The sequence below is a fragment of the Brachyistius frenatus genome, unplaced genomic scaffold (assembly GCF_029030835.1).
Source record: "Brachyistius frenatus isolate BFR_SWC_R1_liver_20210118 unplaced genomic scaffold, ASM2903083v1 Contig_97, whole genome shotgun sequence".
NCBI lineage: Eukaryota > Metazoa > Chordata > Actinopteri > Embiotocidae > Brachyistius > Brachyistius frenatus.
Window position 1 is genome coordinate 811,749 of NW_027210696.1, and position 69,198 is coordinate 880,946.

The 69,198-nt window shown below is 43.2% G+C and overlaps 6 protein-coding genes across 9 annotated transcripts in view; 4 read left to right on the top strand and 2 right to left on the bottom strand.

Annotated features, from left to right (window-relative positions):
• The first annotated feature begins 313 nt into the window (after positions 1-313).
• Positions 314-18,882, top strand: fam107b (family with sequence similarity 107 member B). Of its 2 annotated transcripts, none has more exons than XM_069711096.1 (4): positions 314-463; positions 13,578-13,749; positions 17,013-17,169; positions 17,377-18,882. In XM_069711096.1, exons 2-4 carry the CDS (start codon positions 13,622-13,624, stop codon positions 17,494-17,496), a joined length of 405 nt encoding a protein of 134 aa, XP_069567197.1. In that variant the 5' UTR covers positions 314-463; positions 13,578-13,621; the 3' UTR covers positions 17,497-18,882. The 2 variants fall into 2 exon arrangements, with proteins under 2 accessions (XP_069567197.1, XP_069567196.1); XM_069711095.1 differs by lacking the exon at positions 314-463 and adding an exon at positions 12,571-12,764.
• Positions 18,883-20,354: 1,472 nt separating this feature from the next.
• On the top strand, positions 20,355-24,046 carry LOC138628265 (glycine cleavage system H protein, mitochondrial-like). Of its 2 annotated transcripts, none has more exons than XM_069711219.1 (5): positions 20,355-20,540; positions 20,733-20,815; positions 20,941-21,004; positions 22,070-22,201; positions 23,590-23,818. In XM_069711219.1, exons 1-5 carry the CDS (start codon positions 20,390-20,392, stop codon positions 23,625-23,627), a joined length of 468 nt encoding a protein of 155 aa, XP_069567320.1. In that variant the 5' UTR covers positions 20,355-20,389; the 3' UTR covers positions 23,628-23,818. The 2 variants fall into 2 exon arrangements, with proteins under 2 accessions (XP_069567320.1, XP_069567319.1); XM_069711218.1 differs by lacking the exon at positions 23,590-23,818 and adding an exon at positions 23,899-24,046 and having other exon boundaries at positions 20,359-20,540.
• Positions 24,047-24,247: 201 nt separating this feature from the next.
• On the bottom strand, positions 24,248-30,519 carry LOC138628261 (deoxyribodipyrimidine photo-lyase). Its single transcript, XM_069711212.1, has 9 exons — positions 30,153-30,519; positions 27,589-28,231; positions 27,128-27,439; positions 26,865-27,037; positions 26,666-26,750; positions 26,336-26,568; positions 26,003-26,197; positions 25,640-25,865; positions 24,248-25,486 (listed from the first exon to the last, which is right to left on the bottom strand). The coding sequence occupies exons 1-9, from the start codon at positions 30,393-30,395 to the stop codon at positions 24,942-24,944; spliced, it is 2,655 nt and encodes an 884-aa protein (XP_069567313.1). The 5' UTR covers positions 30,396-30,519; the 3' UTR covers positions 24,248-24,941.
• An 8,691-nt stretch (positions 30,520-39,210) lies between these two features.
• Positions 39,211-56,456, bottom strand: LOC138628256 (zinc finger homeobox protein 3-like). Its single transcript, XM_069711198.1, is given in 12 exon segments — positions 39,211-42,262; positions 42,354-43,019; positions 43,102-45,609; positions 45,611-47,832; positions 48,000-48,162; positions 49,640-49,750; positions 49,973-50,109; positions 50,219-50,323; positions 50,985-51,198; positions 51,366-51,907; positions 51,996-53,703; positions 56,082-56,456. Coding segments are annotated over 11 exon segments (8,457 nt in total). The 5' UTR covers positions 53,668-53,703; positions 56,082-56,456; the 3' UTR covers positions 39,211-42,145.
• A 5,401-nt stretch (positions 56,457-61,857) lies between these two features.
• Positions 61,858-64,693, top strand: gtf3c6 (general transcription factor IIIC, polypeptide 6, alpha). 2 transcript variants are annotated; one of them, XM_069711220.1, is made up of 6 exons: positions 61,858-62,135; positions 62,535-62,615; positions 62,720-62,783; positions 62,927-62,971; positions 63,063-63,170; positions 63,376-64,693. In XM_069711220.1, exons 1-6 carry the CDS (start codon positions 62,112-62,114, stop codon positions 63,507-63,509), a joined length of 456 nt encoding a protein of 151 aa, XP_069567321.1. In that variant the 5' UTR covers positions 61,858-62,111; the 3' UTR covers positions 63,510-64,693. The 2 variants fall into 2 exon arrangements, with proteins under 2 accessions (XP_069567321.1, XP_069567322.1); XM_069711221.1 differs by having other exon boundaries at positions 61,867-62,135; positions 63,379-64,693.
• Positions 64,694-64,958: 265 nt separating this feature from the next.
• Positions 64,959-69,198, top strand: part of calub (calumenin b) — a 4,874-nt gene continuing 634 nt past the window's right edge. Inside the window, exons 1-7 of the mRNA XM_069711149.1 lie at positions 64,959-65,013; positions 66,245-66,487; positions 66,753-66,946; positions 67,070-67,236; positions 67,335-67,395; positions 67,618-67,817; positions 68,096-69,198. The exon at positions 68,096-69,198 is cut by the window's right edge and continues 634 nt beyond it. Of these exons, the coding sequence (XP_069567250.1) occupies positions 66,267-66,487; positions 66,753-66,946; positions 67,070-67,236; positions 67,335-67,395; positions 67,618-67,817; positions 68,096-68,200 (948 nt within the window). The 5' untranslated portion in view covers positions 64,959-65,013; positions 66,245-66,266 and the 3' untranslated portion in view covers positions 68,201-69,198. The remainder of the gene's footprint in view (positions 65,014-66,244; positions 66,488-66,752; positions 66,947-67,069; positions 67,237-67,334; positions 67,396-67,617; positions 67,818-68,095) is intronic.

A 69,198-nucleotide genomic window follows, 5' to 3' on the forward strand; every position in this document is an offset into this window, starting at 1 on the left:
TAGTGTCTGTTACAGAAAAAAAAAATACACAAGATACCTCTAATAAGGTCACTTATCACATACTTCTTCAGTAAGAAACCTCAGAAAAGTCTCAAATGTACCGTTCCTTTGTGTGCGCGTGGTTGAGGGTGCGCGCGCGCTGCTTTTTACGCCCCGCCCTGAGCTCGAGGAGTCCCCCACTCATCTCCTCCAGCGAGCAGATGAAGAAAGAGGAGGGGGCGGAGTCGTCTAGTGACGTCACGCCACCCCTCCCACCCAGTTTAAATTTACATTTTCTATGGGTCCTGACTGAGTGTGTGTGCGTGTGTGCGCGCGACCCAGAGCCATTGAACAGTTTCTAAAAGGAGACACACCTCAACCCCAAGAAGTGATTCGGAGACGCACTGATGTGGCCTGAACCACTTTGCCATTTTAGATACTGAACAACTTGACTTGGATAAGTCGCGTCGGGTTCGACTTTGAGGTAGGTGTGCATGTGCGTATGTGTGTGTGTGTGTGTGTGTATTTGTGCGTCTGGAGCTCGTGCATTTTTCCGCGAGGTTGTTTCACAAACAAAAAGCAGCGCGTTAAGTGTCTCTGCCGGATCCCCGTCGGCACGAAGCGGCACGTTTGGGTTTTAAAAACAGCAAAGTAACGAGTAGAAGAACAGACCGAGGAGTGAGAGGATGAGATTGCAAAATACAAACTCTTGTTTCATTGTCTCCTTTTGTTGCAGCGCACCTCTGTAGCCGACGGGACAGTGGAGAAGGAACACGTTGAGGTTGTTGTTCAGCATGTACCGAAAACAGTTACAGTTTCTTTTAGAGCGGCAGGCTAATCATATTCCTGGCAGTTGATACTTCGGGGAAAGAATTGTGGAAGAAAACGTGTATTGTTCTTGGTTTATCTGTGGTATTCAGAGAGGACGTTATGAGGACTTCAACGTAAGGCTTACATATAACGTTACATTTGGCAGCATTTCTGCACAGTCTACTAAAATATGGACTCCCTCTTGTTTTTATGTCACATTTCAAAATCACATGTTTGTCTCAGAGGAGTTTACAATCTGTGACTAAAGAGTTGTCTGTTGGTTTTTTTTTTTGTTTCCCCTGTTTTTCTTGCCTACAAGTAATAATGGACTCTTTACTCTTAAAATGAGACCTATTTGTGAGACAAACAGCTCGAGAGAGAGAGAGACCACATGTTGTGGATGATCCTATCCGAATTCATTTGGTGTGAGTCAGACTGTGTGTGTAATAGCATGACAATGACTGCTGCCTTGTGTGTCAAAGCACATGGCTTCGGTCAGAGCTGACAAACTGGCCTGTGCTGTCATCAGGCAGAGAGATCAGCTGTCATGTGAAGTGGTGTGTGTTTGTGTGTGTCTTTTGTCTTTCTTTTTTTTTTTTTTTCAAACTGGCAACAGGTCTGCAAATCTCAAACTTTTTCACAGCAGCTTATTGCTTTCTATCAAACTTTAACAAGACATTAAACAAACAGGGCTAAACCCAAAAGGAGCCAGAGGGTCATTTAAGTGTGTGTGTGTGTGTGTGTGTGTGTGTGTGTGTGTGTGTGTGTGTGTGTGTGTGTGTGTGTGTGTGTGTGTGTGTGTGTGTGTGTGTGTGTGTGTGTGTGTGTGTGTGTGTGTTTTCTGGGTGGAGGAAGACTGGCAGCGGCAGGCTTTTGAAGTGAAGTAGTTTGACTCTCGGTCATCAGATGTGCTCCAGTGATGGGAAATGTGACAAAAGCAGGTGGTATAAATGAGTATGTTAAACTGTCTAGATGCACAGCTTTCAAAAGAGTTTTGGTGCTGGTGTGTGTAGGGAGGGGAAAGTCCTCGCACATGTGTTAGTCATTTGGAGGGGAGGTTGCTAAACGATTTACATCTGTTTTCTGATCTTTGAACCCCCTCCTTCCCTCTTCTCTCTCCCCTCTTGCTCTTACTAGGTCTCTCTCTCTCTGTCTCTCTCGGTCTGTCTTCGGTTTCCCGTTAGGGGCTGATGCTGTCAGTGTGTGTGTGTGTATATGTGTGGGGTGGGTGTTATAACTGAAAGGCTGTCTGCTCCATTATTATTGAGCTCAAAGGAATTTAAATATGTGAATGAAATGTCCGAGTTTCCCTTCTACAATGGCAAATGTTCATTAATGGTTCTGGTACGTTTCTCCGATGTACCATTACTGAATTAGGGTCGATGTTGAGGAGTCAAACTGTGCTCAAGAAAATCAAGGTATTTAGGTCAGAAATAGCTGCGAGTTGGAGAGCGTTATAACAGGCTGCCTTATGCGTGTTGACAGATATTATTATCTCCCACAGCCCTGCTGGTCTGGCTGTGGGCACCAAATCTGCATTACTCAGCAGAGTACACTGATCCTTAAGACCCGCACTGCACGAGACAGTGTTTTCTGTGTGCGTTTGACGACCAGGCTCTGAGAGCTTTTGACATTTTGTCCGCTGGCGGTGAAAGGCTACCTTGTAGCAAAATGTTTTTAAGTCTTTTTCTTGGTAATGAGCCGTGTAAACAAAGAGGGGTTTCAGAGGGTGTCTGCTGAGAGTGGACTCCTCGTGGGTTTCACCAAACACATCTCCGTTCTGTCCAGTTCCTGCCTGTTGGACACTTTTATGAGTGCAGTTTTTTTGTTTTTTTCCCCCCTCATTTTTCCACTACTAAAAGTTTTAACCTCAGTGCTGGTTGTTGTTTAAAACTTTACCAATGTTACAATGCAAAAATGTCTTTTGATACTGATGTCAGAAAAGTGCTATTTTATTCAATAGGGACCATTTTGTTTTTAACAATTAATTTGGCAAAAACAAAACTTCTCAAATACAGCAGTGCTTGGTGTTGTCTCGGCACACAAAGCAGTACACGCCAAGTCGGCACAAAGTTTTGACTTAAATCAGGAAATATCTAATCAAGAATGTACACAGCAGCTGTGATACATGTTGAGTACTTTAGAGCATCATCTACTCACTGAATTGACAAAACAAAATTAAATTCAGCTTTTCCAAAAAGTTTCCTGTAGTAAAATATGACTGTAGTCTGTTTACTCATTCTAGTTACTTTCCCCTAAACTTCATAAGTAGTAGTTTGTTAAAGATACACATCCCTCTTTAGTGTCATTATTTACAATATCACAATTTTCTGCTTTATATCCATTACCATCACAAGGAAAAAAAACAGACTTTCATTAAATCTGTTCCTTATAAAATGTTTTAGATGGCTACTTTGATCTCGTTTGACAGTGTTTTGCAGACACTTGGTGTATGATTGCCCCCCCCCCCCCTTCATAGAGGCAGAGTGAAATATTGTGATGCAATACAAACACCAGTGATGCAATCACTGAATCCTGCGTCAGGACAAAGGATCTGTTTACACTGTGCTCTGTATTTGTTGCCATCGATTTAGATTGTCATGCTTCAGGCAATACGTATCCTGATTGTGTGTGTGTGTGTGTGTGTGTGTGTGTGTGTGTGTGTGTGTGTGTGTGTGTGTGTGTGTGTGTGTGTGTGTGTGTATTTATATAAAATTCCTACACGCAAAGAAAGGCTTGTTTGAGCAAGCTCTGGACTTGATGTTGATTCACTCATGAAAGAGAGATAAGATATGCGTACAAAAGACTAAAGCAGAGACCAGTTTGCACACACCTACACAGGGACTCGGCTACTCACAGAATCCCATTGATTTTCCTGCTGTTATGCTGGAGCTTCAATCACAATAAAGCTCCATTACTGTGCTGACCACTTTGCGTAGCCTTGGAGAATGGATGGCACACGCAGACGGGGGGGGGGGGGGGGGGGGGGGGGGGGGGGGGGGGGGGGGGGGGGGGGGGGGGGGGGGGGGGGGGGGGGGGGGGGGGGGGGGGGGGGGGGGGGGGGGGGGGGGGGGGGGGGGGGGGGGGGGGGGGGGGGGGGGGGGGGGGGGGGGGGGGGGGGGGGGGGGGGGGGGGGGGGGGGGGGGGGGGGGGGGGGGGGGGGGGGGGGGGGGGGGGGGGGGGGGGGGGGGGGGGGGGGGGGGGGGGGGGGGGGGGGGGGGGGGGGGGGGGGGGGGGGGGGGGGGGGGGGGGGGGGGGGGGGGGGGGGGGGGGGGGGGGGGGGGGGGGGGGGGGGGGGGGGGGGGGGGGGGGGGGGGGGGGGGGGGGGGGGGGGGGGGGGGGGGGGGGGGGGGGGGGGGGGGGGGGGGGGGGGGGGGGGGGGGGGGGGGGGGGGGGGGGGGGGGGGGGGGGGGGGGGGGGGGGGGGGGGGGGGGGGGGGGGGGGGGGGGGGGGGGGGGGGGGGGGGGGGGGGGGGGCCTTCCTCCTTGCGGCTTGTTAGGCTGAAGTGTAGTGAGATTGGGAGTCTGAGCTGCATGTATTGGATTAAGTTCCTTGTAAGCCACTATCAAGATATATGATCCTGTCTTATTACAAACACAAACAGGAACATGCACCCGGAGAAGAGCAGACTCACTTCTTTCTGTTACAACCTCAACCAAACTTGGCTTTCAGGATGTATATCCAAACCGGCTTTGGAAAGTTTCATCAGACAATGAAACCACTTGACTCCCTTCTGTCCGAACTAAAAATGTGCACGTCTCTACCATATATTTTGTGTCATGCCAAGCATAGTATCCCAGAGAACAAAGCCTTTCCATTTGGGCTGTTTTTGGACACCTGCTTACCTCACTCTCTGTGTATGTGTGTGCTCACACAGGCAGCTTGCACCCCTGTGCGGTCTGTCTGGCTAACTGAAAGATTGTCTGGTTGCTCAAGGTAACAGTTGTTATTGGGGTTTTCTCTCCTGGCATGTAAACAAAGGAGATCCTCCCAAATGCTCCCTGGTGTGCCCTCCAGCCAATGAGATTTGCGATCCCAGCTGGGCTCAGCCAGTAGATGGTGAGGAGGGGCGTGACTCTGCTCCATGAGAGGAAAAACAGCAGTGAAGCACAAAGCTTTGAATCTGGAACTGGAACAGACAGCAGAGCCATAACAAAGACTCTTCCTTTATGACTACACGGCACTTCACACTGCTTAGACAGACAAAACGGCTTTTTCTTTTGCTCCATGGCTTTTATGCCACCAAAGAGACAGATGTTGGAATTGCATTTTAAACAGCGATGTGTGTGAGGAATGTGCAGCGTATGGACACATGTTTACATCCCAGTAAGGAGGAGCCACATGAAATGTACATGTGTCCAGTGAATAATCTGCCCTCTCTGGGTGTGTCTGTGTAGCATAACTGTCTGGATCCTGTGCATTTGTTCTGCTCTTCATCTGTCTCAGTCCACCTGTTCTCATCAGGTCTTCACATATACATACAGGACCATGTGTTGGGACCAGTTGTGAAAGGGTATAGGCCAGCCTTTTGTATTTGACTGACAGGTGTGACCCCAAACTGTACCCCCTTACCAGTTATTCAGGACATGTGTTCTGAATTTGATTTGAGTCAGCGCTTTGATTTTCACCGTTGAAAGAAAAGTGCACATCATCATCATCATCATCATCATAATAATAATAATAATAATAATCAACTTTATTTGTATAGCACTTTTTTGAACATCAGTTACAAAGTGCTTTACAGAATTAGCCATTAAAACAAAACAACAAGTGAATTCTAACAAGTCTTAACAACACAATGACCATTTAAAACAACCATTAAAGTGAATTAAAAACAAATTAAAACAGGGTATAAAAGAAATAAGAAATGATCGCTAAAATCAACTCAAAACAGCAAAGGCTCTCCTATAAAAGTAGGTTTTAACAAGAGACTTAACAGATGTCACTGACTGCAGACTTTAATTCCTCAGGCAGCTCGTTCCATAACTTGGGGACTCTGACGGAAAAAGCTTTGTCATCCTTAGTTTTTAAACGTGTCTCCAGAACAGATACAAGTTGGGGTTTTTTTTTGTCTGAGGATCTCAGACTACGAGGAACATACGGCGCATCCAAATGCTTCTCACTCAAAGATGTCAGTATTTGGATATACAGTATGTCTAGGTCTCTGTCTGTGCGTGTGCGTGTGTCCGTACATGCGTATGCTGTTGTGTGGCCAAAGCAATAATCACTGTGCAGTTTCATCACATTCCCGCAGCGTGACTCAAAGTGGTGTCTGTGCCTTTTCAGTCCGGCCCATTCACTCTGTAATCTGCCTCACCCCGGGGCTCATGCCGAGTGGCAGCAGGGCTGTGCATGGGCTACCACGAGACAACTTCAGTCATTGCTGGACACAAACTGTCAAACCAGGCATGTTCCATTTCAAAGGCCGAGATCAGCGCCAAACATGATTAAACTGTGCTTTTCTTAATAACATCATCCTAACAATAAAACCGCATCAGTTAGTCATGTCATTTTAAAACCGGCTGCTTTATCCGATTACATTAGGACACAATAACCGACTTTATACTTGCATATATTTCACTTTTATAAGATGCATATAGAAGCTTATTGTCATCAAACAAGACCAAACTGTGATTATTCAAGAACTAAAAGACACAAAAAGGGGTATTGAAGGTAATGCAGATGGAGCCACAAGAGACAAACATTTTCGACACTGTGATTTCAATCCCACTCCAAAATTACATTATCATTGCACGTGTGATCAGTTCCAAAGGGAAAAATCGTCTCAGTATTTCACTTTTTAAAATGGAGAACAAGAACTTCCTCGCGCCAAACACAGAGGTGAAGTAGAGGCGTGAAGGTTCCTCTATTTTGGCCTGTTGTTCAAAATCCCAATGTCTGTTGTTCAACAAAGGCTTTGGTGTGGAGTGATACTTAAAACTTTAATTTATCACTTCCTCGTCTTCAGTTGTTATTTAGAGCCCTGATTCCTGAAGAGCGTAATATTCCTCAAATGCATATGGTTATCCTGAGAAGATGTGATAGAAAATAATGTTTGAGACATATGAACGTAACATATGAAGCAAACAATTGTTTTGAAAGAAATGTGAACAATATATCCCCTAAAGGGCTCATTTTATAGGTGTGTGTGTGTGTTGCTTTTCATGGCTTTCTAGTGGAAAAACTTGGAAATGGTGACACAGTTCCTTAAATTACAGCAAAGATTACAGGGATATTTATGCTATATTTATCAGTCCAAGTCCAGTAAAGAAAAAAAAGTTAATGATATTATTCAAACTGGATGTGAGGACAAACAAAACCTATGTTTTTGCAGTTAGCACTGGGTTGCCAGAGTGATGAGAAATCACAACAGTCTACAGAGCCGCCTGCTACTTTCGAAATGACTTCACAGTTTTAAACATCCACAGACACACTGCCTTGGTAACGTGATGCACTTCATCGTCTTCTTGTGTGGGTGTTTCTGCATGTTTGTGCATCTGTGCTTTGTGAACCCTAAATTCCCATACCCCGGCATCTCCCTAGTGACATTATTGTATTGTGGGAGCAAGGCGGATGCTTTCGGAGATCAGTACATGATGAGGTACCCAGAATTCCCCAGCTCCTCTTCTGTTTTTGCTCTAGACCCTGACTCCGAGGCAGGAAATGCAAAACAGATCTCAACCCCCCCCCAAATCTCCCTTAGAGTACATCTGAGGAACCATTTTCCCTCTTTCTTTCTTTCTTTCTTTCTTTGTCCTTCAGATCATCTCATACTTCAGTCCTCTTCAGCCAACTGCTACGAATACTGGATGTATGTGTGGTCAAAATATAGTTGAATAAGATGACTCACTCCCGTCAAGGGGGACTAACTATAAATTTACGATAAGTCTAAACTAGTAGCAATTTTGAGAGTGGGACTTTGCATTTGCATTGTGTACAGGCAGAAATATGTTTGAGTGTCATTTAGGGTGCACGTGTTTTGTCTTATCTTATTGGCTGATTTTCTTTTTGAATTACGTTGTACCATCATTATTTCCTGAGGAAACCGTGTGCCATTTGTACTCAGTATTTTGCCTTCCGATTATTTGGCCTAACCACAGTATTTGCTTTCATTACAAGGTGAAAAACAAATACTGTGGGTATGTGGGCTATTTTTTAGTCTCGGGTGACTTGAATGTGTTTGTACGTCTAAGTGAATGAACATGCTTCTTCCCACCATGATTTATGTGCTGTCATGGGGGTATGCTTGTAAATGAGCATGTACGCACGTGGAGCCTTTTCTGGAAATGATGTCACCGTCACTGCTGGGCCCTTAACTCTCTGATTCCCTTTCACTTTTTTTAGTCACTTGTCTCTAGCCCCCTCCCCCCACCCCCCAACTGCCAGTTAAAAGTCCATCTATCTCTGTGTTTTAATTAGGGCCTTCTCTAGCTGTGGCTCAATGGCCGCTTCATTAACAGAAAAGCTAGGAGATGCACACCCGGATCGGTCCAGCTTGTAACACGCAGCCAGGGGGGAAAGCGTGTGTGTGTGTGTGTGTGTGTGTGTGTGTGCGTGCGTGCGTGCGTGCGTGTGCGCACGTGAGTGTGAGAATGAAGTGTGGGGGTTGCTCTAGGGGTATTGATGACGCAATTTCCCCTGAGGGGTGGACCTCCCATCTGTGAGTGGAAGAGACGGGATCTGGCCAAAGACATGAGAATGAGAGGGACTATATGGGACAAGGGAGAGAATGTAGGAGCAGAGATCAATGCGGTAAAATTTAGTTTCAGGGATTTTCTTTTTCTGGCCATGAACATATATAACGTGTCTGATTCAAAGTCGGCTGATCTTGTTTTGTTTTCTACTTTTACACATATTTAGGATAAAAAAAAAAAAATATTAAACTTTGCTTAGCTTCTTTTTTTTTTAATCTTTTCCCAAAACAATTTCTAATATAAAAAAAAACATGCAAATGCTTGCATTCTTAAACAATCAGGACTTTAATAGGGTTGCTTTCTTTAATGGGACTGTACTGGACTGAATTAAAAATCCTATTTTCATGGTACATGTGTCCCAGCTTAGATCAAAACTGGATAGTAAAATGCTGATCAATCCTTTTTTGTGTGCACCTTCTTTGCAGGGTATTGTGAAAAACAAATCCCTGCTCACAGATGATGTCGTGGGCGTGGTCAGCCATGTGTTCATAACCAATGACAGTGTTCGGTCCCACCCCACCCTGTGCAGATCTTTGGACGGTCTGTCCTGTTTGTGCCTGTACCTTTAGACGAGAACTGAGGGGTCAGATGGTGCATCAGGACACCAGCTGCTCTCCTTGCCTTCATTTTCTCTTTCTTGAAGGCTGCGGCAGGAAGAAGGCCACTCGTGACTCATGAGGAGCTGAACCATGTCATTATTCAGTATTCGGTGCTCTATGTCCTGTTATTTTTTTATTTAACCCTGTTTCTCCATCTTGCACATGATCTTAACATAGATATATATGCCAATTTCTTTCTTCCTCTTCATGTCAGCAACAATCCAATTATTGTAATTGTTTGTCTTTCCTGCCGTATCCAGAGTATTGTTTGTCTGGCCAATTAGGGTTCTCCTCCCCATCCCTCATCAAACTAACCATCTGCGCTCCTCTTCTAGGGTTAGATCAGAAAGAGTGGTTTTCATGCATGGATTTAAAAAAAAAAAAAAATTTTAGAGATGGACATGCATGGTATTGTGTACAAGCATGAGGGGTAAAAGTGCAGACTGGAAACCAAAAGCAGTGGAATGAAAGAGGCTATAAAGTATGTAGAACCTAAGTAAACTACAGAGTCTGTGATGTCTTTGGGCTTATCACTGCAAGCAACACTTTTCACATCATGGCCTACATAGTTATTTGATCCATTGTTGGTATAAAACTATTGATTATGATCAAGTTAACGGTTAGCGGCCTGGTGGTGCAGTCGTTGGCACTAGTCTAAGAGTCTGGGTTTGAACCTGCTGGTCAAATGGGGCCTTTCTCTGTGGAGCTTGTGTGCTCCGGCTTCCTCCCGCAGTACAAAACCATGAGTGCAAAGTTAATTGGAGATTCTAAATTCTGTGTTGGCCCTCTGATGGACCGGCGACCTGTCTACGGCATCCCCCGCTTTCGCCCAGTGTCAGTTGGGGTTGGCTCTGGTGACCCTGTTAAGGAGTAAACTGATATAGATGATTGATGGATGGATATGGCTTTTGAGGATATTGTTTTGGTGGTTGAAAGTCTTGTCAGTGCTCTCCAGTCAGAGTTGGTATCATTTACGTCCTGCTTCTGAGTGCTGTGTCACTAAATGAAGTGTGGGTGTTGGCAGATCTCCCATGGCAACTCAGTGAAAATTAAAAAATTAGTCTGTATTATGAAGGCAAGTCTGTGTGCCTGTTGGCTCATATAGCAGAGCTGGGCACGATGATGCAGTCACTTGGCACAGTGCAGCCACTCTACCCTTTTGAGATTCTATCAGCTTTAATGCAACCTGCCACCGTGGGGTACGTTTTCACACACAGTTACTTTTGCAAACACGTTCATTTGAATTACTTACTCAACTAAAAAAAAAAAAAAAAAACCTGCCACACATGTTGTCATTTTAATTTCATACTGTGAAAAGAAAGCAGGCGTGTTAGGATGATGAACGTCATTATAAACGTATGTGTGTAGTTTTGAAATTTCTACAGGACTCACTGTTGCCATTTTTCCTCAGAATTGATTTGATATTTCCTGTTCAAAACTTTCACAGTATGTGCGATCACACTCAAACACAGGTCATGAGGATGACAGGAGGAGAGTGAACAGAGGGTAGGATTTCTTCCGCTAATTCCCTTTTCTGTTTTCTGAGACTCTCTTCTGACCCAGTTTTTCTCTTTTCGTTTCAATTGTTTTCACCAACTTTATTGGACATTTTGAATCATCTAAATGCTGCGCCCTTTTTCATGGACATCTTTGAGAATGGTCTTTTGGGAGGCTCATTATTGGTGTGTTTGTTCTGTGCTTGCCTGTTGTCTCTGTGGTGAGGTTGTGTCTCCAAAACCACTAAAACAAAGTGTTTTAATAGATTTCCTGTAAGTGCTATAAGTGTTGTCCTAAAAAATGTGTACTGTTGTCCACATCTGCTTAGAGCAGTGCTTACATCATACATGGTTTGGCAAAAAGAAGTGATGAAATTGAATGTGCAAATATGAACACGGGATCCACTGTATGTGTTGAAATGGCTGTTTGTCACAGTATTGTACAGTTTTGAAACCCACAGATGCAAAGACATTTTATATTTGAGGCACAAAATGCTCGTCTTTATCTGACCGTCGCTAGAACGTGTAAGCTGATATTGCTCTTTAGGTGTTGGTTTTAACTGATAGTTAAACATGCTATCTATATGGCTTTTAAGGGAAACCAGAAGGGGTGTAAAATGAAACATGTAAAACTACCAGTGATGAGGCTGGCTTTTTAAGCAGTGCTCCAATTTGAGGTTGCAGGTCCCTTTTGAACTCCCCATGTTACTTCCCCTCTCCCCTGGGGCACACAGGAAGTAGGCACAGATGTGTTAAACCAATGGACACTTTGACAACACTGCCAGTCTGTAAGTTCCTCCACCCCTGCTCCCCAGCATTAACAGAAACTACCTTTGATGTCCGCAGCACGTGCAGTCTCACACGCAGCTCCTGATTACAGCCGCAAGCTGCTCTGCCCATCGCTGCCACCTCACATTTACAAACAGTGTCGCCATATCCCGACTGCGTCATTAAATGTGCTGGGACTGCTATGTTCTGAACAACATTATAGGCAGTGATATAATCATACATAAAAAAAACAACTTGTAAACTAGTCAAATGTCTTATCCTCAGTAACCCATTAATGAATATTTTCTTTTCCAAATGTGACCCAGAAATGTCGTTATTTACGAGTGATCTTTTTTTTTTTTTTTTTTCTCCAAATTTGTTGATAGATAGTAAGATTTGTGATGGCTACTAGTAGTAAACACAATTTTTAAAATGTATTAATCTGAGATTAGAAGGGATTACATACAGCCATCATAATCAGTTGAAAAAGCAATACTTTCCTTTATCAACATTTTTCATCAAAGGTATTTATTATGTGACATTTCTCTCTCTTTGTTCTGCACACAGTGTTTAGCTTCGGCTTCTTTGTTATGTAACTGACATGGTTTGTGGGATGCTAAAGTATCGACCTCTAGTGGTGTCTTCCACTCATTACACCAGTCCTTCGAGTGTGTTTTGATTCTGAGGACACGCTCCCCCCCCACCACTGAGTCTCGCACGTGCAGTGTGATGCATCTTTGGTGGGAGTGATTGTGATTGGCCCGCTGAAGGTCCAAAACCTCCCTCGTTGTTTTCAGTCTGTCCTTATCAACCACTGAAAGGAGAGACTTGTAACCAAGCAACGCGTTAAAATCACAACTATGAGCAATGTGATTTTTTTTTTTTTTTATACATCTGAGTCAGACTGTGGGAGACTGTGCATGACTTTGTTAGCTAATATTGCAGTAAACAGGTTATTTAATGGATGATGATTTGACTATTTTGCTCTTTATTTCAAAACTACGTTCCACAAAGTCAAAATTCTTACACTGGCAAGATAGGTATACCATAAAGTTCCACGAAGCAAAGAATTTGTTTATTCACAGGAGGGAAAAAAAATAGTGTTAAACTGGTAGAGATGCACAGTGAAAATGAGTGGGACAGACTAGGTGAGGGAGGGAACAAAGAGAGAGAGAGCGAGAGAGAGCGAGGGGGAGTGTGTGTACATATGCCTTGCTATAAAACAGACTTTGAATCCCAACCAGCTCAGTATAGCAGACAACTGTGCAGGACAAAGCAGCTCTCTTACACGAGGCTCTGCAACACACTGATAAACAGGACAGCGCGCTTCAATAGATTTTGCTGGAAAAATACCTTCCGACTCAAAAGAGCAGAGATGGCGACGATGTTCAGATACCCCGTGTTTCCCCATCTGCTGGGTGAGTTAATCCGAGATGCAATTTCATGCATTTTGTAGCAGCAAATAAAAGTGAAGAACTAAACTGTTTTTCAGTTTACATAATGTTTCAGAGGGAGTTCCCGATCAGTCATTCTTTGAAGTAGAGCGCGTGGATTCGGATTCAATTCTGGTGAACAGTAGCTGCCATAAAAGTTATTCATTGTGCTTCTGTATGTGCGCTGGGATTTGATAATGGGTTATTGCTTAAACGTTCAGTAAATCACAGCTATTGCTCACTTCTTTTTTTTTTAAATTTAACGCCTGTAAACAGTTTTTGAGTTGGTAATAAAAAATGTGGGTTTTCCACACTCGCACGTGTGAAATGCAGACGTCTCAAACTGCATAAAACGGCCAAAGGATACGTGACTGATATCTGGAAGTCGCAGACAACTAGTGAACCCTGGGTTAACTGCGCATCAGCAGCCTTGGGGATATTTCCGTGCCGTTTCGTGTGGCTCTGTGCTGTCCCGATGTGTCTCTGCATATGGTTTTTATATCATCTGACGGCAGGATGAAATGTTCCTCTTTAATCGGGGTGGGGCAATTACGTAATTCCCTTCATCACAACAGAGACGACTCCAAAACTCTGCTCATGTTAGAGGATCGGGCACGTTCAATTCAGGGTTCGAAAGGAGTGCAATCTCCGAGAAATAAACCATTGGTCTTTGTAACGCACTGGGATTTCAGTCACAGCAGGGGCAAATACATGTCTTTGTTTTCTACATTCAAATTTCTCTCCCAGAAGTGGTTAAATAAAAGTCTCTTTCGTGTTTTTTTTTTTCTGTCAATTCAGATCCGTGTGATCCTGGTCTGTCGCTGTCACCAGGGAGGAGTGTCATGGCGGAACCAGACTACCTGGAGGGAGACTGTGATGAGCTCATCAAACCCAAGAAGCTGATCAACCCGGTCAAGAGCTCCCGTAACCACCAGGACATGCACAGAGAGCTGCTCATGAACCAGAAGAGGTCAGGAGGCAGAACAAATACACCTTCAGTCTGTCTCTAATGGTTCTTCTTCATGCCCCTCTTATCTTGTTTCCTGCTAAACACGTAGTTATTTTTAAAGAGGAGATTATTCTTATCGGACAATTGTTTTATCATAGTTTATGGCACATAATTAAACCAGATCAGTGTTAAACAAAAATGGCTGCACTCCAAGTATGTAATTGGGAATATAATAAAGCACTAACTGACATTTCTTCACGTGCAGTACATGACCAGACAGTTAAAGGTTTATTAATTTATTGAGTGGTAAAACTCAACCAAAACAAAAACAGTCTCTAGGTCATCGTCATCATCTCCTTGTTTACCCCTATTTAACCAGGTTAGACAGAAGAAATCAGTACAGAGTCCAGACTTCGACTTTGACTTGACTTAGACATGGACTTTATTAATCCCACAGTGTCACAAATTGAGTTGTTACAGCAGCAAAGAAACACAAACAAGTGCACACATTAAGATAAAATGTACAAATATGTATACATAAAGTAAGATAAATAATAAGAAAAAAAGAAGAGTAGTGAATAAATTCACACGCACACACACACAAACTATATATACAAAAAAAAAATTATTAAATAAAAAAAATAAAAAGATCCAGGCTAATTTAGTTCCATCTCCTCTAATAGAGGATGAGTTAATGCTGTGATCCTGCTACTTTCTTCTAACTGGTCCTGTATCCGTGCAGACTGCACTTCTGCTTCTGCACTGTGTCACCGTGGTTGACTTCAGTGGTCCTTTTAACCTCCGGCAGCAGTAATATGTAAAGCTCAGCATATAAAACTTTAATGGCCGATATTATATAAAACCCAGAGTGCATTAGTTTGTCAAAAATCGGTTATGTAAAAGTCACATATACTGCACAGGATGAAGCTGGCCTGGCTCCTGATATTAATACTGGATCATATGACAGAGGATTTCATTCAGCCTTCAGTCTGTGTGGGCATCGGTGTGTGTGTGTGTGTGTGTGTGTGTGTGTGTGTGTGTGTGTGTGTGTGTGTGTGTGTGTGTGTGTGTGTGTGTGTGTGTGTGTGTGTGTGTGTGTGCGTGCGCGTGCGCGTGCGAATGCACACTGGGGTCTGTGATCACCCTATTAGCATGAATTGATTGTATGTTTTTTTTAACATGGAATGCCAGCAGCTTTGTGCCTGAACTATTAATAGGCATGTAAACACGCATGATGTTGACAGCTGTTACGGCACAGCAGCGATGCTCTGTCTTAGAACGGGTCAAAGAGTGAGATGCCTTTTGTAATGATAAAAGCAGAGTGTTAAAGAATGATGGGGAAACTGGCCAGGAAGAAATTTAATAAAGGAAGAAAGAAAAGAAAAAAAAAGAATTTTTAGGTTGTAAATGCTGCAGAAAATGGTTTCTAGTCATCTAGACAGAGGAAGTATCTGGGGGGGGTTTAGGGAGAGGGGGGATAAACTTGTTTTGATAGGGCTTTTTGTCACTAACTGAGGTACAGAGAGCTTGCCTGCATAGTAGATTAGTCACAGTGATGATAACAGGGAGGGGTGGGGCTGGTGGGTGGATGGATGAATGGATGGATGCATGCAGGGATGGATGGAGGAAGGAAAAAAAAAACACATTATGTAAGCAAGATTACAAAACAGTGTCTGGCTGAGGGCCTTTTTCTGCCTGTGCTACCTTCGCTGCAATGACCCTTCCTACACATGCACACACACGCACACACACACACACACACACACACACACACACACACACACACACACACACACACACACACACACACACACACACACACACACACACACACACACACACACACACACACACTACGGGCACACATGGAGAGGAATTTCAGAAATTCTGCCACCAAGACTGGTGAAGCATTGGATCAGATGGAGGTACTGATGTGTGGGATGTACACATTCCTCCCAGTCTGCTGGAGGTTGTGCACTTGTGGGAAGGTGGCGGGGGGGTCGTGGAGGATTGGAAGGTCAGTCATTATGTAAACGCTGCCCAGCATAAGAGAACAGCAAAGTCAGCATCTTTATAGCCTGCCTTATTGCTCCCAGTGACCTCGACCTCCTCCCTTTTGCTCAAAACCAGGCTGACCCAGTCGCATCTGCGGCTCACCAGGTGCTTTCATAAGACCCTCACTGACGTGGAAACAGTGCATTTAACTGCAGCAGTGACTTTCAGTAAAGTAGCGCCTTGTTGTAAATTAACTCCCACTGCATCTTGGAGCATTGTGAGCTGGGTTATGTAATCTTCAGGATTTAATAATGCATTTAATTACAGCTTTGTTGCTGCTGAACTGCACTCAGGTAGGCACGCCGTGTTTCTTGGGCAGACTAAGATCTGTCACGGCAAAAGAAAAATCAGAGACCACAAGCAGAGTCAAGTAATCCGGATCATAGGGTTTTTAAATTAAATGAATGAAGGGCGTGGGGATTTGGATTTTTGCCGAGCACAGTCTCAATCTTTTTGCTGCTCTTGAATTTTTTTTTTTTTTTTTTTTTTCATGTGTGGTACTTTATTGTGCCCTTAATCCTTTGTGGGCTTTGCTGTTTATTTGTTTTTGGCTTTTACAGCTGACTCCAACCATTCCCTGTTCCCCTCTGTCTTAAGCACTCCTTTACCCCTGTCTCATCTTCAGCCCCCACCTTTGTGTCTCGTAATTTGGAGGAGTTTGGAGCATGACATAACAGTTGGTATTTTTGCTGCTCTTTGAAAACAGACAGTCACACTTTACTGAGATGTCTCTATCCTCCCTTTGAATTTTGCTGCACAAACTTGGGCAGTTGTGTAACAGTACCACTGGTTTCTTCGTGACTTAAGACAGCCTTCATGTGAGGAATGTATTTGCACATAGTTTAAGAAATGCTTTGATGTTCTGGAATTGTTTTTAAAACGTGGAAAGCAAAGAGGGAAAGAAGAAGAGGCCTATGGTTTTAACCCACTTTTCCAAAGTCAGTTTCAGTGCTGGTAACCATCATGTATGCAGATTAGTAAATCTGGAGCAATCTGATTGGCTCAAAATCAAAACTTTCCTCATACATGATTGACATGTTTAATCCAGAACATCTAATACAGATCTGCATGTCAAACCAAAATGAGGTCATTGTCATCATCTGTTACGCATGAGTATGTAAACCAATTTCCCTGTGAATGGGGCTCTGCTGTGTCATAACGTGTGTCTGGAAGTTGTTCATTAAACCGTCTTGTAGTAACATGCTGTTTCACTGATTGATTCTGCACAGGGGTCTGGCTCCTCAGAACAAACCTGAACTCCAGAAGGTTCTAGAGAAGAGAAAGAGGGAGCAAGTCCTCAAGGCTCAGAAGGAGGAGCAGGAAGCCCACAAAAAGAGGAGCGACCTGGAGATCGAGCTCATGAAAAGACAACAGAAACTAGAGCAGGTAGGGTTTCGCTTAAACAATTACTAATGCAGATAGTAATACTGTAGATGGTAATTTATTTATTTTTTAATTTTTTTTTTACTATATCTGAATCACTAATACCTTTTATTTGGACTATCCAGTTTATATATGTTGCTTTTAAAAAAGACTATCGCTTCTGATTTAACTTTGTTAACTGTGAATTTTATGATGTTTTTACGACTGCAGCAGGAACTGGAGCAACATAAAATTGAGGAGGAGCAGGAGAACACCCCCGAGTTTGTGAAGATGAAAAGCAACCTGCGCAGGACCAAGCAGGAGACCGACGAGGAGGAACGAACCACCTAAAGACCAGCAGGGGTGCCTGGGTCGAGCTGACTGCGCGCACATGTTTGTGAGCACAGAGGGCGTCGGGATTGTGTGTTCAGCCGAGAGAGTGTGTTGTTTCTGTGGTACACGGTGGCGACCTGACCGTGGTCCAAGATGAACTTCCTGGCTTTCCCAACCTAGCTGTTCCTTCCTGCAGTGAGGAGAGAGACTTTACAGACTAAAGATCCCCCCCCCCTCTCCCCCTCCGCCCCCCTCCATCTGCCTACAACGTGCAAGTGCCAGCACTCACACCCACCCAGCAGCACACGGCACCCCCGCAGGAGGGACCTCACGCAGACATGTTACATGTTGCGTGCTTTTCAGCACAGACGAGCAAGCTTCCAATGAGCTCTGATGGAGAAGCAACCAAACACACACACACACACACAGGAGTTTTCATCCCCTCTGTTTTCACTCCTTTCTCCACAGAAAGCTGTCATTTCTACTTACTGTTATCGGTGTTGTCATTGTTGTTGGGTTTTTTTTTTAATTTTTTTTTTTTAATTATTATTATTTTTTTATTATTATTCTTACTTTCAGAATCAAAAAAGGAAAAGTGGACACTGGATGGACTCTTGAAGCTGTGTAATGTAAAAGCCAAACAAATGTGCTTTTGTTATTTATGTTTGTAGCTTTTAGCCCAGGTATAGGGGAGGACACTTTTAGTCATTCTGTATTTTAGTTTCTTTTACAGCATAGTATATGAAGCCAGAACAGGACAAAGGGAGTGTGTGGTTGTGTGAAATACTCAAGTTTGCTTTATTGTTGTTGTTCTAAACATGCCATTTCCTCAGCTAATGCAATTTTGAGCAATAGTAGAACTCCCAGGCATGAGAGTGACTTTTCTTTATATATTCTGTTGTTTTGTATGAATAAAAGTGTTACTAAATAAAATAATTTAAGTTTTTGTTAGGTTGGTCAATAAGAAGAAGCCTTGAGCAGTGTGATTAGTCTCCGTGTGCTTTTATGAACAAAGGCTTTGGGAGTCCAATTAAAAGTGTACACATGTAGGCCACCTGCTGTAAAGGATTTTATTGATCGGTAGTTCTAGGAATATCAGCATGAATCCTTAAACAGCTCTGATAAGCCTCCTAGAACTTTTATCACTGCAAAACAACTCAAGTGTTTCACCTTTCAAATCATCCAAAATGGTCTCCCGGTGTGAGCAACCGTGATAACGTTTGGATGTTAAAGTGCACAATCAGTGGTTATTTAATTATCACACAATAATATGGGTCTAACATTCTGGTTTGTGGATCACTAAGAGATGATTGTTTATTATCATGGGAAGAAGCAGATACATAACACATAACCCTGTGTTACTCTCCAGAATCTTCTTTTAAATAAATGTAATTTAAATTTTAACACTTTTGATTTATTTATTCACAGTGTGCTACTTGACTCTGTGGATTTTTTTTGTTTTGTTTTTTACTGAACTGATGCCACTCTTGTTTTTTCTAAATGAAATGTGATGCAAAAATAATAGCAAGGCGGTACGCCTATCAAGTCATCGCTGCGATAAACTCAGTTTATTTAGTCTGGAACTAATGTTGATTTTACTCAGTAGATGTCATGTGTTCAGCATAGCTGGAACAGCAATGGGGTCTTGGTTAGGTTACATTAGGGTTTTAGTGACAGATTTACAGCTCTGGAAAGTAATGACTCATAGACCTATTTCACGTTTCCTACTTTATATTTTGTTTTACTGTGGTACATTTAATCATTTTCATTGGCATTCTTGGCAGTGATTTGAGCTTAATGGTAGGTGAAGTTTAAAATAGCAGAATTAAAGAGAATCAAAATAGAGTACCAGCAGCATAGCACGTCAATAAAATGATGTTCAATTTGAATAGGAAATTTGGCCTATTTAGTTTCACTGATGATAATAATAATAATAATAATAATAATAATGAACTATATATAGTTTTGAATGATAAAACAGAAAAAAAAATCAAAAAATGATCTCGGGCACAATGAAACAACAAACAAAAAGAAGATACCATTTCAAAATACAGAAGTATCAATTCAAAACTGGCATTACAAATTCTGGCCCTCACCGACGTGGCAGCCCACACCAGGCCTAAAAGTGTGGGCATTGTGCGAGCTGCTCTGTAGCGCCCCGTGGGTTGGGGCCCGCATGTGACCAATGTCTCACGATGCATGTGGGCCCCGTGGCCCACTTCCAACGTCCTCCCTCACAGACTCACAGACTCTATGAGGCGCGTTCCCGGTAAGTCCGCGAGGATTTAGGGTTGTCCCACTCGGTCAGATCATCGAGTCTGTGAGGGCCCTCTGGCGGACATTTTGAGCCTTTTAAACACCCTCCGACTTTTGTGAAGACTTTTCCTGAGGGAAATTACCCCACGGTTCATAGCAAAATTCTCGACGTATTTACACGTAGTCGGTCTCCTCTCCAATAAGGTCCGGATACAGCAGCAGCCTTCTCGTTGTCCTGCCCACAGTCTGCCGCCCACAGATTGTAAACAAACAAAGCATGGAGGATGTTAGAAGTGACGGCTGCTCGCTGATGTGGTTATTTATTGGACGTTTTGTTTTTTTTTTTTTTTAAGTTAAATATCTGCATTTGATTAACTAACATTAATGCCTTTTCTGGTAATTCGCTAAAACTAATAAACATTATATAGGCCTAAATATAGCCAATGTAGAGGCTTATGTCTATCTATCTATGATATTTTTCACGATTCTAGTGTCATTCATTTTCTTTTCTTTTTTTTGTTTTGTTGTTGTTGTTGTTTTTTTGGGGTGTGTGTGTGTGTCTTTGTGACCAGTGGAGGGCAGTAAAGCGCAACCGACGCCTCTTAATATCAACGAAGAAGAATTCGCCCCGCTCTCTCATCAGTAAGCGACAAAGATGGCTGCCTGTGGGCTGCTCCGCTCCCTCTCTTCCCACTTTTCTACTGTTTTGCCTTTACTCGCTCGCTCCGCACCGCTGTCTCCGCTGCCCTTTGCTTCGAAGCATTATTTGGGCAGGACGCTAGCCTCCTCCAGCCGACTATCAGCAGGTGCGGCCGCCGTGAACGCGTTTTAGAGCAGCACGTTAAACTGAACATGTTTTTTTTTTTTTTTTTTTTTTGGCACGTCGAAGGTGACGTTAGCTTAAGGACGTGGTAGCTAACGACGCCTCTTGCCTATTTGTCTGTTTCTGTTTTTATTTATTTATTTATTTTTTAATCCGTTCTGTCTTTCTCTTGCAGCGCTTAAATTCACAGACAAGCACGAATGGATTCGAGTAGATGACGGCGGAGTTGGGACCGTCGGCATCAGCAACTTTGCACAAGTGAGTTACCTGGCCGTCGCGTGCGCGTACTCGTTGTGGTGCGCGTACTCGACGCGAGAGCGCGCACTAAAAATTCAAAAAAAAAAAAAAAAAAATGTTTTCACGACTTTTTGACCACTTTGCAGGAAGCCCTGGGAGATGTAGTTTACTGTGGACTTCCAGAAGTGGGAACACAGCTGGCTCAGCAAGGTATGGAGCTCAGTGAAGGACGCACCAATGTCATGAAGGGATGTGGAAATAAATTCTACCTGTTAACGGTCTGAAGTTGGTGATACAAATTTTACATACATTTTGTGATATTTGATCATTTGTTTAAGTTTAAATTTGTTTCCCCGTGGTTTTGTTGTCTGTTATACACTGCTTTGGTCCCTGATATATACATGCATATATACATACGTACATACATACATATATACATATATATTATAGCATGTATTTGTGCACTTTTTTTTTTAATATTTTATTTTTGGGTGAGATATTAGATGATTTGAACATTTATTGAAAGGAAACCGCGAGAAGTTTAGAAGGAAAAGTCACGATTTGGTGGAGCTGTTAACAACTCAAGACATCTGACGTGTGACCCCCAACTACATACTGATCTTTCAGAAAACAAAAAAGTTGGAAACCACTAGTTTCATCTTTAACAATGTGTTAGATTTGAAAAAGTTTTTTATTTCATCCAGTGTCAAATATTCATTTTAAAGTCGGAAGTATAAAGTTGCATCAAATGGATATAATCAAGTAAAGTACAAGTGCCTCAAAGTTGTTCTTGAATAAATACCGAGTAAAAATCAACAATGACGCCTCTACTTCTTTGATCCACATATGATTGAGTGGTTATTTGATTTAGTCATCATCACCAGTTATTCGTTTATGGATGAGAAGCTACTGTCGGAAAAACTCCCCGTGTTATATTTTTCTTCTGCCAGTTTAAAATCAAAGCTCGTTTTGGTTCAGCCTGAGCGCGTCAAAAGTGATGTAGAGAATAAGTTGTAGTCAGTTTGTCAGATTGAGAAAACGAGTTTTAAAAAAAAAAATTCTCAGTATTTCTGTGCTGTTTTGAACTTTGTTGGAGATGTATTTCATTTTAACACGACAGGCCTACCAAAGCTTGGATTTTTGTTTTCGAACAAAATCCATCCATGTCAATTGAGTCAACCTAATTTTGCACTATTTACTTGTGCTGTGTGTGTGTGACATGTCCGTGTCCAACTTTGACGTGAAGCTGACCGTTTCTGACGTTTGCTGTCACAGATGAGTTCGGAGCTCTGGAAAGTGTGAAGGCAGCCAGTGAGCTTTATTCCCCCTTGACTGGAGAAGTCGTAGAGGTCAATACGCTACTGGCAGACAACCCCGGTCTGGTCAACAAATCCTGCTACAAAGATGGTAAGCGCACTCAGAATATACGTAGTCCAGTCCCTGTATCTCATCCTGTTATGTGGACAAGTCATTTGAAAGTGAAAGTAGTGGATCATACTGTGGTTTAGGTCAAGGTAAAAAAAGAAAAACTGGAATGAAAGGAAGGTCATTGTGCAGTTGGCACGTTGACACTACTCTCTCGTTTGTTTCTTCTTAAAACTACAACTATTATCTTTTGATAGGTGTATATTTTTGCAAAAGAATGCTACATCTACACCATTACAGATATTTTGCAAAATAAATATTTTTTTTCTCCACATTTTGGCCTTTTATCCATATGTAAACAATGTTTTAGGTCACTAAAATCAATTATTATTTCTTTTAAACATCCTCTAAAGTGAAGATGTTCTAACATTTTGAGTTCTGTGGATCCACGTGGACAATAACAGTAAAAATGGAGCGTTTGGGAAGTCATGACACAATTTTCACATGCCTGGTGTTGTTTTGTTTAATGAGTATGAGCTTGAAAGAACAATGACGGCTGTATACTGGTTTCTTTATGTTTGGTTAGCACTCGCAATTACAATTTTAAAACCTCCCTATAAATACATAATTAGCTCCTATTGTTTTTCTTCTTAAATTAGATTCCGACAATGCTGACCAAGAATGGCCTTCTGGTGACGGTGGTGATTTAAAAAAAATATTTTATGTGAAACATCAACAACAACAAAATCGTTATGCTTTACAAATTATATCTTTGCTGGTACTTGTTCAAAAAAAACAGTAATTTGTTATTGGTTGAAAAGTACCAAGAATTCCAGACGAAGGGCTGTGAGGTTTAATTTTTGGACAGTAGATGGCAGTCACGCGACATAAAAGGACATAAAGCTGAAGCTGTTGTATAATTGAGTTTTATTTTACACCATGATTTCCGTATTTTGTTTGTGAAAATGTAGCTTTATTAACACACTCTGGATCCTGCAAATGAGGAGCATCTTTAGACCCAATAATAGTCTTCTTTTGTTCACGCGGTAATGACCTGCTAAACGTTAAAGTGAATATTCAACAACAGCTTATTCAGTTTTAAGTAATATAACTTTGAATACAATAAAAATGAGTTTGTTGTTCTCTGTGATGGATTATATAACTCAAGCAGCTTCAACATCTTATCAAGTTGATTTTCTCACTGTAGCGGGTACATGAAAACAAATTCCCATAAAAGTGTACATTAGAAAATGGTGGCAGTGATATTAATGTTGCCGTACTGCGCAAAGGCTGTAGGCACTAAAAGTAAACTGAGAATGCTTTAAATGTAATAGCTTAAATATTTGTATTTGCCAATTGTCTTTGCACAAAGTGCAGAAAATAGAAAAACACAACCAAATATTGGTGTGACCACTCTACCCTTAAAACAGCAACTGCCACAAGCACCAGGGTGACTCTATGGTGTTGAGATCGGGGCTCCGTTGGGGGCCAGATATCGGTTGCAGGACTCCTCGTTCTTCTTTGTGCTGAAGATGCTTCTTTCAGTCTGGCTGTAATATTGCGATCAGTGTTATGCTGCAGAACAATGGGACTGATCAGGCGGCTCCCTGATGGTATTGCGTAATGAATGAGAGGCTAAACATCTAATAAAAAAATTTTTTTTTAAACTATCCACAGTACTGTGTGTGCTTGTGACCCTTGACCCACAGCTCAACCTGATCTTAACCTATTCACTATAGGCTGGCTGATGAAGATGACAATTGCCAACCCTGCTGAGCTTGACCCTCTCATGGATGAAGCAACATATGAGAGATACATCCGCTCCATCGAGGACTAACCTAACACCCCCATAATAAGTGCTATGCTCCCTTTCCCCTTTTTTTTTTTTTTAAAACACCACTGGCAGGGAGACGCAATAGATGTGCCTGTCGATTACAACGCAATGTTTAGCATCTACCAGTGGAGCTCTGGAGCTCCAGCCTGCTGACCTGCCAGTGTTGTAGAGCTGTGAACTTTAGAAATCCTTTATCTACTGTTACAGATTGACTGACTTAAGGGGGACCTGCCAGGCTGCATTGACTCCACTTTTGAAGTGGAGTCAATGCAGCCTCAAACCCCCCCAAACACAAGAGACTGAGACTGAAACCCTGTTCTAGGACACTGTTAGACTTAAAAAGAACTTTGATCTTTATGGTATTAATTATGTCGGTCTGCACTGCATGTATGATAGCTAAACTGTGGACATGGGACCTGTAAAATAGAAAATAAACATTTCCTTACACATTTTGTTTTCTTTGTTTTCTATTCGCCGGTGTTTGGACTTTATATAAAATGTGGACAATCATTTTTACAGCTCGTGTAATATCATTTCAATGTGACTGCACGAGGTCTCACATAGGCAATATGTTGGACTCCATGTTGCATATCCAGCTTCAAGTTCGAACACGTTACACAAATACCAAAAAATTTGCCCCAGAACCAAAATCCAGAACACAAGACTGGAACAATTGCCCAATACCTGAGATTATGCTGAATGCACACTATAGAAAACATTAGGAGCGTTTACCCTCTTGTAAACTTTTTTTTTTTAATATTTTTTTTTACAAATATTCTCATAATCCACATTTTTGGACCCACTGTATCTTAGATGTCCTTGCCTCATCTTTACACTTAAAAAAAAACCAACAACCTCTTCTTCTGTAACCTTTTCTACGTTTGCATTTTGCAGCCGGCGTCTGTCTGGTAACGTAGAACTTGTAAACTTTCAGTATCGATCTTCGGGTCATTTCAGTGAACTGACCGCCCCACCGGGTACCGTAGAGAACCCGTCCTTGGCTGTTGGGGTTCGCCTGGCCCTGCCTCGAGGTGTCGGAGGCGCAGGGAGCCCTTCCATTCTGCGATAATCGCTCTCCAGCCTCTCCTTTCTCCGGACTCCCTCGTGCATCACGCTGGCGGTGAAGTCTCTCTCGTTAAGGAAGGCAATGGTCTCGTCCCTCTTGCGGCTCACGTAACCTTTTAGCACAGCGCTGTAGGGGTTTGATGCCGCGTCTGCGTCCGGATCTTCGAACTGGTGTTTGAATTCCATGCGGGTGATAACGGGCAACAGGAACTGCTTCCCCTCTGCCACCACAGCCCCGTCCCTGTGCGATGGGCCCAGAGCCTCGGAGACCAGGCGGGGCGGCAGAGGCACCAAGTCGCAGCCTGAGCGCTTGTCCACATACTCTCCGAACTCTTTACGCACCGAAGCTACATCTTGGAGAGAGCGATTCCTCCGCTCCTCTAGGTCTGTGATTATTCGCTGGGGATACGTCTGGCCAAACACGACGCCTGAACGATGAAGACGGCGGGGGCACAAGATTTCGATGTTAAGGTGCGTAACTCTATACCGCACACGGTATTAATTCAAAAACTCTCGTAACGGTTCTTGCTATTATGATTTCAAAAGGAGCAGCGGAACCTACAGCATTATGAATTCCTCACCTGCACGCCGCAGCACGGACGCAGGGCATTTCCAGGGTTTGTGAATTAGCTCGTCGGGCAGATCTGCAAGTTCAGGACACCACTTCCTGATGTAGCTGCCGTAGGGGTCACAGGTCAACGCTGCATCAATGGGGTGCATGACGAAGCTCCAGTGATCCAGGCCACACATGCCCCCATTCTGCCACATCATGGCATCTATGGCAACATCTGCATCCACCAGGGTGTCCTAAACACACGTAAACCACATTCAGAGGTGGTCTGGGAGATCAGCTGTCCACTCATGATTGGATAAACCAAATCGCATGACAATGCCAGGCGTCAACATGGTCTATGTGAGCGCATGTGTGCCTGTATGCACCTCACCTGGAACCAGCGGTAGCCCTCTTGCCAAGGCAGGTAGAGATACGCAATGAGAAAAGAGGCCACAACATGTCTCATGTAGTTGTTCATCCAGCCTGTCAGCCACAGCTGCCTCATGGCTGCATCAACCAGAGGGTAGCCTGTCTGACCTCGCTGCCACGCCTTCAGGTGGCCACGATCAGCGCTCCACCGCAGAGCCTGCAAATACCAGTGGAAGAATAATACTCCGTTCACGAACAGAATTCTTCACAGTGTGTTATGGGCTTTTAATTACAAATGGATAAAGTGTGGTGGCTAACTGACAAATCTAAAGTTTCAATTTGAGCCAATTTCAACCTTGTATGGAGGTCTGAGGGATTCCCAGGGGAGGTCAGGAAACAGCGTCAGCTCCCAGTAAGCTAAATCTCTCCAGGCCAGTTTGCGTTGGAACTTGGGGGGTCGACAGCGAGCTCCTTTAGCATCCCACGATAGCCAGCATGGGCTGAGCTGACCAAAGTGAAGGTAGGGAGACAGGCAGCTGGTGTTCGGAGCATCTGCCCTGCCCGACTCCTTTTCATACCTGTACACACCTGGGAAATGTGGAAATAATCATGCGGTGGTGTTCAGTGCCGCACTTATAAGCTTTCCTCCAAGCGCCGTTTACAAAGTGCATGCAAGGCGTCTCACCATCACGGAGAAAGGCCTCGAGGCGGGCGAGTGCTCCCTCTTCACTAAAATCCCAGGACTTCCGTATGTTGGCTGCCCAGTCAATCTGAATGCCAGAACGAACACAAGAAAAATACTGAGGACTGCGTGACGGAATTGTAATTGTATTCAGTCTTTCTCGCTAAAAGCTTTTGAGAACTGCTCTGCTGTGGTCACTCACCGTTGTGCCATCCTTTCTGCGGGGCATCCGAGCGAGGCCTAGCGAGTCCAAAGGGACACCCCGCGGCCATTGAGTGGGTGTAGGGAGAGATACCGGAGGGTCCAGGGGAACACCTAGTGGAGGCCCTGGGTTCTGTTTACAACAGCTCATGAAGTGAGACACTGAACCTATCCCTACATCACAGAAGAAAATCAATTACAGTTGATCAAAATGGCCCTATTGCGATTTAGATTACTCAAACATTATTTTGACCTTTAACTAACCTCTGAGTCCCACACCCTCTGTGCTGACAGAATAAGGGTCTCTGAGGCAGTAAGAGTGGAACATCCTGCATTCAACACCTTCTTTCTGCAGAGCTGAAACCACCACATCGTCCCTTTCCTTCAGCCAGGGCTCATACAAGGCGTTAGCCAGTACTGTTCTTGCCCCGGTCTCCTTTACCAACTCCTTAAGTGCATTCAGAGAAGACCCAACCTCATTCCCCTCTCCAGTTGCCTTGAGAAAGACAAGATGGCTGCCAGTGCGCTCCAGAGATGAGCGAAAACAAGACAACGCCTGATGAAGCCAGTATTTACCTGTTGAAAAAGGAGGACATTATCACACAGCAGCGGGGAGACTTGCAAATTGACCGTCTTCGGTTGTGCGAGAGGTCTTTTGGCAAAGCAAAGCCGTCACACTGCTTTGACAAAGTTTGCTGTAATCACCGCTTCTTCGAGCAACTTACAAGCTCCCCCCATCGCCACTGTAATCCCTGGTCCCTCCTCTTCCTCAGGGCTCCAGATGAAGACCGGGATGACAGGTGCGCCCACCTGCAGTGATCCCGTGAGAGCAGGGTTGTCACGCAGTCGCAAATCCCTCCTGAACCACAGCACTACTGGTGGTGGTGCTGACGGAGAACAGGGCAAGCCTACCGGCTGCTGACCAGCGCTTTTACGCCGCTGACGCCTATTCCTACAGCGTTTTGGTTTCTCTGATTGATTCACATCTCTCTCCCCAATCATTTGACCACCGTCTCTTACTGTATCTTGCTTGGAAATTGAGGCACCCTGTTCTGGGACACTGACAGCCTGATCGTTCCCAGGTGTCTGCTTGTTATATTTGTCAAGATTCGTCCGTGGTGCGCACTCCTTGCTCCAGGGTCCAGTTTGTCCTGAGTGGGTCTTTTTTCTCCTGCCATTTACACCTGCTTGCTGGGTGTCGTTGCTTCCCTGGGACTCGGATACGGAGTTCGGCTGAACAGCGCTGCTCGGATCGGGTCTGCCTTCAGGCTGCGGGAGTTGGGACTCTTGGCTGGAAGTTGACAGCTGGTGATCTTTCATTTCCAGTAGTGAGAGAGCCAAACCCAGTTCCAGTTCATCATCTTCAGTCTACAATTAAATGAGGACAAGCCATTAGTATCACTGTTGAAATTACTTCTTTTTCTTAAGTTGCTGTAGTTTAACATGCCAGTTCCAGTATACACTGCAACCCAAACTGCTCAACACCAAGATTGCTTTGCATTACGGACAATGAAGGCTGGTATTAATGATAAGATAGCTAATTTTTGTTTTGTTTACACAGTCATTTTATTGAGCTTAAGGTCGAGCATGCACTTTGTAAAGAACCACAAGTGTGTTTGTTTTTTTTTACTTATTTTAACATCTGTGTACAGACAGGGCTTGATTTAAACTTTATTAGGAAAACTGTATCGATACTGAGGCAGGCCTCCCTTTGTTCTCAAAACAGCTTCAATTCCTTGTGGTATGGATTTCAAAAGATGTTGGAAACTCTGCGTTGTCAGTCCTATAGCCATGTCCTGCTGGATGTAGCCATTAAAATGATGGTAACTTATGACCATAAAGTAATGCACATAGTCAATAACAATACGCAGATAGGCGACTTGTTGTACAAGTGTCCTTTACTGAATACATTTTTGCACCATCCTGTTGTGCTGAGAATAGCAGGAGTTCCATTAGGAGTTTCAGAAATTCTCAAACCAGCCAGTCAACAAATATGCAATTCTAACGTGAACTGTAACAGAAGCTCCTGACCTGTATCTGCATGTTTTTATGAGCTCTTCTGCTGCAACATTATTGGTTGATGAAAAAGCAGGTGTACAAGTGTTCAATAAGTGTACCTATTTCTGACTATCCTCCTAGTTTGCTCCACTGGTTCGAGTAGAACAACTTACAATTTAAACATCTTTATTACTACTATGTTTGCGCTAATGATACTTATACTAATATTCCTGTTTGGTTTATGAATACTTTGTTAATTACGTCAATTAATTCTCAGCAGAGCTCTACACAAGAGCTGCAATGATTGGTCAATTCATCAATCGGTTCATCGACAGAAAATGAATCACTATTTTGATCATTGATTAACGATCAAATTCCTGATTCCAGCTTTACGTGTGAATATTTAAGGGTTCCTTAGATCTTTTTTTTTTTTTCCACTGCAGACATTTTGACATGTCACAGTAGAGAAAGCAGTTGAATTAAAGATGGTCCAGTTCCATTTAGCGTTCCAGTAAGTGATGACGGTAAACCAGCAGGCACAAAATCTGCTCCTCCTCTAAGTGGAATGCGTCATTAATACACCTGTGTTTTCCCTACAATGAGCTTTGGTATACACTGGCCGGCAGTTTCTGACAGTTTTAAGACTAAGGGGCTAATTTATTCACCGAGGTAATAATCAATCTTGGAGATATCTGTGACTTGCAGCCCTACTCGGCATGAATCTGAGCAGAGGTTTCATCGACCAGAGTAAGTTGAGTGTGCAGGTGTGATTAGCTGTGAGCTAACTATACGTAAATTGAGCCTGTGCCATTTTGGCTCCAAGCAAGACTGTGTTGCGTTAAGTTTAGTACAAAATCTAATTATATCATTTTTATATATTTACAAATTTAACATGCCAAAAGTCAATTTCTTTTCCTCAGGAGTATGTAGAACAACAACAACAACAACAAAAAGTGCCATATATTTGCTCTATCCCAGGCTATCTTACGGTGAGTTGTTTGCGAACACTTTAGCCACAACAAGTAAACTCAATTTAAATTCTGCCTCTAATAATTGTCAACAAACACAAAAGACACAAAAAATAACTATTAAAAAACAAACAAAAAACGCTCTTTTCTTCTGATTTGTTCTCAATTGATTTTTAAACACTCCCGTTGGTTTCTGATGAACAAAATCTATTCAATGAAACATATTCGTGTCCGTTTTGCGTTTATTTTAGAATTTCTAACCACTTTGCAAGTGTTGATTTAAAAACCTGCAATGCCATAGTTACATTGAAACGGTCACTGACCTTGATGAAATATCCCTGATAGATGGAGGTGAGGGTGGAGTGCAGGCTGCTGTTGGCCGTGGACAGAGGCCGGATGAGGGACGGGAACTGCGAGCGGGTCTCTTGGTGCCCCAGGACGGACACACACATGGCAAAGAACCACTCTGGATCCTCTCGACCCACCAGCACTTCCCTTAACATCTTCCTCACCAGCTGGGCTCCCTCCGCCGGAGGAGGCATCTTCATGTGAGAGGTGACGATCATTTTTTCTATGTTTAAGCTTGAAGTTCAGGCATTCGGCTCACAAACTGCTCCACATTGCGAACATACCCAAACTACTGGTTACTAAACGACAGCTGATTTCCAGTTACACAAGCCATGTGTTAGTGTTTTGTAACCTGCAAAAACTAAAGACATGTAATGGGTAAATATCACCAGTAGGGGGTGCACAAATCTAATAAATAGGAGCTGTGTATGGAGGCCAGTGAAACCCACGGGCACCTGGCCGGTTTTTTTTTTCACAGCCTATGAGTAACACATGGGACTCCTTGTTTATATTTCATTAATTTGATATTATCGAAGAGCGATATAGACTCAATACAAGCTATAGGAATGTTTGTTTTTGTCATAGATTTAAGTTTCATCTTCCTGTCGACAGCGAGTCGTATCTGTCAACTAAAATGTTTCATGATCGGGGGTCCCCACAAGCTAAATCCAATCAAACATAGATCCCTGGTTCAATTGGAAGTGATGTTAAAATGCTGGGGGGGACATCTGCCTTAAGATAATCATTCTACAATTTTTTTACGTAGCCTTCATCTTGACAGGAATGTTGTCCTTTTCAAGTGTATTCTGTGATGTGAAAATGAAAAACAAAGCCAGGAGACAATGTATCCAGCAGTGAATTTTTAATCATGGTCTGTATTCACGCTGTTGAAGGGTTGCTAAGTAATTGATTTTTTTAATGAGATGATGAATAAGCTTTTGAATGCACGCAGCAGGGGACAATGATTTGTGACACTTGTGGACCAAACTACAAAATGCTTTGTGTAGTTGATAAGCTCCACTTGTAATCCTGTACCACAGGAACTACTCAGAAGTTGTATTTTGCACGTGCTGTCAAGAGAAGTGTTTGTCAAGTATTTCTCATATATTCATCAAAAATGTGACTCAAGGCTTCAAATACAAGGACATACAGTTTCAGTTGTTCAGACTATTATGTCAAAGGTATGCAGAGTGTATGAAGGGAAGATGTGTTGAGAGCTGTGGAATGTGAAGAGAGGGAGAGAGAGAGAAAGAGATTGAGAGAGAGAGAGAGAATCAATAGTGTTTAGACAGAGAAGTGGAGTCTAAGTGTGTGATCAATAGAGAGCAGAGAGGAGAGATTAGCTGCTTTTCTCTCTCAAACTAACACTGACAAATTGGTGAATTGGTGTATCGGCCCTTGGGCTAAACGGATTGACCTGCTGTTTCCATGTTGTACCGTGTACTGTCAATAAAGATCTGTGTTCAGTGTGGGTCTCAATGAAGACAGTGAATGAAGCACCAGAGGAAAGGAAAAGGGGAGAGGAAGGAAGGGAAAGGGAGAAGTAGTCGAAAGGTGGAAAAGCAAAGCGACGCCCAGGTGCCACGTAGCCGAGATGCTCACAAAATGTCCACACCTCTATCTCATTAACACATACGTGCACTCACATGTGCATCCTCGTGCACACTGTTATAAAACCATAATAACGTCTCCAGGAAAATTAATGGAAAGACAGATTAAAAACTAAGTGAGGAGAAACGGGCCATTGGTGTAGCTATTTGCAACTCATAAATCATTCTGACACACCCACGCGCATGTAGACACGCGCACACGCCGCGCGCGCGCGCACACACACACACACACACACATCCACACACGTACTGTAATTAACCACAGGCTATTTACTCTCTCCTGCTGTAAATTAGACATGCAGACACAGTTATTACATTAGGGGGATCTGCCATGCAGAATGCTAACAGGAGGAGGAGGGGGATACTCGTGCACACAACGACCGGCTCATACAAACATAACACACACACACACATAGATGTACACAAGAAAGAGGGTATGGAAGAATCATAGACTGACGGGAGTGAAAATGAAGCTGCAGCACAGAGAATAGGGGCCCCCAGCTCTTTGTTCCCTGCTGCATTTCATTATCTGAAACGCCAGCCAACACACACGACACACACACACACACATACAAAACGCACCTCCCCCTTCCCTGAAGCTGTCTGCCTCCACTCCATGCACACAGCACAAAAAAGAGAGGAAAATAGAGATACTGCGTCAGTGCCATTCAATGGCATCTGGACAAGCATGTCTGCACGGTCATCCTTAGCGAATCAACCGGTCCTGAAGGTGCTCTGAGTTGACCAGTTCCCTTCAACCTGTGCCGGTAGAGAGCACAACCCCATACATTCTATTTTAAACAGGACAATAGGAGATCAGGACTTGATTAAAGCAAGTATTGATACTCCGTCTTCAGTAGCTCGTCTCCATCTAGTTCATCTGAAGTATTTTTTTCTAGCAGTCCTTCTGTTTGTGTGTGCGTCCTCTGGTTCCCTCTTCCTCCCTCACCCCTCTCTGTCCCTCTGTTTTCCCACGGTGATCGATAGCTCATTACAATCATTGACTGCGGCTCATCAGCACCTGTTAAGGTCTGGAGAGGCAGAAAAGGTGCATGTGCATCTGAGAGTGTGTGTTTCGTGATGCATGCCTATTGATAAATAGAGAGATTGGTTTAGAATGAGTCAGAGGTGTCTGACATTCTAATGGTTATTTTCTGATTCACATTTATTGCTGCGGGTGTCTAGTTTGTCGCCGCTTTATGGTCCGTGGTCTTGGGGAACATCTTATTATGCAACTCACGTGGGTACCATGGTTTGTTGCTATGGTGATTGCCAAGGGAGCCAGAGTATTATAGGTGTTTATCCTAGACAGGAGCAAGGCTACTCTCTGTCTATCAGGACAAGCTTCAATTTACCACACAGTTTGGACCACACATTAAGATCAATACAATCTCAGAGGGACAAAGGGAAAATGCAGAATACAACACAGTCAAGTATGGATGTGATTTAGCAGTTTGATTATTCAGTATTCATATTCCTGGAAGAAAGCGCTTGTTCAAACATTCAGTTGTTGGTTTAATGCGTCACTGTAGGGTTTGTTTTTGGAGAGGACAGGCTGAGGCGAAAGAAGCAAACAGAGAAAAAGACAGACTCTGAGAGACTATTAGAAACTACAAACCCATGGTTAAAGGCAAGGAGAAATGTGTTAAAAAGAAAGAAAAAAAAAAAAAAGCACACAAAATAAAAGAAACAATTGTTAGATCCCAAGAAGTTCCCCATGGATTCATTCACAGGATGTGGTCTCGGAAAAGAGGGAAATTGGTATAAGAGTGTGAAGTTTTAAGGAAAAGGGGATATAAATAAAGTGAATACAATGGAGGGCTGAATAGAGAACACATCTCTCAGACCATGCATAAATTACACACATCATTTACATATTCATTATGTTTTGTGTTCTAATGAGAGTATTTGCTTAATAGCTCCACCACCACTGGCAGCTTTTGTTTGACGCAGGAGAATTTAAAAAGGAGGAGAAAAAAAAAGAAAAACAAAGGAGCAAGGGTCATCTCGGTAAAGTCGGTGAGGTCAGCGGTGCACAATCAATTTTACTTATAATCGAATCAATCATATTGTTGTAGTTTGAATGTGTGAAGAAGCACAAGCTGCTCAAGGCTCTGAGACATGTGAAATGAAGCACACATGATGGGGGTTGGTAAAAGTTAATTAAAACAACACAGCTTTCTCTAAACTCATAGCTCTCTTCGTCCTTCCTCTCCTGTCTCAGTGGGATAAGTAACTACTGCTTTAATTACCTACAGGGCAGTCACTGAGAGCATTCCTTCAGGTGCCAAAAGAGTCTTCCAAACGACAACAAAGACCAGCGATTTGCGGCGCGCCTTTAAGAAACGAAAAGTTGCCCATGTCTCAACGAAGTAATAGACAAATGCAGCATTACATACAAACTGAGGAGGTTTGATTCAGAAAGTGAATGAATGAAATAAGGGGAAGAGAGAGGGATGGAAATGTAGAGACAGGGGGAAGGGCAACGGAGGGATGAGCTACAAATGAGAGCGATGGCGGTGGCAGGTTGGCACAGTGCCATCCAGTCAGGACTTGAGCGGGGGCGGGCATGGGCATGGGCGAAGGGGTGAGGAGAATAAGAATAAAAGAGGAAGAGGAACAGAACTCCATACTGCTACCATGGTGCCACCTTGGCACAGGCATAATGGGCTGTAACAAACAGGGGGCTGGGCAGAGAAAAGGAACACGTGAAAAATATCAGAGGATGGTGGATCGTAGAAGTAAGTAAGATACCAGCCGACAGAAGATGACTCGGATGTAGATGGATGAAGAAAGCATAGAGAAGACGAGAATGGATGATACTCAAAAACCGTACATGACGAGCGTCGGTCGTATGAAGAGAAATGGCGTCGAAACATCTTGCGTTGCACCCATTTTCGGACGTTTCTTCTCTCGATGCCAGCCGCAGCGTGCCAGCCAACGGGCAGCGTGCCAGCTTGCACTCGTGGCACACACGACGCGATTAAAGCGGATGGCGAAGAACTGTCATACTCAAAGACAAGGGGACTCACCTCTGAGGATTTGCTACTAATCATCGTTTGTTTGCTTGGACAAAGCCAAGAAGAGGTGCCCGGGCAACCGTTGCCAGCGATTCTGTGATGGCATCTTTTCAGTGCCGGCGAGGGCACAGGGAGAAAGATGGCATGCTGCCAAGGCAACATAATACACACATTTGTAAACAGAAACCTCCATACGGTGAGCAGAACATTTCGGATGCCTTGAATGTTTTCGGCAATGGCTTCCCCTCAAGGGAGAGACTAGAGACAGATGTGGCACCATGCCAAACGGAAAATGTGAGGCGTTCGCAGGTGCCATTGAAAGCTGTGCAAAACCACAGCAAATGCAGAAAGAAAAAGTAGCAAAAAGGTTAGAACTGGAGCCACAAATGCGACTGTGGTGGTTACGCGACAAAAAACATTTCCTCGATGCCAACTCTGCCCAGTGCCAACTGCTGCGCTGAAAGGAAGTTACTGGCCATTACAAAGAACTACGACAAGGGATTGTACCATTCCACTGTGGAGAGGAAGAGTATGCGGAAGAAGAGGAATAATACGCACACTGAATAAAGGATATAGAAGGGAAAAAATGGGGAATTTTGTGCTTAACGAAGAACAGTCGGAGTGGGTGGACAAGGATGATGAAGAGCCTCTTCCCTGCACTTGCACACCTGGGATGTTCTTAAAGGGATATCCCCTCAGACTTCTGTTTGTGTTAAAGGGAGGGATGTGTTGGCATCATTTCCAGGGTGTCAAGCTGTGTTTCTCTATTGCCAGTCAAGGAGGGTGCTGCAGTCGTCAGGGGCGGGCAACTGTCTGGGCATCTCATCTGCAGCTAATTAACAGCCACACACTAATTCTAACAGCCGATCATAATTAGCGATTTAATCGCTCGTCAACGCTTTTCTCCCCCCTAAATTGTGCCTCCTATTTGGACACGTGCGGATAAGCTAAGGAACGCTGGATCCCCCCCCTCCCCTCCTCATCGTCCTTCTTTCCTTCATCCTTGGCTCCAGACTCCAGTGGGATCTTAATTAAGCCTGGGCTTCATTATGCAAATGGAGTACAATAAACGACAGCAGAGGTGGAGCTGGATACAGACTAAAACGGAACGGTGGGAGGGGAGCACTGGAAGTGGAAAATGAAGAGATGTGGAAGGTTACTGAAATCTTCTATTTAATGTTACCGCGTTACATTAATTGTATTTTGTTGTTACATGTATGTCTTCAGCGTGCTACAACCACATGTGGTGTGAGAACCAACATTTCACACTCTGATGCTCCAGCTCTGCTGCCACTGGGAAAAGTTCTCTGAAATAACACTGGATATGGAGAATGTCATCTCTCACAAAGAAAATTCATAAGGGAATGGTGACAATGAACCCCTTAATATCACCAGTTGGCTGTTGTTGTGGATACCAAGGAAGATGATAGAGATAAGGAGAGGTAAAGAAGGCAGACAGAAACACTGACAGTGGCAGCAGCATGGCAGCTAATGTCATCTCAGTTTAATCATCGCATGGGATCATGGGGTTCATGAAAATTCATTTGCATATCATTAAATGAAGAGAGGTTATTTGGTGCGGGTAGCCAAAATGGGATTGGATGAAGGACGGGAAAAAAAGGAAAATGGAGGGGCTCGTTATTAAACAGCAATGTTTTATAGTCCGCCAGCCGATTCATTTAATTTGGTCGTAATTAAAATGTGTCAGACTCAATCAATCATTCCAACAGGGTTACTATCAATGTTTCAGTCTGAAAAAAGACTAATCAGTGGATATGCAGTCAGACATTTTCCAATAACATTCGAAGTGCTTTAGTCTACTGTCAAGCTTGACCAATGGACTTTTTTTTGTTTTTTTTGTTCTGATTTATCTGAAGGAGTGTGTCAAAACATTCAGTTTAACTTCTGTGTATTGTGTCAGGACATGTCTATCTCTGACAGGTGGTGATGCACCCTGTGTTAGTCAATAAGAGGGTAGCTCACGCTGTCCTTTTGACCTTAGCAATAAGCTGTCCGTGGTGTGCATGTATGTATGTGTATGCCTGTGTGCATTTCTCATTTGCATAAGTGATGTAATTAGACCGCCCTTTCACATGCAGATCAGTTTGACAACATGGCAATCACTCTAAAACACACATACAGCCACACACACACACACACACACACACGGCAGCACACGCTTACTGCCGTGACCACCCCCATATCATGGGGAGTCTGTTGTCTGTGAGCAGAGAGTGTAAAGATTAACATAATCCAGCTAATAAGTGTGAGTAATATTCACACAGTGACGCGTGGCATAGACACCGTCCTGCTGATGCGTATTTGTATCTCATTATAGATGTAAAGTACTGTGGCCGCCAGTGGCGTGGGGAGTTTGGGGGGGATTTAGAGGGGGCAGTGTGGAGGAGGGATGGTGAGGGGTCACAAAGTGTGGAACTGAATAAGGAGACACCCCACAATAACAATAAACAGCAGTATTTTCCCTAAGTTATCCTCGTCACCCTTTGAGATCTATTAATAGAGTATAGACGGATTACACCATGTGCCTTATAACCACAATGCTGGAGATTAAAGGAAGTCTTTCTAATGTCTCCTCAAAATCAGAAAGACATTTCCACTGATTTTGCTGTTTGTTAACAGCAGTAAAAAGGCAGAGTCAGTTTTTGCAGCCAAATGTAGGAATTATAAATAGAATGTATTTGCGCTTGCAGGCTAGCTCTGCCACATGATTGATTAGGATGGTGTGACGACCATTAAAAAGTCATTTAAAAGATGGATAGGGACCACATTTCCAAATAAAAACCACTTTATACCTGATGAAGTGCTGAACAAACTCTCCTTCAAAGACATTTACTGATTACTCTCGGGGTATGAGTGAGTGTAACGTGTGGGAAGCACCCATGAACTGGTGTAGCTCTGCATCAGCTGTAGAGGACTCCAAAGCAATTGTCTGCCCACATTCAGGCAGAGTGGTAGAGCTCACGTTTGGAACATTAAAATTTGACTTCTTTTTTTTTTTTTTTTTAAGATTAAAAGAAGCCGCTTGATATTAATTTGGACAGAGGTGTAATTTATCTGGAGGCACAGGCAGACAAAAGGCACAAACCTACACATGCACACACTGATTGAAAATGTATCTGATAGCACAGCATCGCTACAGCTGCAGCCTTATCCTAAGAAGCAGAGGTGTGTCTAAATGTGCGAATGTATTTCAGTTCTGTCTCTTTAACTCAGGGCTCCACCACAGCAGCATGCTTTGGGATTCATGCATAAACATGAGCTGGCCTTTCAGCTCTCTCCTCACATAACCAATCTAAATCTAAATGAGCCCCCACTACAGATACACCAGCAGGCAATGACATTACACCCCCTCCCCAGCCCCAGCCCCAGCCCAACCCCCTACTCTACCCTACTACCCCCAGCGACACATATACACCAGCAGGCAATAATTTCACGCCATCCCTCAAAGCCCCCCCCGCCCTCCTCTACCTACTCTCCACGCACACACTCACTCGTACCCCTTTTTGCCGCAACCCCACCAGCTGCACAGTACTCATTTGATTAAGAGGGGGAGGACAGGGAGAAGGAGAAATGGTGGGGGATCACTTTATCAGGATGACTTTCTAAGATGGCTATCATGAGCTACGAAGCTATCTCAAGCCCTCTTCTGTGTTTACTTTGCTATTGTTCTCCCCATGTATCTGTTAGGCTCCTTCCCACAACACCACACGGAACACAGCGGTTACATTTTCCGTTGTTGCATCTCTGTGCAATGGTTAAGCGAATAGCTTGCTGCTGGAGAACAAGAAGCCGATTCCAGTTTGTGCTTGACTTTTGCGTGACTGAGCGAACAACACGTTCCTGTGTTCATTTAAGTTTTTTCCTCTCTGGCAAGTTGTCTCATCAACCACTGGAAAGTTTTACATAAGAAAGAACAAAATAATAAAATCGTCTCTCCCAACCCAAGCTGTGGTCTTTGAAATGTTGCATATGAAAATCTGTGTGTCCTAAATGTGCTGTAGTGTGCAATTTTCCTTCCCTCTCTCCCAGAGTCGTAAAACACATTATCATCAGCAGCAGCAGGAGCAGCAATGTAATTCATCCGAGGTCGTTAATATTCATCATATCATTTAGTCACAAAGGAAACTCATCTGGCTGAATGTCACAGATGTAATTAATGAAGTGACCCCAGAGGTCATGGCTTCATTCACCAAACGCCTTCCACACACTGCTGTGTTACACACACATGGTTGCACATCTAAAATCTTTCAGCCAGACACACACCGCTGCCGCACATACAACCTGGAATATGAAACGCATGTATAACAGGCAGACGCCCTCGCATACCACAACATTCACAAAATGGCTTCTCTCGGTTACACCAAAAGGATGAGACTAGAGCGTGCACCAAAGCAGACTTTATTTAGCTCAGTGGAGTATGGGGAGGGAAAGGAAGAGAAACACATACCAGCAGGGGAGAACTGGGGAAGGGAGAGTATAGAGACACACTAAACCACTGGAGCAGGACATAAGGACAGGTGCACATCACAGGTATCTTTTTGGTCATCACTATGGCAACAACATATCCAGAAAAAAACGAAAAGAATTGTTTTACCTACAATAAGGATAACAGAGTCTCTTCACCATAGAGGACTCCAATATGTACATCTTACAGTCACTAAGATCAAGAGAATACGAGAGAAATTAAATTTGAAATAATCAGTATACAAAAAAACTGCCTTTGTGGTATTTGGAATGCACATTTCTGTACAGAAGAAAGCTCATTGGTATTGTCGTAAACATTGGTTAGTTTAAGAACAAAACATGACAGAGTTAGTCAGTCCACATCCTTTGGAAAGTTGGCTATGATGTCAGTCTGAGTTCAGCAAAGCTGTTTTAGCCGGACAAACTAGAGACATTGCAACACAGAAAGACACCATAATGGTGGAAGGTTTGGGGCTGAACTCCTTCAATTAACTATGCAGTATCTCCATAAGCATTGAGAAGTTAATGCCCCAAGAGGGTTTCTCTGTAACTGGAAGCTTGAAAAAATATTTCTGGTTATTACGAAAGCCATTTCTGTCTTTTCAGAGAAGGTAATTAATCGGATACTGAAAAACAAACTTGATGTAATTGAGCCCCACATATCCATTTGTTTTGAACAGAATAAAAGAGGAGCAGTTTATCAACAGCATCACAGGTATCATTACAGTTTGTAGTCATTAAAGCCTAGTGGTAAAGCAATCAGAGCATGCATCTTTCTACAGTATCGTTAGAAACTACAGTACATTAGCAGCAAACTGGACATCCTTAAGGGCTGAAGTTCAACACTATGGTATAAAAGAAAAATAAACTGCAACATTTCTCAAGAGAAGTAAAACTCTTCAACCGCTATATTACAGACTGCCATGGCTCTAGTTTGGGGTTTTGGTTACAGTCTCCAGTGTGCTTATGAGAGGCAGAAAACAGTAGCTTAGATACAGGGACTCCTTCCTTCTTTAAAAACAGCAATACATCGTCAAGTAAACAGTAGCGCTTATTTTTGTAGGTCATATGGTTAAAGTATTATCACGTCTTTGGATTTTTGTCTTAAAGCATTAATTATTGTTTAGCTATTATTGTTATATTATCATTATTACAGATAGAATAAGGACTGGTTGCAAATGAACAGAGGAAGAAACGTAGAGAGAAAAAGTGGAAAGTGTGTAGGGAAGGGAGAAGGAGGGAAAATAAATTAAGTGTACAAAAATAACATCAATAACAATCGAAGTTTTTTTTTTTCTCAACTTTGCGCAGGAGCTCCTTATCTGTAAGTGGAAAAGAGAGCTATGTCTCAAACATCCAATGAAGTCTCGAGTCAACCATACAAAAGCTAAATACTGTACATTTACCCCTCACACTATTAAACACTTTAGTTTCAATAAGGTTTTTTGTAACAATCTATTACTCAGAGGTGAAAAGCTCAGATCTTTGAAATACAGAGATGTTTTTGTAGATATCTTTTAATACTTACTCCAAGGTTAAACCTGGCCTATTCTGTTTTAAAAACAGAAAAAGAACAGTATTAAGATCACATTTGAAGCAGAGCCATGTTGAGCTGTTGACCTGAGCATAGAAAGCTTTACATTAATCACATAACATTGGTAAGCCATTGGTATATTCAAATAGAACGGAAAGGCAGTAAGTCACCTTGCCTGAACATATCAAAGCTGTCATAATCTTTTCATAATCATGACACTATTATATTGAAGCAAGACAGTTTATCTCAATCCATAAGATTTATATTAAGAAACTATTACTAAACACACACGATGTAAATTTGAGTTTGGTTAAAGTTTTCATATACAGTATAATGGTTGAGTGCTATAAAAAATAGTTTTCCCCTTCGAGGACAAACTGGCCTTTTTCGTTCTGTGCTATTTGGGCTGTTATCCACTAAAGGAACATAGAAGGAGTACATGTACAACAGAAGACTCATCATTGGCTTTTGGAGGGTGAAGCTGCACTCTAGCACCGTATCAGTCTATTGGTAATCGGGCTTACCAATGCCAGCTGCAGATCTCACCCCTTCACCGTACAGACGTCAGCTCTGCAGTTTGTTGTTGAAAACAAACATGTTCAAACTAAATCCACAGACATGTAAAATTTTGGTTATGAGCTTTGGAATCTGAGTCAGTCTTTACAAAAGCTCTATGCGAATACCCCTGTGTATTTCAAGGGTATTATTCCGTTTTTTTTTTCTTCTTCTTCCACTGTTAACTGCTTTGTTTTTCTTCAAGTTTATTTTTTGGAGCTCTCTATTTACACTAAAATCTCTTTGACAATTTCTTTTCCAGCCTCGTACAGACTGGCACTACATGCTACACAGCTAGTCATCTAGCACTGTCTGGTGGAGGGCCCACTGTGAGTCTGTCATGCAGACTGAGAGGTAGACTGCAGGTCTAGCTGGGCAGTGAGGTCACATACTTGGAGAATGCTCTTTGGCCTCTGTGGCATCTGGTTGTTTTTTTTTTGTTTTTTTTTTATCAAGGTGGTGTTTGGTTGTAGTAAGGTGTCTCACGGAATAGGGAGAGGAGCTCTTTTCAACAAGAAAGGACAAACCAGGAAAGAGTTTAAGAACAATATGAAAAGAGGAAAGCTGCTGTGGAGAGGACTTGGTTTGGGCTCTCTCCTACTTTTAGTTGGGAGAGTTTCTCTTTGGGCCTCTGTGGCTCTGCATCTTTGGGGTGCTCAGGTTACAGGGTTGGCAGCAGTGGACAGGGTATATGTTTCGAGGTCGACAGCAGTTGCAGGAGGGGGTTTTGGTGAGAACATAGTCGAAGGAAGCATCCTGCCTCTCTAAGCTCTGTCTCTCTCCCCTGCTCCTGCTGACAGCTCAGCCTGCTCCCTCTCTGCAGAGTCAGAGCTAAGGCTCCTGGCCCTCTTCTCCTTAGCTCGGGCATTCTGGAACCACACCTGCAGAAAACATTTACATGAATAAATATTAAACATAATCTTTTATGAAGATTTCAGATTTTCTTATGTCTTCAATATTTGAAACTATTACCTGCACCACACGGTGAGGCAGCCCAAGCTCCTGGCCAAGTGTCTCACACTCGAGTCGGTTGGGGGTGCGGTGACTCCTGTAGAAGTCTTTGAGCTGGAGCACCTGGAAGTGGCTCATCTGCGTCCTTTGGCGCTGCTGCTGATGGTGGTGCTGCTGCAGAGTTTGTGTCTCACCCCAATCTGAGCTTGATCCCCCAGGTCCTTCAGGACTAGGAGATCCTTGGTCAGCCATACTGGAACCTTCCTCACACGGGTAGTCCTCATCATCTTCCTCAAAGTCATCCTCCTCCTCTGGGTTGTTTAGATTTGTGGTTGAAGACAAAGAAGTCATAGGTGGCTTCATAGTTAACTCTTTGTTGCTGATGACAAAGCCGAGGCTTGGGAAAGGGTTGGAAGAGATAGATGGGCCTGGTCTGTCCATGACAGATGACAGAGCCATCCCAGTCTGCCCAATGGAGCCGTTACTCATTGCTAAGTTGTAGCCTGCTCTTTCAGCCTCCACCCAGTGGCGTGACCTCATATGGGCGTCCAAAGCACTCTTTACCTTGAAGAGAGCCCTGCAGAATGGGCAGCGGAGGTGGTTCAAACCCAAGGTGAAACTGGATCCTGGACCCATTGACCGGAACTGTCCTTTTCGCTCTCTGGCTCGTGTATTCTGAAACCAGACCTGCAGAAGAAATATGTGTTTTAAAATTCAAAATAACCGACAGCATTCAAATATTTTCTCTCTCTTCCCATCTATACAGTACCTGAACCACACGCCTTGCAAGGCCCACGTCTCTTGCAATGCTTTCAAGGACTCCTCTGGTGGGGTTGGAGTCCAAGCTGTAGCGCTGGTACAGTACTTCAAGCTGTTCTGGGGTGATGGTGGTTCTCTGACGTTTATCTCTTCTGTGCTCCTCTTCAAGCTCTCTACCGCTCCTTTGGCCCTCAAAACTGTTCTCTGAAATATGCTTTGTACTTTGCTTTATGGGTGTCAGGGAATTGGTAAGGTTGTTACTTGAGTGATCGGAGAGTGTGTTCTTAATTTGTATGCTGTTTAAATGTGAAATCATGGGATGTGTGGAATTAGGGTGTATCTGGGACATTGCGCCTGAAAGCATTTGGCTGGCCATTAACGTGTGGCTGGGGTGAAGCATCATGTAAGGCATGGTTCGGTCTGTGAAGCTGGAGTGGAGGAGTTGTACCTGGGATTGAGCTGCCAAGAGGTGCCTGGTGTGATGTTCCTGCCACAGCTGGAATGACGGCAAGGACGCTGGGCAAAGACTGCACTGGAACTGGGCCTGGGTTTGAAGCTGGGTTTTTGGTTGGATTTCAGTGGAGAGGCAAGCTGTGGTATCAGGCAGGCGAGTGTGGCTTGTTTCAGACTCTGGAGCAGAAGGGAGGCTGGGTGATGCATCAGCAGACTTTTCAAGAGCTGGATCAGAAAGAGGACTGGGTGTATGCCCCTGGTCTGAATTAGACAAAATGTTGGGGACTGTTTTTTGTGAAGAGGAGGCAGCCGGAGGCAGTGGTCTTTCTGAAGTACTTTCTGGTGGAAACTTGGGCTCAGGTTGTGGACAAGACACTGGTTTCATGGGCTGAACAATTTCCTTATGCTGGATGTCTGCATCTGACATTCCGTTTTGAGTATTACCAGGAGCTGGGCTCTTGTGAGCCTGTGGAGAGACTGTTTTATCTTCTTGTTTACTTGTAGCATGTGTTGGTTCACCTTTGGCTGTTGGATGTTCACTTTCTGTGCAGCGGGTGGAAGAATCGAGGGCGGGTGAGTCTGGATGGGTGTAATACTCATAAGTCAGATCCATGGAGTTTTCATTCTGAGAGTCACCTTGTCCTTCATCCTCACAGCTGTTATCCTGATTATCATCATCATTCTTGTCACAGCCATTTCTCTGTCTTTGTATGTTGTCAGGCTGGTTCTTCCCCTCTAATCCATCATCCGTCCCCTGGTCTTGATTTTTGCGGGCTCTCTGCCTGGCATTCTGAAACCACACAACGATGACTCTATTAGGGAGAGACAACAGAGCAGACAGCTTGTCATATTCTTCCTCTCTGGGGTAGGGAGTGACCTCAAACACCCCCTGCAGGGTCTCCAGCTGTTGCTCTGTGAAGCGGGTTCGGGAAGAGCGTCGGCCCCTGTGTGGCTCTCCTCTATATATGTCTGTTGACTGGGGTTGTGGGGAGGCGTTGGCTGGGAGGCCTGGGGACAGTGAACATGGCGAAAGTGTTACAGGTTGGTTTTGTGCAACTTCCTCTCTGGGCTCCTCCAGGGCTGTGGTTGGGGGGTTGTTGAAATTGTAAGGTGAATCCTTGTCCCGTTGGCGCTCTTTAAATAGGGTGTTGCGGAACCAGTGTTTTATGACTTTGTGTTGCAGACCAGACAGAGCAGACATCTTGCTGATCTCTTCATCACTGGGGAGAGTATTAATATCAAAGTATTTCCTCAGAACAGCCAGTTGCTCTTCTGAGATTCGGGTTCGGGTTCTCTTACCCTGCTGTTGTTCAAGTATTGTTGGGCTCACTTGACTTTGCTGTTCTGTTGGGATTGGGCTAGGTTGTGATGGTTGACCCAGCAATGCAGGATTGAGCTGAGGAGGCTGACCTAACAAAGCCGGGCTGATCTGTGGTTGCTGACCGAGCAAAGCTGGACTAAGCTGCGCCTGATGCCCTAGCAGTGCTGGGTTAAGTTGGGACTGGTACAGTTTTGCCAGCTCAGGGTTCACACTTGAATCTAACCAAGGCTGGGGCTGGAGAGCTACAGACTGCATCACAACTGGAGAGAGGAGAGGTAGCTCCATGGGGAAAGGAATTGGTGGGAGCTTTGTTAAGGATAATGAGGGTATAGGAAGCTGAGGCAAGGATAGAGGGAGCATGGGTATTTTAGGTAAGGAAACAGATATCGGGGATGTGGTTTGAGAAGTAGCTGTAGAAGAGGTGCTTAGGATGGGTGCTTCCTGTTGTGGAAAGTCTTGAGTTTGAGAAGGAGAAGGTGGTGATGAAGGTGCGAGGGCAGTAACTGTTAGGTCTGTAGCTGTAGCACCTGTTTTGTTCATGGGATTTGAAATGGACGATACAGGTGAGGGTTCAAGGGTTTTAACTTGAGGCTTAACTGATTCCAGTGCTGGTTCTGATTCTGAGCATGAGGCTGGGGCGGGAGCTGCAGTTTGGTTGCAAACAGGTGAATTCTCCCCAGACTGGGTCTGCGTGAGGGGGTACATCTGGTCATATTGCAGCCTGTATACTCTGGAAAACCTCTCCTAGTGCAGCAGTAGGGAAAAGCATCCTATGAATGTATTCCTGGTGGCTTTTTAAAATCAAGGCATCTGAAAAAAACTTTCCACAGTCTCCACATTCCTCTCCTCTTTCACAGCATTTTTTACCTTTGTTTGCAGATACCTCATCTTTGTTCTGCTTTTTCTCTTGTGGCAAGCTTTCTACCTCTCCATTGCCTTCCTCTTCTTTGATGTCCTTATTACAGTTTTCCATCTTCACATTCTGTAGTTTACTGAACTCATCTTTTTCCTCCACTGAGCACACTTCCATCCTGTTCATATCAGGGCACTCTTGCTTATCTGGTATTATTTGAGTTGCTATCTGCTGCTGGTGCCTGTGTCTACTTTGTATATATTGCAGTGCCAGCTCATAGCCATAACCCTGCAGCAGGGATCTGAGAGGCTCCCCATTCACGGCAGCATAGGGCACTCTCGGAGGAGGACACTGTGATCCAAGAAATGAGGAAGAAACTGCTTCCTCCTTTTGACTCTCATTTTTAACATCCTTTTCTTCCTTAAGACTAGAATTTCTGTGTTGTCTTTCTATCTGGTTGATGAAACGTCCACGGCAGACTGTATTCACCTTGACCTCACACTGCAAATGATCTTTTGGTTGTTTCTGCGTTTGTTTCTCATCTGTTTGGGACTCTCTTTTAGTCTCTGCCTTAACTTGTTCTTTTGGGATGGAGTTGGCAGATATTGAGTAACTGAATTCTGGACTTTTAACAGTTAACTCTGAGTTGAGCGTCATGTCTCCTGACAAGTAGAAGGGCAGAAGAAGTTGCTGCTGCAGAGAGAGCAAGTTGTCTGGCACCAGTGAGAAGTGTTGTTGAAGGAGATTCTCTGGCACTAAGGGAAGGTGCTGCATCACTTGAGACTGGAGCAGAGCCGTGTGCTGTTGTAACTGAGCTTGGACCTGTGCCTGGGCTATCTGCTGCTGTTGTATGAGCATTAGCTGGTTTCTTGATGCTAGAAGCTCTGCCACTCTCTTTTTAGCCTGCTGGCTGTCTGTTAGGTTAGAAAGGGTTGGCTGGGCCTCGGCTACTAAACCAGGGCATACTAACGAAGAGGTTGAACAGCTTACTCCATCTGGCTTCTTAGTGAAAGGCAAACTCTTGGATGTTTCCTCTCTGGTGGTAGCAGCCTGAGTAGCAGTACTGGGGCCTGACACTGGAACAGCTACACTAGATGTTGGGGTCTGTGGAGCTGGGTTCTGGGCAGCACGAGCTCTGGTCTGATGAAGGACAGAGCGAAGATGTATGTCCAGCGTGGAGCTCTGGCTATAGCCCACTCCACACAATCGGCAGCGGTAGGGCCTAGGATCTGGGCCGCGGGGAGCCTCTGGGACAGCAACACTTGTGCTAGAGTCCTGCAGGGCTCGTCTGGCCCGGTGGAGATGGGACACGGAGTTATAGTGGACCAGAAGAATTGTTTTCTGAGTAAAAGATTCAGAACAAATGGTGCATTTATAGGGCCTGGATGGATCAAGATAACGGTCCATTGTGGGGTTAGAGGTCTTTTTGACAAGAGAGCTGGAACTAGGTTCTGAAATGATCTCCTCGTGTGACCTTTTCTCTGGCTCAGTTAAATCTTCTTCACCTCCATCCCCTTCAGAGACTGTGTCATTCTCTTGAATTTTAACTTCTTCTTTAACTTCTTTTTGTTCCTCCTTTACCTCCATGCCTATGGTTTCCTCATCTATCTCTTCATCATCACCCTCTCCTGCTTCTTGACCCACTTGAGGTGATAAACTAAAATCTTGTTGTACTGAATTCTTATTATTCTCCATGTATTGCACAGTATGAGGCGGAAAGAGTGTATTCTGCCCCTGTGTGTTATCCAGCTGTGAGTGTGTGTTCTGCATGTGTCTCTGCAAGGCCTCTTGACTGCGGCATTGTCTCGAACAGAGAGGGCACTCTGTCGCCGCCCTCATGGCATGGTACTGCCAGTGCAGCTGGAGCTTCTCCTGAGTGGGGAACGCCAAGCTGCACCTGCTGCAACGGAACCGGTAACCATGGCGATCAGACAGGGGAGGGGGGTCGCTGGGTGGGGATGGGGGCGGAGAGGAGGGGGTGACTTGAGTTGGGGACTGAGGAGCCAGTCTGCCAGTGGAAGGGTGAGCGGTGTTGTCCTCCAGAGGTGGGGTGAGAAGAGCTGTGACATCTTTGGGTGCGGCTACATCTCCTTCAGTGTTCTCATCTAAAATCCCTGCAAAATGCACAAAAATATTGACCGTGAATTTAGAATCACCTTAGAACAACAGTAGGTCAACAATTAAAGTCTTTTGAACAAATGAACATGATATGGTTTTGTATTATTGATTCTACAATGAGTATCTATTTTGTGGTCAGCTTTATCGTGCACTTTACACCAACCTTTGTTTTTCTGTGAATCAGATGAGGCAATGGCATCTGCAGTATGGGAACAGTTTGCATTGTGGTTCTTGGTGGTTTTATTTTTTTGAATATCGTCTGTGCGTGAGTCTGTCTGTAGTTCAGTCTCCAGCTGAGGCTGTTGTTGTTCCATGGGTGGTGTGACCTAGAAGAATAAAAATGCAATGGACTGTCAGTTTTGGTCTTTCTTGGTTTTTATTGCCACTCAGTGTGGTTTTACCAATTCAGAATAAAACAAATATGGGTTATTGCCACATTTTCCTAATCCAGCACTATGAATAAAACATATTTAATTGTACAATAGCGAGCAAATATCAAGATGTATAAACACAGAGTGCCCGCACTCCCCGTACTAATATCATAAAACATTCAAGTGTATCGTTACATCTTGCACCTGCCTGCACAGCAGTATAAGCAGCAAGGCACATCAATTTGTTAATAAGTATACATGGTTGAGATATGTGGGTCTGCCCTTCAGTTCCTGCGACACCCTCCAACATGCCCCAAGGGTTTAATAAAACTTTACTGAGCTGAATAATGAATTTATTTAAAATCATTCTTCATATAGAAAATCTCCATCCCCACAGCTTCAAGCCATCGAGACCAAATACTATTTCTATGAGAACAGCTAGCTACCCTAAGGAAAGGACAGACAGCCAAAGATGAGATTTACATGACAAGAGTTTTCTCTGCGTAACAGCTTTATAAGAGCCAAAGAGAAGAACAACCACACACACATACACACTGCAGAGAAAACTGAAGGTCAGGCTTAATCTAGAGAGCGTAATTGGAAAGCAAGGTACATAATGGCCATCATCACCTCAGTCTGAATTAATGAACCTCAATTACTATCAGAGAGAGTAAGGGAGGGGTAGGAGGGAAAGGAGGGAGGATGGGGGCTTGTAGAATATGAAAAAGAGAGAGAAGGGAGAGGGTGGGAGGAAGTATGGGGCAATGAACAAAAAAAACCTGCTCTGGAGAAAGACAGTGAGTAAGGGAGGGGTAACGCATAAGAAATTGAAAGAGAGCTTGGGAGAGACAGAAAGGGAGGGGCAAGGACAGAAATTGCAGAATAGGAATGATAGGAGTAGCTGGGGTGGGGGGGGGGGACAGCAGAGGGGAGAAAGGGTGAAAAGCAGTCAGTGAAGTGGAGGGAAGAGAGCAAGAGACAAAGGCCACTTAGCATACAGGGCCAGGGAGATGGAGGATGGTGATGTGGATAGATGACCGGTCATTGTTAGTTGGAGAGACACAGTAAAAAGCATGGGGGCCCCTTTTTAGCTTGACTGCACTTCTGGTAATAGAGGGCTACTTAAACATGCATTATAGAAAGACTGGCTTTTCCCTCACTCACTCAGTCAAACCCTCTCTCTTCCACTCTAAAAAAAACGCGCATGCACACACACGCGCACACCGAATGCACGGCTGCATCAAAGATGATAGCGGGGAGCTACTTAAACATGCATTAAAAAAAAAAAGCGCTGCCTTTCTCTCTGGTGCCTTCTTAATGGAATTGTCTCCCTACATTTCACTCTCCCCCATCCCCCATCGCTTTGCCTTCTCATTTTCTTTTGCTTCCTGAAGAACGCAAATACAACAAATAAACAGTTGCATACACTTACTGTGCTGATGAGCTTGTCTACACAGTCCTGCGCCACGCTGTGCACATGTGTGAGATGCTGACGAAGGTGTGTGTATGGGAGTTTAACCTGGCACAAAGGGCACTGGACAGTCTAAAAGAGAGAAGAGGGGGGGGAAAGATTAGGAGAGAAAAGTGAGAAAAATGATCTAAATGTTGAATTATTAGCGAGAGGCCAGAGGTGTGCTTGGGTTTGTGAGATTACACGAGGAAATGACGGGGCCTCTAATCTAGAACTGCATTCATCGCGTCCACTGGTACATTAAAAATTCCAGTGAACATACTTACATTATTAAAATCTGTGTCAACTGCTCACCTGCTGGTTCTCATTTTGCTGGTGTGTTCTGGGGCGTTTGGTTGAGATCGAGTTTTCCATTTCCTCGCATCCAGAGGACGGACGCTTGACTGAGGGCAGTGGCTCCCTCTTTTCTCCTTCCTCCCTCCTTGTCTCTTCTTCAAATATGAACATATAAATTGATTTATATTTACTATGTAATATATTATCATACTAGTATTTGAGTGAACTATTGCCATGTTATTGAATTTATACAAGCAGCCATACCTGTCTCTTCAGAAATCTTTGCCCCCAAGTTACAAGTGTCTTTGGTTGAGTCCAAAGGACCAGTGCTGGTCTCACTGGAAGTTTCCATATCCTCACTGAGCTCTCCTGGGAGAGGACACGATAAGTAATTATGTTATGCAAACAAAGCGCTTTTTACAAGATGTTACCACAAACTATCAAGCTAATTGTAGTTTATATTATTCTCCAGATAACATCCTTCAAAAAGACTAGTGACATTGGACCACATTTCATTCTTCTTGCTTGCCTCCATACACTATTGATCAAGTATTGATTCTGCATTAGATTCTCCTCAGAGGTGGAGTCGAGGTAATATGGACTTACAACACATCAGTTCACCTCAATAAGTCTTAATTTGCACAGAGATAAATAGCAGGAAAGATTTAATTTACAAATGAAGCGTTGAACTACTCATTTTAGGTGTTGCACAGTCCACAGACTCCAGATAATATATTTAGGGGTTTAGCTTGCACAGACTGAAGAATAGTGACTCGTCTCCACCTCCCACAGTCCATGTCCAGGGGATTTGTATTGGTCCATTGATTAGCAGGTGCTAGTTAGCTGTTGTCAGGGGTGATTGGGGATATAACAAGGATGTGTATCGACTAATCGCTTTGCTTGATCAATATCTCAGCAACAGCCATTACTCATTTTCTCACTCTTTTCATTTAAATCCCCTCACTGCTCTCTGATGTCAGCGACCACACGCTACATGACAAAAATACACCCACACAGTTCATATTCTCACCTGTGACACCATCAGGGCTTTTCCTGATGGTAAAAATGGCTGCCAGCTCCTCTCCACCCATTGGCTGCAGCTGTAGTAGCCCTTCCCTCTGCTGATGCGTCGGGGTTTGACTGTGTTTCAGTACTTGGAGTTTAGAAGAGGAGGAGTGGTTGCATAGAAGGCAATGGAACAGCCACGAACCTCCATCAACCTCACCGTCATACTGCTGCAGGAACTGAAAATTGTAGAAGAGAAAGCCATAAAATATTATGGTCTGATTGTTGTTAAATCTAGTCTGATCCCTTTGAAGTGCAAAGTAAATTTTTGCATATAATGCTACTTGCAGGTTCAAAGACACAGGGCTTTAGTGTAGTGTGAGAAAAGGTGTTTTTGTGTACTTACTCTGTAAACCCGGACGCTCGCCTCATGGTGTGAACTGAGGGAATGCCCTCGGAGCTTCTCCAAACTGCTGGTCACGTAGTCACACAGGTTGCACCTCAGCTGGATGGGGTTGCCCTTAGCGATGAGGGCTGCCCCCTCCTGGCCCCTGTCTCCGCCCTCCTGGAGGTGAGCAGCAAGCTGGTAGCGGGTGCGGTGTCTGTCAGTCTGGCAGTGCAAGGAGAAGTTAGCCCTCAGCGGGGTGGTGTAGCCGCACAGTCTGCAGTGGCAACCACCAGCGACGAGGGAGCACCACTCGGACTGTGGCAAGGAGCGGGGAGCATTCAGATGCTGCTCCACAGACTCTAAGCTGTCGGACGAAAAGCAGGAGCAGACAAGGCATTGGAATACGCCCTGGGAGAGGGGTCCAGTGGGGGACAGAGATGGGGCTGGAGGGGGAGAAGGAGAGGGGGAGGGAGAAGGAGTCAGCGTAGAGCCAAGGGTGACCGGCTGCTGCTCTGTGACTTGTTGACTGGTCAGTCGCATGTTCAAGGACAGTTCGGCACCTATAACGGAGAGAAACCATGAACCAGAGTGAACGCACTTTTGAATTTCCATGTTGAATTACAGCAAGTGACGCAACACTGTACTCACCTGTGTTTTGTAGGTGTTTAAGCTGTGGGCCAAGGCTCCTGCAGTGAGACAGATAGTAACCCCTCTGAAGCCGTAGCATGTTGTGTGTGTGTTTCTCGCTGGTGGTGTGTATGCGCAGGTTGCGGGCAATGCTGGTCTCATAGTCGCACACATCGCACCGCCACCGCTTACCATGGGAGTGGGAGTGTGCGGGTGGTGTGAGCTTGGCAGGCTGGGTTGTAGGCGTGGGAATAGAGAGTGGGAGCTTGCTGTACGCCTGCTCATCCGCTGCGTGACCGTTGGAGGAGCTGCTGTTGTTGGTAATGTGAGAGGTGTGCATGTGACCATTCGAGAGGCCCCCGTTTTGAACGTTATTCAGGTGTTTATCCGACTGCATGTGTATGCTGAGGTTGCCTTTCGATGAGGTAGCATAGTCACACACCTCACAGCGGTAGGGCTTGTAGCCACAGGCGTAGGTTTCACCTCGGGCTAAGCGAGGATGGGGTTTCCCCGAACTGCAATACCCACACACACCATTTGTTGCACCACCGCACACACACTTTCCCCCGGAGGTGCCACACACACATTGGCCTCCCGTCTCCGGATGTTTCTCCTTCATATGGGCTTGTAGTGTATGCTGAGACTTGTAGTGCCAGTTACACTTGGGGCATTTCAGGGTCTTGCAGGAGTTGCGTGAGTGCATTATGGTCATGTGACTAGTCAGTGAATTAGGAGAGAGGTCTTGGTTGAGGTTTTTAAGGACAGCTTCTTTCTGTTCTCCGTCTTTGTCTCTCTCGTCATCTACCTCTATGTCTAGCTGGCTGTCATTTGGTTCTGGAGCTTTGGCACCATCTCCATTGTAAATGGAAGAGTGAGGAACCCCTGTCAGTCCATCATCCTCAGCAGGTGTACTGGCAGGCTCCGTGCCTACCAGTGGAAAAGCCAGAGGAAACTGCTGGGATCTAAAGCTCTGAGGAAACCCAGAAATCCAGCCCTGATCTCCCTTAATGTCTTTTACCTCTGTGTCGCTCAGCAGGGCAGAAGAGGAGGACGGACAACTGAAGTGCTTTGGAGAGATGGGAAAAAGAAGGGAGGGCTTTGGAGAGGGGGAAGAAGTGGGGGAGGGCTTTGGAGAGGCGTCTATTTTGCTGTCGAGTGTGCCACTGGCCTTTGCAGTGCTGGAAGAAGAGCTGTGCTGGCTCTGTTGAGGTAATAAAGAACATTTGGATTTGGTTTGGCTTTGGTTTGAGATGGCCTCCTCCTCTTCCTTCTCCTCCTCTCTGCCTTTGCTGCTGAGGGCTGCTGGGAGGCCCCCTGTAACTGATGCCTCTCCCATACCTACATGCACCTCCCCTTCTTCCTTCCTTTGCCCTGACAAATATCCCTCCCCGAAGTCTTCTTTCATCGCCTGCTTTTGACGCACTCCATTTTCCTGTGAATGCTGGCCTCCTTCTTTCTGCTCACCTCCCTGGGTCTCTTCTCTAGCCTGGGACCCCTCTGCGCCCTCCTCCCCCTGCTGAGGCAGGGTCAGGGGCTCTTTGGCAGGGGCCATGGCTGAGGTATGAGAGGATGACCCCTGCTCAGGAATGACCGCCAGGGTCAGGAGAGGAAGAGATAAAGCCTGGGGACTGAGGTCAGCATCTCTCTCCTCTCCTCCCCCTCCATCCCCTCCTCCTCCCTCACCGCTGTCCATACCAGAGGCTACAGCTGCCACACATTACTGCCCCACCTGTATGGTTCAGATACAGAGAAAGAGAAGGGAGCGGGACAGACAGAGACAGCAGAGAAGTGAAGAAAAACAGAGGAGCAAATGAAATACAGGAGTCATGTAAATAATATTGCATAACAGTGGAGGCATTGATTAGTGTCCCTGGATAGCATCTGTTCAATACAGCCTTCACAGTGCACAATCCGGAGGCTGGTTACCCAGGGGTTAGCGTTAGCCCTTAATGGGAAAATCAATAGCGTGAGCGCTAAACTAGGTAGAGGAATGCGGGTAAAGGCTACGCAGGAGGTCTATGATATTCCTCAGGGGATAGGATTAAATAAAGAACTGAACGCTTCTGAGCTAAAGGGCTTCCACTAAATTGCCACACTTAGATAAAAGCAGATAAAAGAACACTTTTTAATGCCAGTGTATCAGTCTCTACATCTTTAGCTGCAAATTAGCACAGAGATATTATGAGGCAATGGGATCACTGTTTAACACTGGAGATTTTTGCACAATGAACACTTACCACATTCAGTGAAAACACAAGTGGTTGGCACACAAAATACTTGTGTGAAGCTTCTACAAAGGCTGTTTAGATTTTAAAGACGTGTCAATTAAAATCTTTGGTAATTTTTTTTAAGTCATTTATTTGTGGTGTTGCAGTGTAGTGAATTTTATTTGGACCTCTCCACATGTGTATAACATATTGTGTCCACCCCCTGTAGGTTGTGTTGCCTATAAACACATTAATCCTCATTAAATAGACCTCCCCTAAAGCAATATTGTACATTGAAATAATGCATCCCTTTTGTAGTAAACTGAAGCTATATTCGCACATTTGTAGTCCATAAATGTGGAACATTTAAAAAAAAAAAAAAACATTTGTAAAAGGTTAATACAGTTATAAAAATCTGCATTTTAAGATTTTGAAATTGTCAGTTAACCATCAAAATGTGTAAAAATTGAACAATTACTTTTGACAAAGATTCCGAATCATATCAGCACAATACAATTACAATTGCCTGAAAAATTAATCTGGCCTATCCCCTCTTTGGTTTCTGACTGACAGATGAATACCATTAGACAGATACATCTCTGTTAGTCCGTGTGTGTCCCACAATCTCATTACTGACCTTTTTTTAATCAAGGAGAGACCTTAATCTACCCTTTCACCTTCTCCTTCAACCAACCCCCTCTTCCTCCTCCTTAAACACCCCTTCTCTCTCTCCTGTAGCCACCCCCTCTCCTCCTCTCTGCAGCTTTAAGATATATGGCTCATATCGGCACTCTTATAGTGCTTTAATGTACTGTGTTTATGTCACAGGCCACAGACCCTTGCCCAATGCAGCTGTCCACTGTCCTGCCAGAGAGTGCTGAGGGGCTGAGCTGGCCTGCCAGCAGCTGAGAACAGTCTCTAATCTGATAAAGATTTTCATTTACACTCCAATCAATAACCTGGGTCTATCGGCAATGTAACTATTTATACAAGCATTCCTGGCTCTCTATCGATCACAAGTGCGGGAAACCATCATTTAACAATGTGTGTGTGTGTGTGTACATCTATGCGTGTTAATGTGTGTACATCCTGTTGTGCAACTGATTCAGATGATGTCAATTAAGACACACAGAGCACCTGAAATTAAACCTGCATGGGCCTATTGCAACTGTTTTGTGTTGATATTATGATATTAATGCATATGACGTATTTGTTATTTCTCATAGAAAACTGCAAACACTGCAACATAAAATTACATCCAAATAATCCAACAAAAGTGTACTATCAGTTTGACTATAAACTGGTGTCTGTGTGTGTGTGTGTGTGTGTGTGTGTTAAGAGAGAGAAAGGACAAGGGTGTGAGGGGAGAGAGAGAAACAGACAGGGAGAAGAGTTGTGTGGCTATACTTTAGGAAAATGCCTTTTGTTTGCCACTATAGGTCTTGGACATGCAGCTGGATATGGACAAATACTGTTTTTAACGCAGCTGCTTTGCGTGAAGACCCAGTGGACCACATCCTGTCTCAAGGTAAAAGCACCGGGCTGTATTTTGCATTATTCTGGGACCATTGTAGCGGGTGCTGTTTGTGAATACCGGACAGGCAGCGGCTTGAATAGTTCACTCCCCGTCTCTGTCAAGAGACTGACCAACCATCAGCTCCCAGACTACTTCAGCCTTTGTTTACAGTGTATCCTACCCCACCGTACCACTCTCCGATTCCGCTAAACCAAGAGTGATCGCGTTCAGTAACCAGTAACAGGTGACTCAATGCACAAACAGATCAACAAAAGCTTGATTTGTGAGAATTACAGGCTACACTGACCAAACACCCCCGCCTCCCCTCCGCCGGATCGCTTCCCTTCAGCTCCCCTCAATATCGTAAACAAATGGCACACTTACATTTCTGCAGCGACTCTGGTACAAAGCTCCGTACGCTGAATGTGTAGTAGTCCGGAAAACAATCGTATAGGAAGCCCACTCATTCCTTATGAATGATCCTCTGCGTTTTTACGGAGCCAGGAGGGGAAAAAAATGGGGAGAGGGAGAGAGAGCAGCGGGGTCCAAGTTGTTACCAAACAACAGTGTAATTAAAGCTACATATAGGCTGTAGTAAACAGAAGATGGGGGACGGAGGGGTTTGTGCGAGCTCCAGAGGTAGAATGAGTTCTGATCACTGTGGGAGGAAAAACACTTGGCTCTTTATTCCTGCTAATTAGTTTCCTTCAAAAAATGGCTGAGATTACGCCCAGTGCGCATGTGCGTAATTGCGCAGACACCGCTAATTAGCCCGTTTGGATCAATAGGATTCCGCGAGAGAGAGGAAAGAGGGAGGGAGGGAGGGTGGAAGGAGGGGTAGAGGATAGAAAAGGGACGTATAGAAAAGACGAGGAGAGGAAAATATTTTTAAAAGTATGAGAAAATACAGTTGAAAAGGTGGAATTTTAATCTCAAATATGATATCACCTAAAAATTTCGGTATTCCATTCTAGATGCATATTACGACAAATATCCGCTTATCGAGTCTGTAAAAGAGGAAATAGTAATGCAGAAAAATCTCTATTTAACATCAAAAGACATTAAAATAGTACAAGGTACTACAATGTCGAAATAAAGTCGATATTGATCAAAATAGACACATTTAAGGCTTTTTAGTGGAATGGGCGATGCCACGAAATCTGCCACAAAATGCGATGCTGTCACCGTGATTCACAACTGAGGACACAAACACACAACAAGGCCCCGGAGGATTGTTTTAGGAATATCATTTTTATATTTTGTTTCAGATAAAACTCCAGTTAGACGGTCAAATTCGGCATAATGTTAAAACATTACTTTCCACAAAATACTACATTTCTGTGTGCTATATCAATTGCTTTGTAAAAGTTAAAGTGTATGAAATACTGGAGGCCATGGAGAAATCTTTAAAAATTAATGTTTAAATCAAAAAGAGAAAAAGAAAAATTGTCAGATTAGGCTACGTTTGAATAATATGAAATGAGACGTTCACCTTTTGGACAGAGCAGGACAGTGCATGGAGGCTGCAGGTCCGGGTTTGACACGCTGATTTTTATTTTCTTTCTGTGACACAAAAAAAAAATATTTAAAGCAAAGTTGACGTTTCCATTCCTGTTTGTCATCACAGAAGACCTTTAGTGTTTTTTTTCCTGCTCCGGCCGTCCCGTCCTCGCTACTCAGTTCTATTGTTATGATAATACTATTGTGAATTTCACGCTGGATGTGCAATCTGTCGATCGTCCATATATTAGAAGGAAGGTGAAAACTGCATTCATTTGTAAGATCAAATAGTATTTATTTTTTTACTCCACTACACTTTGGCTGTCATTGCTGACCTCGTCCTTATTTAAGAAGTATAAATGCAATTTTAGAAAGGTACACAAGGCAACGTCCCTATTTAAATAGGAATATTATAGTATTTCCTCATGCAGGTTTATAAATGCTATAGCATTAGCTGCAGTCTGGTTACAACCAGCTCACTGTTGCGTGAAACAACTGTACAACAAGGCCATATCGGAGTTTGCATGAATATTATAATATTTCTTACGTTGGTTTTGAGTACACTGACATATTTTGGTTTAGATTTTCTATTTTCTATTCTATCTATTAATACCCAAAGAATCGATTTATTGGCCGATTAATAAGGTGCCAAATGATTTGTCCGTTTTTTGCACATCCAATAATTATTTTACGATTCGAAAACGTTTAAAGAGATGGTCTGGCACAGGCCACTAGCAAAGATTGCAGGTTATCAAAAACATAAATCTGTGGCTGCTGTTGTCGTTATGACTACATGGATTTTCAGTTGTTATAGCTGCAGTTAAGTACGTGACAATTTGTCATTTTAACAGACAAGGACAGTGAGTGGTGATATAATTTTAACGTTAGTGTAGACATTATCTGCTGTGTGTCACTCTGTGTGTGTGTGTGTGTGTGTGTGTGTGTGTGTGTGTGTGTGTGTGTGTGTGTGTGTGTGTGTGTGTGTGTGTGTGTGTGATATGTGGTGAAGTTTATAGTTTTAAATTAAAAAAATTCAAATGTTATTGAATCTAAAGCAATATAGGGATCTGATGTTTATGTTTTTCATCATGCATTTGTTTTCATTGATTTAGCATGCCAAATGTGTGCTTCTTTTATACATGATAAATGGTGACCTAAAAAACAATTTTAACTTGTCGAATCAGGTGTTGACAATTTAACTCGGATAGCCTATTTGAATTTGAGCATAATTAAATTTTGTTAAAGTTAACACCCAAGTGCAGAGACAAAGTAAAATGCTGGAAAATGATCCTTCTTATCATTTATATCGTTATATACGGAAATTTCCATCCGTGTTTGAATTTGCAGGTGCATTTCATTGTCTCCATTTAAAACAATAAAAAAGCAGGTGAACACATTTTACGTTGGTGTGTAGGGAATGTGTCACATATGTTTGCGGTTCACAACTAATAAACACACAATCATCTTAAAGACCCCAAACATAAAGTAATTTTTCAGGAGGATAGAAGAGAATCGAATAAATCTTCTGATGGTTTAAATGTACGCCTTGAAAAAGTTTAGCTTTGATATGAGCAGAGACGCTCTCTGTGGCTGGTACTGTGACTTCATTTCCATAAATATTGAGATGTAATATTTCCCCAAAATTAAAGCTCATGTGAATGCACATTTACAATTTACACACATCCTGTCTCATGTGCATACACACTTAAGCTTCCACAGGCCGCAACGTAAAATGCATCATGCTTTCTATGCCCTCAGGTGTATGCCAGGGGTTTGTTGTTTTCACTGTAATATATAGTTAGCCCTTCCACCAATTTACCCTGTCACTGCTAATGGGGCAATTAACCACTATGATACCCCCCAGGCAGAAAGAGAGCCAAAAGCTCCCCAATTCCAAACTTGTCTTTATGACATTTATATGACAAAATGTGGGGGAAGCAGGGGACCCATCTGACACCTTGGAGGGTCCTTAATGTCACTCCCCCCTTCCCCCCGCCCCTTTCTGCCCCAGGGTTTGGCACAGAGCAGGAAGTGTAATACATCATGTACAGGAGAGGCTCAGGCCTCGTCCAGGAGGGAGAAAACTTTGTGCTGCATCCAAAGCTTCAATGGGGCAACTGTCTTACATACCGTATCCCGTTCTGCATGATTAGAAATGTAAACTGGCCTCATACTCACATAAACACACTTCCAGGTGACACACTCCAACTTGACCTCTCTTCATTTATGCCTTTTCGGTGTCTGTAAGTCCTTTTGTCTGTGCTCACATTCCCCCTGTCCTTCTTACCTCCCCAAGGAGGCAATAACCTCCCGAGCAAGCGCTTCCCCTTGAGCTGTTGTCATAGTAACTTGTGGGCTGGTCGACATGACAACCCCACCATGGTCCAGAGATAGATGATAGGCCAGAAATGGGGAGGGAGAAGGCACATGGGGGATTTGCACCCCCTTTAATTTGGTTTGCCTGATTCAGATTCAAAATGTGTTTTTTTTTTTTTTTCATTTCTGACGATGTGGTGCAGCCAAGATCAACCTGCTTTACATTTATACAGGTATTTAAGGCCGCTGTCGGTATTCGAGCAACTCGTCTAAACAGTTACCTGCCTAGATTTATGGCGCCTGGATGGACATCGTTGAGAGAGAAATATTTTTTTCTCTTTGCGTTATTTTAATTGATGCTGAAAAAGAACAGCTTTTGCTGTTTTTCTTTCTCATATCCCTTCAGCAGACCTTAAAAACGGAGTCAATTTTCTTCCAAAACAAATGAATATAAACATGTTTTTTTTTTTTTTTAAAGTGTGTTTTCACCACTTTGCCTTTTTTGAGCACTAAATCAAGAGTCTGCTGTTTACTGCTGTGACCAAATTCAGTCGTAGGAAATTCAGGTATTTGAAAGCTAATAGACTCCATTTCCCTAATCTGCTGCTTTGACAGTCCCTGCACCACAGTTGACATGCTGATGTTGTCAAACCGCAAGTTACACAGGTTTAGTTTTATTGCACTTCACTCCATCATGCTGTATTTGTTGTCTGAAGAGTATTCATGGCTCCTCTTAAAACAAAATTACAAAATTTAAATTTTCCAGAATATTTACTGCTTCTTCTTCTGCTTGTGTGTTAGAAGCAGTTACTTGATACAATCTAATAGCTGGCGAGGTAGATTTGCAAAAATACATTTAACATTTCTCTTTGTATTACAGCTGTCCTGTTTTTAATAATAGGTCAGTAGAATGGTGCATCTCATAGCGGACTCGTAAAAGGAAACATCCGCTTTACAGTCTTTATGATAAAAGAGGTTGGTTGCCCCGTAGCTGACCCTGATATCTGACCCCTGGGCATAGGGTAGCTGGCAAAAAGACATATTTCCTACAATGATCAATAAATATAATTAATAATAAGGACTATTAAATAATATAATATGTCAGATGTATCAAATGTTTTGTATTTATCAAATAAAATAGTTTACAGACAACAAAATAAATTGAGTACATTTAAGATTTTTTTTTTAGGACAAAAATGTAAAAAAATAAAATCCAGACATCTGACCAATAAATGGGTAAAAAGCATTTCCACCATTTGATCCCAGGAGCTTATGATTCAATAGGTGAGGATTTGTTTAACCTGCACCAGAAAGTACACTAGAAAATGTTTTGATTCAGTCTATGTTCGCTTTTTTTGTTTGCCTAGATTTTATGTCTGATGCAGGTTTTAATTATTTTACATTTTATTTATAGTGATAGAAATAATTTAGTGCTGACAGACTTTGAGGTAGATGTTTGACCCGAATAAGTGTGTATCAGGAATAGGTTTGCTCAAACCCCAGGCAGCCTCCATGCCGTGTTACAGACACCTCCAAATTCACTTCTGTACAATAACTGCTGTCCTGGTGAGGCCAAACTGCTCATCTTCTACGACATGTGTTCCCACATTTGTTTATACCACAAAGGTACACGGTTTGGTTTTGTTCTCAATATTTTTTTTTTCCTCTCTGATTCTTATTCAGTCACATTTCTCGTCAGGACTCCTGTTTTTTTTTTAATGTTGTTGTTGTTGTTGTTTTCCTGATATGTTTGACGTTTGAGCTTTCATTTTTGTAGCCTCTCCCTTTGACAGATGGATTTCTCCTTGGAGATCAATAAAATATGTCTTGTCATCTCATCTCATCTCATCTCATCTCATCTCATCTCAACTCAACTCATCTCATCTCATCTCATCTCATCACCACGGCTTTGACCTCCTGTGGGAGGACATTAATAACATTAATGTTAGATGTAGATGAGTGTGTCTACAGGTAGAAAATATTTCAATTCAGTAATACTAAACCATTCATTAGAAGGAGATAGATAGATAGATAGATAGATAGATAGATAGATAGATAGATAGATAGATAGATAGATAGATAGATAGATAGATAGATAGATAGATAGATAGATAGATAGATAGATAGATAGATAGATAGATAGATAGGTAGATAGGTAGATAGGTATAGACAGGTAGACAGGTAGATACATAAGTACATACATACATACATACATACATACATACATACATACATACATACATACATACATACATACATACATACATACATACATGCATACATACATACATACATACATAGACAGATAGGCTACGTTCCTATATTTAAATGTTATTTATTCAATTTTCAGTTCTCATTAAATGGCTCCGCTGCAAAACATGCCTGCAAACCTGAGCAACACCGCCCCTCGATGGTGGGACTTGTAACTGAAAGCGACCGAGCAGCAAAAACACTGAATGTCTCTTCTCGGGCTCCGTCCATTCGCGGAAGTTGACAAAAAGATCCTTTCAGGAGAGATTGTGGCGATTTTCCCTGCATGATTTTACACGGATAAGTTTATAATTGATATTACTTCGTTTCTCTTGCAGACGTTTGGACATGGAAGATGAATGGGAAGAGGAGGTATAAAGCCCCGTCATTGTTCCAGTTTTGAGCGTTTATCAGATGGCGGTACCAACATTAGCCCCATGCTGCTAACACGTTATCTATATTAGACGGGACCAAATGAAGACAGATCATTTTAGCATTATTGTGTAAATTATAACTTTTTCAGTTCGGAGTTTAAAAGACAAAGTTTCCACCAAATCACGATTTGATTTTAGCGACTACATGAACGAAAATGCTAAACACAATGTAACAGCCTTGGCAAAAATACCTGTATATTAATACTTTTTTTTTTTTTTCTCTTGCTGGCTTGTTTGTCTTTTAAGTCACTCTTTGCAGACAGTTTGTAGAGTGCGTGTTCATTATGTACGTTTCTGTCATTTTAAAACGTCTTATTTGGTCCTTTGGTGCGTTTAGGAGCAGCTTGTTGTGGTGGAGATCTCTGGTATCATCAACAATGACTTTCTGTCCAAGTGTCGGGGCACCTGCAAGATACTGGTGAGTTTGGGGCAACTCTGTAAGAAATGAGAAGAAGCACGGTGCGGATAGAAACACAACTGCAATCTCACAGGTCGAATTTTCCCCTTCATTTGTGTTTTTAGGATATTGACAGTGAGAAGCCCATGATGCAAGTTGGACAGTATGTGTTTGCAGGGGAATATGAAGGTAGGAATATAAATATGAATATACAGAATTCAAACTATGTGTATAACCCTCTGATCCTCTTTATACCACAATCAATTTGATTTTTTTTTAAACTATAATAGATTTTTAACTATATTGTGTTTGCTTTGCTTCCCTCTTTGAAGATGCTTTGGGAACGTGTGTGCTGTTTGAGGAGGTACCACAAACAGGTAAGCTTCTGCTCCAGCTCGTTCAATGTTTATAGCTGTGTATCACTTACACTGAACGTTTCTTATGTTTACTTTTGGCATATGTTTGCAGGAAAGTCAGGCAGTAGTACAGACCTCAAGTACATCTGCCACACTGTGAAGAAACTAACAATGCAACGAATCTTCCTCACTGAGAAGAAAGAGGGTGAAACGAGTACAGGTCAGGCAGAATATCTAAATTCACCCAAATCTGGTCACCACTTTTGTCTAAGACAGTTAAAACAGCTTCTGTTTTGTGACACACAGTTGTACTGCTTTTTAGGAGTAGATTGACCAAACTTCTCATTTTATCTGGAGCTTGACAAAGAATCAACTCTGCACAACACTAGTAAAAAAACAGAGTGTAACTTTTTTTGTTTTCCCAGCAGGAAGCATTGATGGTGGGGGTGAACAGACGGAGACAACATGTTGGTCCAATCAAAAAGAAGATGATAACCAACTGGGACAGACACAACAAGATATGGACAACACAGTTTTGGATGACTCAGGAGCTGGCTGAGCTATGGAGACTTTGCTATACCTTAACCAAACTATATTAAGATGAGACACCTGCAGCTGTAAGGGAGTCCATCTTGGACACAGACAATTCAAAGACAGTTGGACTCACAGCTCAGCAGTAATATCTTAAAAGTGTCTATATTACTGCAAGTTTTGCGCAATATGCCAAGATTCTTCTCCAGAAACACATAAAGCTTTGTCTTCACTGGGACTCAAAATCTGAAAATCATTTTTAATGCACAACATAAATATGATCAAATCACACCTACTGTCAAGGGAAAAAAAGGATTTTACTTGTAAATGGATTGGTAGGTAGATATATGTACTTTATTGATCCCAAACTGGGAAATTCTTGTCTTGCAGCAGCATGATAGTCAGGCTCTGCATAGGGTCAGCAAATGTACATATCAACTCTGTAGGGGAGAAATATATACATGTATCAATAGGTATTAAACGTAACTAATAACGAAAATAATTAAAATAGCTCAATACAGAGTATCAGAACGACCGAACTCCATAAATACAACATATACACATCTGTAGAATACACATATATATAGAAAATAGTAGAATAGATGATGAACGTAAACATAGAATAACATCAACAGGTTAAAATCCCTTCCTTTGTATCCACATAGGAGGACAGTTACAGATTACAGAGGGATTCCTCAGATGAGCATCAGAAAGTCCTGTCATTGTACTTCTCTGATAGCAATTATTTTGTCCTGTTATCATGATGAATATGCCCCAGCAGAGAGAGAGAGAGAGATATTTGCTTAAGCTCCAAGGTTACAGTTAAAAAAAAAAAGGCTCATTCTCCATTGAGCCTTTTATACATTTAAATGAGTGAGAAGGGTACTTGACTTAAAAACATAAAGCCTTTATTTTTCTAATTTGTGAGAATTTTTTTTTTTTTTTTTTTAATCAACTCTACTATGATTAACAGCGTTCAATCCAAATGAAATAAATGGTTTCAGATTGTTACATAAATAGATTGGGCCCACTGAAAATGTTATTTTTCTAGTGCGAGTCTTGTTTCTTTTAATTATTATTATTATTTCGTTGTGGGATTTAGCCCACACTTGTAGATTTTGCATTTGTTTAGAGTTTGTCAGTAGGGAAAACTAATTTATTTTTAAAAACAGTGTAAATTCCTTAAGTAAATGACATTATCTATTTGTGGTATATGGTGTTTGTGCTCTTTAATTGAAATGTAAAGCTGAAACGTGCTTGTTCGGGGGGGTTTTCCTGTACAGTTTACTCGTCCCTGTCGCCGTGTTGACAGTTTTATGAATGAACTGGATTTTGTTGACTTTGAGGACGTGGCGGTTCTCGGCCAATCCAATCAACGGAGACCCCTTGAAGTGGACCAATGAGCTTTCGACATCGCAATGCGCTTCTCAGAGTCTGATTGGTCGGCTGGCGTTTTAGCACAGGAAGTGCATGGGTGTGTTTCCGAGGGGAGGGGCGTAAAGCGTCAACGACGAACTTCCTCGAAGACACCGGTGAGTTCTCCTGATAAATTGCAGCGTAAAATACAGAAAGTGATTAAAAAAACAACAACAACGTTTCTTCTATACCGAGTGTTATGAAATGCTAAATATGGGCTATAATATTACTACTTGATTATGGGCAATGCACGCGTGAAATTGATAGTCGTAGGGTGAAACTGGTGGTATGCTTGGTTTAGCCCTGGATTTGGATTGGAGCTAACGGTGGCTAATTGAAAAATAATGGTCACAAACTGTCGTTTCTTACTATAAAACGCGGGCAAGATTTTAGACGTCGAGACGTGCAAAAGTTAAAGCGTACTAAAGCAGCAAAAAAAAAAAAAATAGCAGCGAACGTGTTTCGACAAAAGGGGAGTAAAATCGTCAAAAACAGAATATTATATCCCAATAAAGCAACAGATTATAATGAACTGGTATAACTTGTGATGTTTTGTAATGTTATTTTATTTTATTTTTTTAGAGAAAACGACTAATTCCCTTTATTAGTCCTCAAACTTCATGCTTAAGATCGCAATTTGCTGTGCCAACATGACATTTCCTCGGCTTCCAGCTTATTAGGTACACAAGCTTAAACCAGTGGAGTCTCCCACAATAGATAGATAGACCCGTAATGACCGTCATCATGTTCGCCTCGTTTGTGTTGTTTTCTTTGGCGTAATTTTAAACGTGATTCGACATTTTGGTGTATTTGTTTCAATGTGCACTTATTGGTTGAAATGTCTTCGGACGGCATGTCCACCTCCTCAATATCATTCAGATACAACACTGTCCAAAATAACCATTTAAGGGGAATGAACTATTCTCTAAACATTTTTAAACGAAACCTCGTCACCTTCGTGGTGACAGTTTCTCTCTCTCTCTCTCTCCGGAATTTAAGTTTAAAACAGGCAGTTTAACAATTGAGAAATTGAAGTGCGTGTATGAATGATTGTGTTAAATACTTGTGAAATATTGAGCATGTGTGGGATATTAACTGCTACCAAGTACCAGAAGTAGGACCACTAACAAGGGATTGCATCAGCTGGAAAAGATGAGCAACAGTTGGGAGTATTTTCCTGCACTGTGAACAGCACACCTCGGCTCTGGCAGTTGTTACAGTATCAATACTGACAAAAGTGACTATATGACATTATGAAAAAAAGAAATAGTTAACTTTGAGCAATGACACAGCTTTTTTGGTGACTTTTTTCTTTTCTTTTTTTCTTTTTTTTAACCCCTGATGCAGACGGTGTTTATACATACACACGATGGAGCTGCGGCCACTTGTCATGTGCTTTGCTCTATGTGTGGTTTACGCCACCAGCAAACCCACAGAGAAGAAGGACCGCATTCACCACGATGACCCCCTCAGCAACCGAGAGCACGATGATACAGAAAACTTTGACTACGACCACGAAGCCTTTTTGGGACAAGAAGAGGCCAAGACCTTCGACCAGCTCACGCCAGAGGAGAGCAAGGAGAGGCTCGGGTAAGAACGCCTCCATCTGTTCTTCATTTCGTTGTAATATAAAACACTTAACGTTTACCAGTTTTACCAATTATGAAGAAAATATATTTCCCCCCAAGGAATTGCCTTTGTTAATATTCCTACAGTATATTTTTTGCAGTGCAGTGACCTAGTTTCACCTGAGGGAGCGGCAGCAAAGTTCATCTGAGGTGGGAGACCGCGAGGGAAATGTAAGAGGGGGGAAAAAAAGAGGCTAAATGCAAAATCTTCTATCATTCCGCTGCAGCATGTTGGTTGAACGTATAGATGATGATAAAGACGGCTACGTGACTGTTGAGGAGATGAAGAGGTGGATCAAACACGCACAGAAGAGGTGGATCTACGATGACGTGGATCGGCAGTGGAAGAGTCATGACCTCAATGGGGATGAAGTGGTGTCCTGGGAGGAGTACAAGAACGCCACATATGGATACATTCTTGGTACGGCTGCAGACATGGTTTATCTCGTGCGTGTTGCCTGCACGCCGCGCGGATGCATACGGAAACGGACTTTGCCGCTGATGGACACGCGCTGAAAAAAAAGCTTTGACTTCTGACTTGCAGATGACCCCGACCCCGATGACGGCTTCAGCTACAGGCAGATGATGGCTCGTGACGAGAGGAGATTCAAAATGGCTGACCAGGACAATGATTTGAAAGCCAACAAGGAGGAGTTCACAGCCTTCCTTCACCCTGAGGAGTATGACCACATGAAGGACATTGTGGTGCTGGTGAGTGACGCACTCAAACGGGTGTTAAATGATGAGTCTAACTTTGTATCTCCCACATTCCTTCTCACTGCTCTGCGCTCTTCTTTTTTTTTCTACAGGAAACTATGGAGGACATTGACAAAAACGGAGACGGTTTAATCGACCTGGATGAGTACATAGGTGAGTTCTTGCGGCCCGCTAGTATATTTAGTTTGTACCACACTATTTTTGGTTATTAGCGGTGGCAGACTAATTCATATAGAGGATGCAAAGTACGTTGAGGAACCGGTCTGAAATGTTAATCTGCCATCTCAAATATGTCAATATTTGTCCCGGGAAGTGTCGCAACATTGTCAGCACTCGTTCTTTTACTCAGCCTGCTCCCGTCTTTTTGTGCTTCAGGTGACATGTACAACCAGGAGGGAGACGCCTCGGAGCCCGAGTGGGTGAAGACCGAGAGGGAACAGTTTACTGAATTCAGAGACAAAAACAAAGATGGGAAGATGGACAAGGAGGAGACCAGAGACTGGATCCTGCCCAGTGACTACGACCACGCTGAGGCCGAGTCCAAGCATCTGGTCTATGAGTCAGACGCAGACAAAGTGCGTACTGTAAAAGTTCTAAATGATTTCAGATATCATCAGAAATGAACGTTTCTCGTGTTTTACTCGACTTTGCTTAGAATTGTCATGTTTATTGCGCAATTAACGAGAAAAGTATTGACAATCCTGTTTTTGGTAAGCGCGAACATGCAGGATATACTAAATACCTACAGTAACACATATTTAATCCCACATATTGCTCATCAATAGCTGAAAAAAGCATTTTTACACTGACGCAGATAAAAAGCTGATCGTGTTTGTCACTCTTCCTCTGGCAGGATGGCCGTCTGACCAAGGCAGAAATCGTGGATAAGTATGACTTGTTCGTGGGCAGCCAGGCGACCGACTTCGGAGAGGCCCTGACTCGACATGACGAGTTCTAAAATGACCCGCCTCCCAAGACTGTGAGCTCATCTTGTGTACCACCTGACGCCTTTGTCAGTAGATGGGGTGTATTAAACAAAGATGAGCTCAGGCTTAATCCAATGCCACGGACAATAATTTATTTGATTTCTTGAATGTGTCCCACTGTGCACACACTAACATTCTGAGTGACGTGTACATGCTCGGCCTGTGTGTCCTCACGGTCAGTTGCGCCTCAGATTGGGACATATCGCCGGCCTTTGCTCTGCTTCCACACTACCATTTCCTTGCCCAGATCAGGCAAAGGACAAACACTTTTTATTTTTATTTTTTTATTTGAAAAAGCGACTTGATGAAATATTTTGTTACAAAACCTTCTTAGAACAACAAAGATTAGGCTTGCAGTCCACAGAATAGTTTGTTGCAGAATGTCATTTGGCAATGCACTGGACTGTAAAGCATGAAGCTGATGTTTAGCCCCTGTCCTCTTGTGTATTCGAGCCCAAACTGCTCACTCCCTTGTTCTTTGTTTTTCCATGTCCTTATAGATCATAATGTGGTAATTCTGCAGTACAGGATGTTTGGAACAAGGAGTAAATATTAAATTTCAGTGACAATGAAGACCATTTGGCCTAGTGCAATATAGTATAATCAGTGGGACCAGGCTGTTTTTGAAACTGGTTCCCAAAACATTTCATGTTAACACAGCTGTATGTCCTACACGTTAGGTGGGTTGTGCTGTGTGTTCGTTGAAGGAATCAAGATTAATTTAGGGACTGATGGATCCTTTGTCCTCAAAGCTTCCTCCTTTCTTCTTTCTTTTCACCTCAGCAGTGTGTGCATGTGTGAGAATCTATATTCTTGACGGACTTCCTCTTTTTTTGTTGTTTTTGTTTTGTTTTGAGTGTCATTTGATTCTTCTGAACCAACTCATTTTTGTGCCAAGAAAAAAAAAATTGTCCTCTTTTTTTCTTTTCTTTTTTGAGACAGTTTGGGAAAAATGCCCCTCTCTTTGAAC

What these genes read in the sequence shown, in the direction of transcription:
- fam107b (XM_069711095.1), top strand. Translation starts at nt 12,722, where the DNA reads ATGGCGACGATGTTCAGATACCCCGTGTTTCCCCATCTGCTGG. An exon ending in CGTGTTTCCCCATCTGCTGG is followed by an intron (nt 12,765 to 13,577) that starts GTGAGTTAATCC and finishes CTGTCAATTCAG; the next exon opens with ATCCGTGTGATCCTGGTCTG. An exon ending in GACAACAGAAACTAGAGCAG is followed by an intron (nt 17,170 to 17,376) that starts GTAGGGTTTCGC and finishes TTACGACTGCAG; the next exon opens with CAGGAACTGGAGCAACATAA.
- LOC138628265 (XM_069711218.1), top strand. Translation starts at nt 20,390, where the DNA reads ATGGCTGCCTGTGGGCTGCTCCGCTCCCTCTCTTCCCACTTTTCTACT. An exon ending in GCATCAGCAACTTTGCACAA is followed by an intron (nt 20,816 to 20,940) that starts GTGAGTTACCTG and finishes ACCACTTTGCAG; the next exon opens with GAAGCCCTGGGAGATGTAGT. An exon ending in AACACAGCTGGCTCAGCAAG is followed by an intron (nt 21,005 to 22,069) that starts GTATGGAGCTCA and finishes TTGCTGTCACAG; the next exon opens with ATGAGTTCGGAGCTCTGGAA.
- LOC138628261 (XM_069711212.1), bottom strand. Translation starts at nt 30,395, where the DNA reads ATGATCGTCACCTCTCACATGAAGATGCCTCCTCCGGCGGAGGGAGCC. An exon ending in AGTGGCGATGGGGGGAGCTT is followed by an intron (nt 27,440 to 27,588) that starts GTAAGTTGCTCG and finishes CTTTTTCAACAG; the next exon opens with GTAAATACTGGCTTCATCAG. An exon ending in AGAGGGTGTGGGACTCAGAG is followed by an intron (nt 27,038 to 27,127) that starts GTTAGTTAAAGG and finishes TCTGTGATGTAG; the next exon opens with GGATAGGTTCAGTGTCTCAC.
- gtf3c6 (XM_069711220.1), top strand. Translation starts at nt 62,112, where the DNA reads ATGGAAGATGAATGGGAAGAGGAG. An exon ending in GGGGCACCTGCAAGATACTG is followed by an intron (nt 62,616 to 62,719) that starts GTGAGTTTGGGG and finishes TTGTGTTTTTAG; the next exon opens with GATATTGACAGTGAGAAGCC. An exon ending in GTTTGCAGGGGAATATGAAG is followed by an intron (nt 62,784 to 62,926) that starts GTAGGAATATAA and finishes CCCTCTTTGAAG; the next exon opens with ATGCTTTGGGAACGTGTGTG.